The 64,801-nt window shown below is 37.5% G+C and overlaps 1 protein-coding gene across 2 annotated transcripts; it reads right to left on the bottom strand.

Moving 5' to 3' along the window:
* Positions 1–17,547: 17,547 nt before the first annotated feature.
* On the bottom strand, positions 17,548–58,830 carry fign (fidgetin). Of its 2 annotated transcripts, XM_047371582.1 has the most exons (3): positions 58,667–58,775; positions 57,821–57,855; positions 17,548–27,821 (listed from the first exon to the last, which is right to left on the bottom strand). In XM_047371582.1, the coding sequence occupies exons 2-3, from the start codon at positions 57,843–57,845 to the stop codon at positions 25,597–25,599; spliced, it is 2,250 nt and encodes a 749-aa protein (XP_047227538.1). In that variant the 5' UTR covers positions 57,846–57,855; positions 58,667–58,775; the 3' UTR covers positions 17,548–25,596. The 2 variants fall into 2 exon arrangements, with proteins under 2 accessions (XP_047227538.1, XP_047227539.1); XM_047371583.1 differs by lacking the exon at positions 57,821–57,855 and having other exon boundaries at positions 58,667–58,830.
* Between the last annotated feature and the right edge of the window lie 5,971 nt (positions 58,831–64,801).

Here is a 64,801-nt window from a genome sequence, read left to right as displayed (position 1 = left end):
GGTTGTTTCACCCTGTCTGGCACATTTAATATTTCTTCTTAGGGTTCTAGTGCACAGCTTTTTTGTTTGTATGAGAAACATGTGACAAAGAAGGATACTGTCTTTTACATATCTCAGTGCATTACATGAAACTGTCTTCCTGAACAGTATGGCACAAACAATGCCACATATCAGATCCGTGCATGCTGTCCAGAATAACAAAAAGGGAGTGGAGCGGTGATGTACATGGTCCAGTTTGAGGGGCTGACAGACGGATAGTGAGCCAGCCGGTCCCTTATCCTCAGACAGGCAGATGTCCCCTCTCCCTGCGTGGCCGGCTGCTGACCAGGGGAGAGCCAGGCGGATGCTGAAATGAAGAAACTTGAGAGCTCCTCGGGGGGTGAGCTGGTCATTTGATGTCCAGCACAAGGGCAGGGTGTGATGCTGAATGAGCTGAGGGAGAGAGGCAGGCTCTGCAGTCTGTTACAAAGGCCTGCTCAGATGGGTGGGGAAGGAGGGAAAAATACTGAGCACAAACAGAATGTTCCTATATTTTGTCCATTTTTAACCTGGTCACAAAGTAGGACATCAAGGAATCAAGTAAAACATTATGAAAAATTAGCACTTTTTAGTTTTTTTCATGAACAATAGAGCTTTCAGAAAAATCCTTACATGGGACTGATTAACCTGTCGGACATTTGCTGATGACAAAATTCTTTGTATTGTTCTTGGGGGCTCTGGATACAGTTTGCCATCATACCTTACAAGATACTATGACAAAATTAAGTTTTCATAACTAATATTAATAAAAATATTTTTGCTGGTAAAAAAACAAATCTTGAATAATTTCTAAAAAGGTTTAATTACATTGTTGGATTCTTCATGGATCCCTTCTTGGACCACCACTTCCTTTTATTTATATTATTGATTTGTGTAATATTTTTAACTCTATATTGTTGCAGTTTAGATTGTTTTAGTTTGTGTTAATTTTTCAAATTTGAATTTGGTAATCAAGGATGCTACTATACTAAACTAAATTTACCTGGGATCGAACTAATGGAACACTGAAGGACGTAACTGAGAACGAAGTCTGTTGCTGGACTGTCTAAGTGACATGTTGGATGATAAATAGGCCGGGAACAGTCCAAGGATAGCCCTATAGATTAAAATATTCCAATGCATAATTCTACAGATTGATAATGATGGCCAGTTCACTCAAGAATATAAAGTACAGTGATGAGTGAGAAATTTACACGCTGTTATGAACGGTATTGCTTCATGATAGACAGCATCCAACAAATGCAGAAGTGGCAGGTGCATTCCTAGAAACATTGCAGTAATCTAACAGAGGTAGGAAGGTCATTAGGACATGATGCCTCTTGTCCATAGTTTGATCTTCAGCATCTATGCATGTTCAATATGTGACTTAAATGAAAGCTTATTGTCAAATCTTGTGCTAAGGAACCTGTAAGTTTCAGTAAATTCTGTTAGTGTACCTGTCGTTTTTATGAAAGTGAGTTTGTGGTACTTTCATTTTGTTAGCAAACAGCATGATCTTTGTCTTATCGGCATTTCGGACTAGTATTGGATGTAGCAAATCAGATTGAGAAAAGTCAATTGCAGGCTGCAGACACCCAAGCACAGCAGTAACAGTTTCTGTATGGCAGTAAACCACAGAGTCACCCACATAGAATGTGCACAAAAATCAGTAACATTTTCACAGACACTGTTTATATAAGTTGAAAACAGAGTTGGACCCAAATTGAAACCCTGATGGACACCTTTTGCAATGTTTAATTATTCTGACAATGCATCACTGTGTTGCACACATTAATTTGACAGATAATTAGAAAACCAAAATAGTGTTAACTAATAGACCAATATCTGACAGCTTTTGACAAAGAATAATATGATCAACAGTGTTAAATGCCTTAGACAAGTTACCGTATTTTCCGCACTATAAGGCGCACCGGATTATAAGGTGCACCTTCAATGAATGGCCTATTTTAGAACTTTTTTTCATATATAGGGCGCACCGGATTATAAGGCGCATAGAATAGAAGCTACTGTAGTCAAACGTTTGACATCCACGAGATGGAGCTGTGCTAAAGAGAATGTCATCAAAACAGTCAGATAAGTCAGTCAGTCAAACTTTATTAATACACTACAAACCAGTGTTCTGATAACTCCATTCACTCTCATGGTAAGGTCTCCTCTACATAGAATTCTATTGAATAGAGCCAACCGCACGTTAGGAATGCATTGGAGTCTATGAAGTTGAAGTTGAAATCAAACGTTAGTTAAAACGTGAAAGGGAACTTTTCCCTTATTCAGTAAACACGTAAAAGAAACAGTTTGATGCACTAAATCAATCGTTAGTACTGTTAACCTTTCCTGTTTCTGTCCCCTGACCGTAGTCTGATGACACAGGGGAGACGCTTTCTCCAGGGCCGAAGTCACTAGTTTCCTCGGGGTTAACTCCCTCACTCATACGTTGCTGAGTTGAGCATGAAGAAACAGCATCAAAACACTGAGTTGTTGACGAGATTCGGGGTTCCTTTCAATGACTTTGCAGCACGTAAAAACACAGGGTTTACAGACTCATACACTGCTGCTCCGGTCGCCGTCTCTACCCACCCCACACACACAATAATACCGAGGTCACTCCTTCACTCTTGATTCTCAGCTACGACAGCACACAGCGCCACCTCTGTCCGGAGGAGTAATGTCAACATCTTCCATACACACACACGAAACATACACCCCACACACTGAGCTTCTAATCACATATAGTTCAGGCAATTCCTACAACAGTACATTCAAACGTTATACACACACAAGTGGTGTTGGACTAGGAGTAAGCACAGTACAGGTGTTTACCGCTATTACTTCGGCGACGCCCCTGACTACGGTAGCCGTAATGCTGCAAGCGCTGCGGCTTTGTAGTTTACCAGTCGTACTGAAACATTTTGACAGAGCGCCGTGTACAACCAGTATGGATCAACCAATTAACCAATTGATCCATATATAAGGCGCTCCGGATTACAAGGCGCACTGTCATTTAAAAAAAAAATTAAAGGTTTTTAAGTGCGCCTTATAGTGTGGAAAATACGGTATTCAAAAAAGGGCAGCACAGTAGTTATTAGCATCCAAGACTTCAGTGATGTCATCTACAACTTTTATGGTGGCTGTAACTGTACTGTGCTTTTTCCTGAAACTAGACTGATGACGTGACAAGATGTTGGCTGCTCACAAATAGTTATTAAGCTGATCACTAACCAGCTTTTTAATTGTAATTGCAAACTAATCAATCAACACACAATAACTGAAAGGCTGTACTCTGGACACTTGTTGGTAAGTCTAAGAAATAACCTTGTCTCCACGATGTATTCACTGCCTTGTGTTTCATACATAATGTGAACTGAAATAGGGGCCCAAAATCAAATTCCACCTTCAGCACTACGTAATCTTGGGCTGGCTGTGAGTAAGATGCATCATTTAGAAAAAAAAGAAAAATGCTTGAACACATTAAAATTGTAATTGACAAAATTATCAGTGGAAAAAATTTTTGCCCTGGAGATTTATCTAAAGTTAGATTTCCATCATTATTTTAATGTCATCGACAAGATTTTGGGAATTGATTAAGAAAAACGACTTGGCTGGTTCCTCTAGGTGTTTATCTTTTCAATAAACACTGTTTTCTCACTTGGGTTGAATTGAATCCCCGTTTTTCATAATGTATTTAATATTCATGTTGTATTTAATATTGTATTTAATATCACATTTCTGTGATTGTTAATAACTTTATAGTCTACCAAAAACCTTTTGCTTGGATTTGCAGCCATAATAGATGATGAATTTGAAATGTTTACTCAGTAACTCCACATTTCATTTTTGTAGTTTGTAATTTGTAATGTGCCATGTGTATCGTTTAGACTTAACAATAGAGATTTGAAGGTTTAGTATATAGTCCTGATAATGACACAACATTTCCCAAGAAGAAAAAAAAGAGGTATAGTAGCCAAACACTTTGTAGTGCACTATATTCTTAAAAATGAACAGTTACAACCATGTATGCATCATATTTCAACTTATCCAAGTTTGACTTCTGCAATTTACCAAATTATTATATTTGTAATATTAGTTGCAGCAACTTAAATAATGAATTAAAATAATGGAATTATTTCTGAGCAGTTTAAGGCATATTTTATTGAAATGTCCACGATCTTTCATATTGAACTCTGAAGTCTTTGGACCTTAATCTATCATTACTAAATTTCAGGAGCACATAAAGGCGGTAAATTATTGAATATTAAATTACTGAAGTACCCCATCAGGGCAGACAACTTTTAAGATAACTTTATTGATGAATGGACACAGGCATAGAGTTCCAAATGCACACCCCTGTGTATCTAAATTACTGTAATCTATTATCCCATTTTGACAGTCAGTACTTTTATATTGTTTCTCCTGCTAAGAATATTAATATTAATATTTATTTTCCTATGTTTTATATATGATGACCCCATATCTTTCTATTACACTATGTTTGGCACATTTTAAGACATAATCTAAACTAAACTGAACTAAACTAAACATACTGGTTCACTGCACACAAAAGAGAGTGACAATCTACAACTGAAGTCCCATTGAAATACATGAAGTACAGTCACAGTGGCACCATGGCGCTTTTCTCACCTGGCCTAGGTTCATTCTTTCAGGCAGCAAAGAGTCCCTTTGAAGGCTACAGAGACGAGATGAGAGGAAGCCCTACCTGCAGAGGGATCAACTATGCTGAAGTGCCAGCACCACAGCCCTGTAATTAATCGCCAGCTATGACAGCCTCAGTCTTACAGCTCTGCTCAACTTTTCCCTCACGACAAAACCTGCGGTCAAGAGATATTAGGCAACATTAACTGTCTATACCATGTCCATTTTTCCTAGGGGAGGGGTGCGCATGTGTGGGTGTGGTGGTGGGTCTGAGGAAAGCACTGCTGTGGGAGCTCAGCTAGAAGAGCGACTATGCATAAACCATGGCTATGTACCTTTCATCTTGGTGGAGATTTGGAGAGGTTTCAGACCACAGAGACTTCTTAATTCTCACTAATTCATTTGCGTTCCAGATTCACTGGGCCAGGGATAACCTGAGAATGATAATGAACTCGCAAGGGGAGTGCGTGGTCCCTTGTCTTTGAATGTGCCCAGAATAGATTCAGATAATCTTTCACTGTGAATCTTTCTGGAGGAGGAGGATCCTATTAGGAGTGATTGCTTGCCATGAGTTGTTCTCAAAGTTGGGACATTTAACTTGTGGACAAATTTGAAAACTTATGTGATATAAGATCAAAATTATACTTTAAAATAAATATTTATTTGCAAGATGCGTGATCTGCAATCAATAATTTCTACCCACTAGCTTCAGTTCTTTCTCCTATAGAAATCAAGTTTCATCCAAGCAACCATTATCATTACAAATGAGGCAGTATAGGCTCTTTACATTTATGGATTGTGCCTCATATTCACTACAATACACAAACCAGCAGGGACATGTGTTTGGGGGTTTGCTGTTCTAAAGTTGTCACACTGATAAAACAAAAATGTCAGAATATAACCCTAAAAGCTGGTGTGATAGTTTTCATGATTTTTGTTTGCCCAGATTTTAATAAAAAGTTCTGAACAGACATTTTGTAAATTAAACAGATAAAAAGACACATACATGTTTTAAATGCAACTAATTTTAAAAAATACTTACTAAAGACATAAAAAAACTGATAGAGCAATAAACGTTTTACATTTTTTAAGTTTATACTAACAAGTTGGTATATAAATATTTTCCCAACTCAGATGTGCCATCCATTAGCAATGACAGAAATCACTGCTTGCGAGCAAGTTTGACTTTAGTATAGCGTGAACAATAAACCAGATAAGCTGAATGCAGATTTGTTAAATCTATTCTAACACGACATGCAAACATGTTTTTTCTTTTGACAAACACAGCTTCCATGTACTGATCATGGACAACTACTGCCTTTTGGTTAAAGAGACTCAGCTTGCTAGCACGTTTCCCTTTATTGTTTGCTTTATCACTAGTTAAAGCTAGATACAAACTTCTAAAATATATTTTGCAGTGTGACATGTAAACATTTTCCTTGACAGCTAAACACAGCTAGGTTTATTGGAAATGACAGCCTCAGGGTTAAGGCTTGTTAGCTTTTCATATTAATATCTGTTTTGTGCCTGCTATATTAACTAGCATGTTAGTAAAAGAGACTTTATGATTGGCAGTCCCATGACAGTCCCTAACTTTCAGTGTATATTTATTGATACATATAACAACCTATATAATCCTATGTGTTTACCACCTTATTGATTCTGGGCATGACAAAAGAGAATAACGGTTCACTGAACCAAATCTTTAAAAACTTTAGAAGAATTTGTTTCAGTAAAAACAGTAAATTTTACATTATTGGACATTACAGTCAAATTTTAAATTCTTGTTTAAAATTTAAACTATTTTAACAATTACTGCCAAAAATCTTTTTTGCAGTGCACCTTTCAGCAACAAAATGCTTACACTTTTTGTTCTTTCAACAGCCATGAAAACATACTCATTTTTCCACCTGCACTTGACATTCGCAAGCAAACTCTGTTTGTCCTTTCCAGTCAGACTGACACCTGAACTGAAGGAATTTTCCATATGCTTCTTTATAGCAGGCTGACAATGAATAGAGAGATTTTTAAGAGATTTATAGGTCTGTGGAGTTCTGAGGGATAAATTGAAAACTCTTGTGGAAAAAAAAAAGGAGCGAAAGCTGCCTTAGTTCAGGCCGGTCTCATCTTTGGTCAAACAGAAGCGAGCTTAATTTGTGGGCCTGTCTGGGGAAATATCAAAGGAAAAAAAGCTTTGAGTGACGCCAACTTGAGCTCCCTGATGTTAGTGAGATGAATGAAAGCAGGGTGTGCAGGCTGCAGGCCTTCTCACACTCTCACATTAACAAAGGTTCTTTAAGTTTTCATCTGTCTTTTTCTTTAATTGGGTGTAATGCAGTTAAATGCAAAACAGCAATTTAAAGAGCTGTGCAGGTTATGTGTATAAAGATGTAAATGAGATGTTTCAGAATGAGAACACTTCAGCAATCAAAACTTGATCTTATAACTACATGTATGTGTACTAATAAAATGTCAATTATAATTTTTTTTTTACAGACATAGGCATTTACTACACACGTACTCATGAGAAAAGTTGTGGTTGTGAAAAATTATAGTTCGACACTAATTAACAAAGCTCTATCAAAATAAAGTACTTATAAAATACTGGTCTCCCACAATATGCAGGTATCTCAACAAATTAGAATAGCATTGAAAATTGATTTATATCACTATTTTTAATACTAAAAGTGAAAACATTGTTCTTTAAGGTACTTAGATTTTGTGCCTCTCTACTCTTCTTTCAAACTTTGGGATATTGATCTCCAAACGAAACGCAGAATTGGCTTTCATCTGAAAAGAGAACCACTGAGCAACAATTCACTCCTTTTTTTTTTTTTTTAGATTATCCATTCTCTCTTGTTTAGGATTAACTTAACACAAAAATACAGTTGTAACCCATGCCCTGGATATGTCTGTAAATGGTGGCTCATTCTGGCAGCATTCATTTCTTGTAAATTTTCCACAAACCTTTGTATGAGCTTTGCTTCCTGTTGCTCGTTCTCCTTTTTTTAACCACACTTTTTCCTTCCTCTCAACTTTCCAATAATATGCTTGGACACAACATTCCGTGAACAGCCGGCTACTTCAAGAAAACCACTAGGACGGATCATTCCTGGCAGTTAGGTGAGAAGTCATCCCTATGATTGTGTAGCCTATAACATAATATTTCTGTAATGTTTTAATTGGTCTCTTGTCATGTTCTAATTTTTCAAAACACGACATTTTGGGTTTTCTTTATTTTTAAGATGCCGTCTTAAATACTGAAAAGAAGACCTGGTATTTATTTAGCCACCAAGTACGTCTTTTATCTCACATTCATTCTTTTGAATTTGATAACTACTAATATTACAAAGCTCGAGAACAAAAATGAAATAGCACAGTTCTGAGCTGGTTCTTGTTGTGGTAAATTCAAGAATTTTGTCTTTCCCTTTCAATGTTTTCAGACAGAGGACTTTCTGTGCTACGGTACAGGACTGGCTCACCCTGATAGGATGACCTAACATTTTGACAGGACAAAGAATAAAGCTGCTCTTTATTCTGTGGACAACTCACAAGATGCGGGCATGGGAACAGCTTTAATCAATAGCAATGTGGGTGTACTGTATGATTTATTCCAAGCTTTGCTTTGTGTACAAAGAGACCTCGAATATTGCCACAAGAGCTGGCTGTAACGAGACCCACTCAATTTTCCCTGAAAGCTTCTGTTGCGACGGTGGTTGCCGTGGAGTATTTACAAGTGCTGTCTGATCGGCCTCCGAGGCTCACCAGTGAGACGGGTGATTAGGTTCAGCAAACAAACCTCATCACCAACTAAAACTGATGACTCAATGCCTGATGACTGACAGCTCTCTTTGTAACAAGATAATGTGTTGACAGTGTTACACCAATCAAAACAGAGCTATCGATGTGTGTAAAGAAAAGCATTTGTAATATCATTAAATCCAGATATGCCTCTCTTTACATCTGGCAGCCAGCCATGCGTGTGAAGGAGGGGGGTTAAGGGACAGAAGGAGCAAAGCAAAAAAAAAAAAGAAAACCACTCGGAGCAATCATTCCTGGCAGTGTGCTGGTATCTGCAGTGTTGTGATTATTTTTTTTGTAATTTTAATATGTTTCTCTGCACCTCAAGCTTGGGTTCAGTAAGAGCGTACAGATTGCTATGTCATACAATTTTTGACAAACTTCTCAATTGCTTTTGACCCTCATCTTTAGCCATCTGTTTTCTTCTCTTTCTTACATATCTTCTCATCAATATTTTTAACAACGGTAATATGATATAGTCATAGTGATGTGTGTGAACAGAAACACGAACGTCAAACTAGAAATGTCTGATTTGTTTGTCTCAGCTGAAAAAAACAAACCATGAACACTGACCTTTATATAACCAGTAGCTCATTTATTTATCCTGTAAATATGGAGTAGTTCATCGGATAGTCAATTTATTTAACATTCTGGTTTTGATCTTCACCAGTAAGTCTTTACAACTATACCTGCTCCACAATATTCATCAAGTGTTTTGAAAAATTCAGTGTATGCAATACATTGGCCCAAATAGCTAAATTTTTCTTAATCAAACCTTATTTTTATGTACACAGTCCATCCGTGTTATTTTGTTTCTATAAGTGTAGAAACAAAATAACACATGTTTATTGATCTTTTTTTACAAATTACTCAATGAAAGAAAGACTGTGTTGGCTGCAGCAGATCCCTGTCTGTGTGTGTTGTGTGACCTGTTCTGCATGCTGTGTTGTGGTGCGTTCACACCGAACGTGGATTCTGCAAATATTTCGCCTCATTTGTGTGCTTTTGCCCGCTTGACATTCCGTGTGAACTCCGTGTTGGCAATTGGCAACAAGCGGCAAAGCTTCGCCGCATCATCAAATAGGAGGAGCTTCCATCTGCTGCTTGCTGGTTTCAAATGAACATGGCCGACATTGATTTCACAGATAATTACAGTGTTTTACTTGTGGAGAGCTGAAAAACGCCGCCGACCTCGATGTCCCTGAGTTCACCAGATTCTTCAGGGACGGGAACAGCTCAGAGATTACTACCACCTACTCCAGGAGCTGCGTCTGGATGACGGATAGTGGTACTTCCATCTATCCAGGACCCAATTTGAAGATGTGATGTCCCGCGTTGGGAGACGAATCGGCCTCCGGGACACCAACTACCGGCATATGCCCGCTGCTGAACGCCTGTCCATCTGTCTTCGCTGAGTAAATAAATCTCAGCTCAGTAAAAAAACTGCTGATTTTGAATGTCCACCTCTCCTAAATATAAGATATTTGTGCCTAAACATAACCAGGCCAGGTCCATTTTGTACTTGTCTCGGTAAAAGTAATTAGTTGAGTCATACAACTCTGGCTTGCCGCACACCGCCACTATGATCTGGTCCTCCATCTTCACTGACAACCGCTTCTTCTCCGCTGCGGTCTTTCACCCTAAGTCACAGCCACATCCAGTCCCGGATTGGTTGATGCAACGCGAATTTAGGAAAAAGTTCAGATTTTTCAACTCGTCCATCGCTCTCGCTCTGCTCCCGCTTCGCTTGGCGCGCATTCCGCGCTGCGTCCTCTGTGTCCTTTGCACCACGCCGCTCCGCTCTTGAACGCGCCTCTACATAGGGATAACATGTAAATCGGCCGCTACTTTTGCAGAAACCACGTTCGGTGTGAACGCACCATTAGACAACAGTCTATGTAGACCTGACACAGTATACATTAAGATCTAGGATGTTTAAAACAAACCTTTGAATTTATGAAGTTGGAGAAAAACCTTTTATGTAAGTTTCATACACACATAATTACTGGGAGCTACACTAAAATGTGTTATGAACTATGAAATATCAACGAGTAATACCAAAACAGAGAACTAACATAACATTAAGCTAACACTTTGGTAAACTTAAAACATTGTTCGCTTTTTTTAAATCTCAGACCTCAGGCAAGAATATACATTCTTTAAATAACACACATTGAGACAGCGGTTTTAATAATGCTAGCTGTGCTAATTGTGCTAACTGCTTAAATTCAATGCAAAGGACAGTTTAAAAATGTCAACTGTGTGATCCTTTTGTCTTTGTTTAGGAACTGTATTCTGAATGCTCTGAAACACCTTGTGATGTAGCTTCTGCTTTGAGAAAAAAAGTAATGAATGTTCACAGCAGAAAGGTGAGAACAATATAAAAGAGAAAAAATTAAAGAGAAATTAGAAGATGGAAACATTAGTATCAGCTGGTGAAAACGTAACAAAATCTGGAGATTAGAAATCAATGCAAAGTTCGGACTGATGCATTTGAAGGAACTGCATTAAATAATTAATGAGTCATATCAAAACATAGTATACATGCTAATGTTAGCCTAGCAAATAGCTAAGCAATCAGCACAAAAACATAGTTAGCATGAGCAGGACATTAGTACATCAATTACTTTAACTGTATTTGTCAAAAATATCTTTAGAAATTAACTATAAAGTTATTTCTAAGTCAACTGATTTTTGTTCACCACTGTGAATATTCAACGACACGAAAGCAAAAGGGCCATTCTAATGCCAACCTTTAGTCATAAAACCAAATATATATTTTTGTTTTCATGTTGATCTGCAGAAATGAAAACCCACATATGAATATTATTTGCATCAAATATGTTTTGTAAATGTAACAATAGGCCACAGCTTTTTGAGACTCTGAAGGTAGGCCTTTTTTGTATAATGAATATCTATGGATAAAAATGCAGATGTTTGACTTGTATGTTCATCAAAGAAAAACTGAAGTGCTGTCAAATCTGATGTATTGGGTTCCTGACCATGTTACAAATGAACATTTATTGTTTTGATGGATATGAAACATTATCCAAGTACTTTCCATCTGGAAAGACATGTTTAATTATAAAATAAAGGCAATTTAAAAACCCTGAGCACAATATCTCACACAGTTACAGATTTCAACAGAGCACAACATTTATGTATCAAAGATTCAATTCAGTTCAATTCAATTCAATTGTTCACCAATTTAAAGTCTTTAAATTTTGGTTTTTGGTGCTCGTGGTTGCAAACCTTAGGTACTGTTAAAGGTCTCTTACTGCAGCTACCTCTTAGAGTTGTAGGAATAGGTTGATAATTTGGTGTTAGTTTATCAACATGAACAAACTTTATTGCCTGAAAAAGATCTAATTATGACTGGTTCGTACTACTGGTTCTATTGGTTTAGATCACTAGCAGATCCCATTTCAAAATGTTGTATCAAACAAAATTTTTTAAAACTACTGTTGCTGTTTAATATTCAAGTTTATTCCTGTTGGCCTGGTCTTTGTTTTTGTGATGTGTGAAACCAGCTACCCCCATTCAGATCAAAACCATAATAGAGAGCTCTTGAATTGTAAACTGACAATGTGGCATTAAGGAGTATCTTGTTTCATGATCTGGTGATCAGAGTAAACAACACGTTTCATATAACACAGCCAATCCACAGTTTGACATTTCCCTCTGATTTTCATATCTTTGCCCGAAATGACAGTCTGTGTAACATGTGGAGGCTTTAAAAATGCCATGGCTGATATGAAATCAATTTGCATTTCCCCAGTGCCTGGATAACATGGCCCTGTCAGAGGGCCCAGCAGATCTGTGGGAGATAATGACGTTTTAGAGGGTGACTTGCACAGTGGAAAAGGATGAAATTGAAAGAGTGACGCTCTGTGTTTCCCATGATTGCCTTGACAGGGGAACGAGTGGCTATTGGACATCTACTCTTCTGTCTTTGCTCCCCATTAGGTCCTCTTGTATCCATCCAGGGGTTAAGACAGACTAAAGAGATCCACCAATCTGGCCAGCGAAAGACTTCTTGAGTAAGTGGCAGTATTTCAGAAATATCAGCTTTTACGTGGTGATGAAAAATATAACCATCACACGTAGAATTTAATTTGGGGTTTTGCAATTTATCTTCAGATATTCACATCCTTATTTTGAACTCAAAACATGATTAGAAAGACAAATTGAAAATTAAATGATACAGATCATTTCAACCGATTAATATTTTAAAGTATCTTAAGGAAAAGCAGGGTGGAAGGCCAACTTGCCATCACCATAATATTTAGCCCCCTCCTCAGATTCTCTTTCAGATTCATGTTGGTTCTCAAGCTTAAAAACTTTATTATACATAAAATTAAAAGATTACTTAAAATTAAAATCTACCAGTGGTATGAACAATTTTTGGTTTTAACTGTATCCAATCATTAGGAGTGAGCAACAGTAAATTCCCAAATTCATTCATAAAACTGAAGCAGATGCTTGTTTGTCATCATATGCAGTTAGCCAAATATTAAGATCCTCAATCGGTAAATTGAAGTTTAAAAGAGCTATACATTGATGTATTATTTTTAATGTCATGAAAACCATGATCCATCTGTTTTCTATAGGCAATTTGTCTTTGCAGGGAGCTGGCGCTTACCTCCAGCAGTGATTGGACAAATAATGAGGTACACCCTGGATGAGTCAAAAGTCCATCACAGGGAAACACACACACAGCAGCTCCTAAGGAAAATTCAACGTTGTTCATCAGGGTTGTCCATAAATTCCTTTGAACAGTGAGGGGAAGCTAGAATACTTGGAAAAAGCCCACTCATGAATACAAATCCACACAAAAAGGCCCCACCCACACTTTAAAACCAAAACCTTTTATGCTTTGATCTATGTTCCTTTTCTTACACCTTACCAACACAGACTAGATCTAAATTTGCAAAATGAAGAGGTAAAGTAACCCAACTATAAACTGGTATGTGACAGTTTTTATTTCATTTACCCAAACTTTGGATTGAGGAATTTGGGTATGTTGTGCTTTTTTTTTTCTTCTTAACAATAAAGTTCATTAGCCCAGCGCTTAAACTCATTAGTTTCACATAGTTAGAATGTAATTCCTCATAATAAAAACTGACAGTTTACACAGCCTTGAAAGCAAATTTGAACAGAATATATACACTAATTATTTTTGCAGATCACAGTTTGACTTGTGAGTCTATATATTTTTTTTTTTTCTCTGTGCACCTCATTATTTTTTTCATATCAGGATTGAATTGCTTTGAATGCCTGGGGAATAACAAGGTCACATCGTAATAGTCTAAGAGAATATGATGTTGGGATCGGTGAAGAACAAAATGTGCTGTTTTTCCAGTTACTGCAATAAATAAAAACAGCCCACTCTGTAACCACAAGTGGTCCAGTGGGTCCAATGTCTACATTTGGCAAGGTGTCATCTATATTTTTAATGCACGGCTGTATGCTGGGATGTCCCAGGTATATAATGAGGAGTAGACTTGCAATATTTGATAATGAGACACTGTGGCTCTAATCAACCTTATAAAAGTCTGCAGGGGAGAAAAGACAGGACTGTCACACCAATAACAATTTTCAATTAATAAAAACATAATTTTGCCCAGCCTCTCAGGATTAGGAAAACTTGAGGGCCTACCTTTCATTTTGTGCTCCAGAACCATGCGAGTCAAACATGCAGCCTCTCGCAATTTTCCTGAGACACACACACACACACACACACACACACACACACACACACACACACACACACACACACACTCTTGTTTTACTATATGTAGTGAGGACCATGTGTTGACTCCCATTGACATCCATTGATTTTCAGTCATTTTCAACCCTTTCTATGCCCTAACCCTGACAATAACCCTAAACCTAACCATTACCAGTGCATGCCTAACCCTAACCTTAACCTAAAGTCAATTCATACCTTAGTCCTAAACCTAACCGTTAGCAAAATAGGTCGTGAGGACCAGCAAAATGTCCTCACTTTGGTACAAACGGTCCTCAATTTGATGGTGAAATCGGGAAAATGGTTCTCACTGTGATGCCAAGACAGAAACACACACACACACACGCACACACACACACACACACACACACACACACACACACACACACACACACACACACACACACACACACAATCAGATACACAAGGCAAAAATTTATACTTGTCTGTATGGTTTGTTAGCACTCAGGAGATAAAACTTTACATGTTGCTCCCAATTAGCACAGCAGTGACCGTGCACTGTCTCCCGTGCTCAGCTTCCCTTCTGAAGAGGCTCTATTTATGTAAAGACTCACGAGGATGTGAGAATTGAGGCGAGAGAGAGGAGATATGGACTGTGTGAGATAGAGGGTGTGTGTGTGTGTGTAAAAGGGTGAGAAAGAGAGGGGGAGTGAAAGAAAGAGATAGAGAGAGAGAGAAAAAAAGGAGAATTGAAATGGCTTAAGCGTTCATTTTGAGTGGAGAGACAGGTCCTATTAACGTTTAACAGCATTTGTGCAACTTGGTGCTGAGGTTATGATGCAAATGAGGAGGAATTAAAACTGGCCAGAGGTTTGTCATTGATGGATTGCAGTCTGGCTGTGCTCACACTTCCTAGTGTCCATCAGAACCGATTACTGTGTAATTAAACCTTATTTCTGGACTCTCTAGTGCATAATTACTTTGTGAATGTAACCATCATCTAAAAGCCACAAAAAAATGCTTCGCCATTAGTCTAGCAGTCAGTTTCGTGGGGCTAGTGTCAGATATAGCCATCAGACGGTGCAAAAGAACTGTCACTTTTAATAAGAGGCAAAAAATTAAATGAAACAGTATGCTTATTGCCGAAAAATTAGGCTTTTAAGAGTCCTTTCTGTTATTTGCATAATTTATCCCCCTACCCAACTACCACCCCTACCTAACCACACATCCACACTGCAAGCTTTAAGCAATTTCCTTCACATTTAAATAGATTGCACATTTAAGGCTACTTAAGGAAAATTATCACTTTGCATATTTTAATTGTTATGAAGGAAGTGATTTGAGAGAGGTCTGTGGCTCATCCTCTTGAGCCACGCGGTTGCGGAGCTGTCTGATTCGGCTGCTCAGCGCTGCGGCTCCACAGATAACCTCCGAGTTCACACACATCCACTTCAGTTTCATCAGAATGCAAATGAAGCCCAGAACACTGGGACAAGTGGATCTTTGATATTTACAAAATAGGCCACTAATAACTTGAGTGTAATTTGTTTGACTCAACTTTATTTTTCTCTTATCAGTCCTGATTTTATCTTCAGGTACCCCCCCTCCCCTCCCCCGTGGTTGAACAGCTGTTTGCCCAGTCCTTTGGAAAAAATAAAGCATATTCACTGCAAGATTTTAATTCCTGTTAGGAGAAGAGACATTCTATGCTGAGGCACATATTGAAGATGAAATGTTGTTTTGTGTATTTTGTTGTAATGTGTTTTGATCTAAATATCAGCCATTAGCAGACATCAGCAGTACCTACAGAGAAAGGTTGCTAAATCAACAGTAGGATGAGGTTTTAGTTTGTTTTTGCAGACCATTTATTTTCCTTCAGAAAATTAATTTAGTTTTCATTCAGGTAGAAAATAAGTGGACACCTCCTTTTGCTGAAAACAGCATATTTATTTATTTAACCTGGAAAGGATTAATTAAGATCAAAGATCTCTTTTACAATATAGTCATGGCCAAGATGGGCAGCAGCACAAAAAACACAGTTTTAGTCATAAAACATTTCACATCTAACTATCAAGACACTCCAACCATAAGAAACATGAAAGAAAATGCATTAAGACTAAAAACAGTCCAAAGGTGTAATAAATCACAAAATGTAGCAAAAGCTCCTGCTTTGGATTTAGTATGGATGTTTTTGAGAAGAGCATATACACAACACAAAAAGAGTAAATTGCTTCCTTAAATGGATCATGTTCATTTTACACGTTTAGTTGCTCAAATTATATGCAAAAAAAGAACAAAAAACAGAGATAAAACTACTGTAATAGGTTTTGCATTTCTTTCTATTATATATTCCTTTCTAAATCATTGGGGGAAATGCAAAATACAAATTAATGTTTTACTTTGGGTTTTTGGTTACTTCGAGTCGTTAAATTATAGCATGTTTATTAAGAATCAGTTCTAAAACTGTTTAAATACAGAAAAAAATTGCATTTATCATAAAATTACTTGAGTATTTCTTGCAGTAGAAGTTGAATATCTTTGTCAAGTAATTTTTAACAGTTTTTAACTTTAAGTCACCTTGCAAATGAGTGGTTCTTGACTTTTAGCTATCAACAAACAGGAAATGTACTACCTTAGTTCCTTTAATTTTCCAGTACATATATATTATTCAAAAAAATCTTTTTTTTTTGGAATCAACTATTAACCACTTGTCATTTAACAACAACTTATTTTAAGAGATACCTTTCTTACAGTGAGATGTCTATTAGTCCATTTCAGAAATGGCTTTAGGATTTATTTTATATAGTCTTCCCTGGGGATTTGAATTTCAGATCAAGTTGTTATTTCTGAAAAGAAAACCATTTTTTAAATAGTATTTAAATTACTGGTTTATACGACATTTAAAGGGACACAGAGAAGAAATTTACCAGCTTTCATGGTTAACTCTGCCCCCAGAATAAATTAAGCTGCTCAGAAAGCAAAAGTGAAAAAAAATGTCTTCCTCCTTTTATGTTCATTTCCACAATTTTTTAAACATATTCTAACTTGAACCAAAAGTGTATTTTAAGGTATAACTTTAGCTTAACTTAAATCAGGCTCTGTAAGGTGCTTTGTTATTGTCAAGGAAAGTGTAATAAAACAATATAATTGCTGCTAATTTAATTAGTTTTATTATCTTATATTAACTACTAGTGAGGAATCTTGGAGGAAAGTAATTACAATTTTCACTTTAGGTTTTTCTCCTTGCAGCATAGAAGATGTTTGCAAAAGGCAGAATCTCATAACATCAGAAATTAAATGAAAGAGTGAAGCGACATTCAAAACAAAACCAGCGTTTAGGCACAGAAAAAGAGAGAGAAAACAACTTTATTCAGTTTTTCAGTAACCTTTATGTACCGTGAAGTTAAAATACAATTAAGTTGACTGTACTGTAAATATGGCAATACATACACACATATAAACAGGTACGTGGTGCTTTTTTTGTAGGTATGCTGTATATCAATAGCAAATGTACAACATATATACAGCTATGTGCAAGTTCATTTTTCTGTACACATGTATGAAAAGTAAAAATTCAGAATGTTCACACATTACCGTTGACCCCTCTTACTTGCATGTAAAATTGCCAGTGCACACGGTCCACAGAGGATTTAGGCAACTTGATTTTTTCTTTTTAGGAACAGAGTTTGCGGTGAAAAAACCCGCAGAAAATACCGTCCCCAACACCTCAATGAGAAAGTGATATTATAGATAAACTGTATATGTCAGAATGTCAGGTAAGCTCCATCTTTGTCTTAAAGGTGCCACTTGTTTTCGTCATCTTCTTTTTCTTACTCTGTGACTTGTACTTGACAGTGTAAAGACAGTCTTTTTGAGGTAGACTGCTCAGATTCAAGGGCAATCATTTCTTCTTTTGTACAGTTTTTAATTCACAAATTCATGACATTCAAAAATGAAACAACATAAGTACTACAAGTACAATATGCAGCAATGAGGTAGAAATGGTTTTAAAGGATGCAGAACAAAAAAAACTAGGAGGTGAAATAAATTAGAAACAATTCTCAACATTAAACTAATAACAGGAATACTGAAAGAAAGCGATTTAAGTCACTGAGTCTGTGTTTCTTGGAAAATTGATGTGCTTATCAAAGGTTCTGCTCAAGTGCCGTCTGTGACTGCAGGTCCTTTCATTATATCACACTCAATAATGAGTATTTTTCTATTTTTAAAGATAAAATACCATGTGAAATATATACCATACATTTTGAACTGTTTTTGAAAAACACAGTCCAATTGTCAGGTTATTATACTGTATTTAGTTTCATGCAAATGTAACTTTGAGTATAAGAGAAACATTAAAAAAAAATATTAATGGAGATTAAACCAGATATTTACATATGTACTGTTTAAAAATACATTTTCCCCGTGTTTGACATTATATCAGACTAAAACTTTGCTATTTCAGCTCTTTTAGGATTACCAAAACTATTTCTACTTAAAAGATGCCAAAATATTAAGGGAGATAATGTTTTTATTACTTTTTTCAAAGTAAGAGGTTTACATGCTCAAAGATTACTGTGTATTTAAAAAAAAATTGAAATGCCCACATTATGAGGCAAAAGCTTTGTAAGATTCTAATAGATCTGTGGATGTATTTTAAAGCAACGCCTTAAACATACTACATTTTTATGTGACATCATAAAAAAAGTGAAAGTCGGGAAGATAATTGTGGACCTCCACAATATAAGTAAAATGGCTTTCAAGACTGAAAGCACACTCAAAGAGGAAAAAGTGTTTGACCATAATGATCATCGTTACTTTTTGGAGGATACAGGTTCAAAGCTTACAAGCCAAAGAACCACATCCCAGGTGTGAAGTACAGGAGTGGGAACATCGTGTTATGTTGGTATTTTGTGGCAGGAGACAGTGTCTTCAGAAAGTAGATGGCATCATCAGGAAAGAGTATCATGTGTTGAAACCACACCTCAAGACATCAGCCAGGAAGTTGAAGCTTCACACAAATGAATCTTCCAGATTGACATTGACATTGGCAACCCTAAGAACAGAGCCAAATTAGTTACAATTAGTTACAGAGTCAAGGTTTTGGAGTGGCCCTCTCAAAGCTGTTTTCTCCAGAGAAAATTTTGGAGGGAGAACGGTTAGCCTACAAACTTAACTCCAGTTGTGTTTGGAAGAATGGGCCACAATTCCAGCAATGGTGAGAAACTAGTGGACAGAAGGAAATGTACATACACTTCTGAATTTAAGATGTTCAAAAGGAATAAACAAATCTTTTACTCTCTCAGTATAATGACATTTAGGCAAATAGTAATTATTTTGATAATCCCAATTAACAAAAAAAGGAAAAGTCTAGGTTGTGTCTTTTTAAACAGTGTATGTAAACCTCTGGTTTAAACTGTATGGGACTGGATCTTTTACCGTCTATGATATAACCACTAATTAATATATTGTTTTACTATATCTCTGGTTCCCTGCTATGATATGTGCTTGGTAATCCAACTTATTGTTTTTAATGCCCCCTTCATAATAAAATAATTACCCAGTAATAACAACCCACTATAGTAGGAAGTTGTATTTTTCTGACATTTTCTGACATCTGTGCCTTTCATGATTTTCTTTTTGTGCTGAAATACATAGATGTAAACTGTTGATTGACTCTGACAGAGCTAAGCGTTTAATAAGCATCACCTTGTTCTTGCCTATAGACAGAACAATAATATACAGGTCATTTTGCCCCTTCACCTTTCATACTGCAGGTTTCAGTATAAAGGACCCGTCTGTTGTTGGACTGTTTGTGCCAAGCATGGGTCAATTTGTGTCCACTAAGGGGGACATTTTGTACCTGCTTATTTAAAGTCATTTCCTTTATTCAACGTATACTCTACTCTAGACATGGGCTGTTAACCGGAATCAAGGTATACCAAGGTTCTAAAAAGTAACGATTTTAAAACCAATGAAACATTCGTCAGACGATTTAAAGTCATTTTAGTGAGATGCCAGAGAAAGTGTCTGAGTGACCAAAGATTACTGGAGCATGGAGTTGTATACTGCTACCCCTTTCACACACATTGCTGCACACTGTCAGTCAGCTGGCTCAATGACAGGTTTACTAATACTAACAGAAAAGAGCAATAGCTGACTGGAAATATTTCCAGCTGCAAAAAGCAGCCAGGGTGTGAAAACTAAAGGAGCACTACCCTTCAGTCTTATTAAGGTAATGCTGTTTTAAAGCTACAGCTGCCAAGTCATTTTAAATAAACCAATTCATTAATACAAGGATACTGTAGTATTATCATATACACTAAATTACCTATACTGTCAAATGTATTAGTCTACTTTTACCTGTACATGAACTTTCATGACATCCTGTTCTTAATCTGTAGGTCCAATGTGTTGATGGACCAACTGCAATAGCAACTCTGACTGTTCTGTAAACATCTTCCACAAGGTTTAGGAGTGTGTTCATAGTTAGATGAGAAAACGAGAATTGCGGCCTCTGCTCTAATTCATCCCAAAGGTCTTCAAGAAGGTTGAGGTCAGGACTCTGTGCAGGCCAGTCAACTTTCTCCACACCAAACTTTATACACCTGCTACCATGGAAGTGATTGGAACAGCACAATTCACTGATTTAGTGGTGTGGCCCAATATTTTTGACAATATAGTGTAAATAGAATCTGAAAACGGCCCATGTCTAGTCTACTGTAAGGAAAAGTGAATATAAAAATGTCATAAACAATATCTATCAGCAGAGGGTCTCTAGATTTGTTTAGTTTGATCAGGAGTTGCAATCTGTCATGTTTTATAAGAGTTGGCTTGCTCAAATGGGCATTAACCCAAAATAATTGGGAATTAAATATAATACGACGTTTTCACAACAAAAACAATTAAATATTAATTATACGTAAGATTCAGACAATTTCATGATGATTTATCTTTAAAGTTAATTAAAACACCAAGCTACAATGACAAACAGATTCACCATGATTGAAGTGCATGGGTACAAAATGGTTTGTAGGACTGGTACAAAGGGGGTGCAAACTGGTGAAGAGGCGAACTGAACCAGAAAAAGTGTTTTACCTTGGTTCCAGGGAGAAATAAACAACAATAAATAATAAACAGGCTTATGTTCGATAAGTAATTGGAACCATAATAATCTGAATATTTCATGGGGAATAGTCGTCTACATGTCTACATGACTTTTGAAACAATTTTAACATGGACTCATAGCAGATTTGTCAAAAAGTAAAGAGTATTTGCTTGTAAAAATTGTACCATGTGACACTTAGGTACCAATAGATGAAAAAAGGCAACTCAGAAGTGATTATGAATGACCTACACCCTTAAGAAAACACATAATGTAAAGGCCCTCAATTCACACACATCTGTTTCTTTGTATTTAAACTAATGATGATCATTTTACTAATGACTAAAACTTCAGCAGTTCTAAAGATAATGCAGCACACATCTTATAACTTCAGTGCACATAAAGCATAACACATAATGGAAAAGTAGAGTCTGTGCTATTGTCTTGGAAACTCTTCAAAAGTCCAGACCTTGAGAAGTTATTTATCCAAACAATGTTTTAATGAGAAAAATGCTTAACCTCTGATTAAAATAAAATATGGTAAACCATCAATAAATATTGTATTAAGAGACCTTCTCACAGAAAAAAGGTCTGTTAGTGCATCTGCAGTATCTGTCAAATACCCTGTCAGCGTTCTCTTCTTCTCTGACATGGTCCAGTGTGCAAGTGTCCTGCTTACAACACAATACATTCAATGCCTTTAGTTGCCAATTAAGCTGTCAGACTGCCTCATACATTGTTGGAAATGTAACACTGAAATTTTGCAATTATTGGCTGCAAGATGTTTTAATAATAAAGCAACAGTATAAAATATGGGAGAAAAAAGAAACCGTGGTATTCTGTACAAAAAAACTATGTGAGATTAGAATATAAGGGATGGGACTTAGGAATTTGAGATATAGTAAAAACACGTTTGTGTAAACTTCACATTGAAATACTTTAAGACAGAAAGTATGCACACAGATTCACTGAGGTTTCTGAAACATCTCCGTCTGACATTGCAGGTTCAGGGTTTAAACAAGTTACAATAACAACATCCGGCACTGAATATAAGCTGATAAAAAACAAATCGTCCTAAGGCAAAGGCAAAGTGTGTCATATTCAGTGGTATTACCCTTTAAGTGCATTATGTGGAGAAAAACAACTTATCAAAATGTAAAGCATATAGATTTAACATAAAATATATATATATATTTTTTTGTTGGGTGTCATCATCAAAAAACATGGGCCAATGGTTACATGTTGAGGTCACTGTGAATTTGTCTTTCAGAGATAAATACAAAAAGGTACAAAGAAAGTTACACTGTACATAATCCTTGGGTTTTCATGAATGCAGACAGGAGGGGGAAACGTAGCATTGAATCAGCTGTCTCTCTCAACCTTAAGATGTTTGTCTGTACTTTTTAAATTTCTCTCGGCACAAGCTGAACACTTCAATCTCAAAGCTGGGATTTAAATAACAAGATCATTGTATCTGCCGTAAATGAAGGTTTCTGACTTTGCAGCCAGCAGGAAAAAAGTAATTCAAAACAGTTAATGTATTAGTTCAAGGCTGCAATTCCACCCACACAGTGGGGCTGTAATTTCCAAAGGCAGACCAGTACCTATAATACCAAATTCTATTTAAAATTAAAGGCTGAGAATCCTAAACAAATTGATTTTTAAGATTTGCAAATAAACCATAATTATCCTCACATACATTCATTGCAGGAACCTTCTCGTTTTGACCTTTTTGAGGTATTAAAAAAGCATTTTGTGTTTTAATGATGCACTTTTAAATGAGAGCCAAATGTTTGCCGCATGTAGTGTTTTAATACAAGCTTGTGAAGTACGTATCACTAACACTATCCTGAATTTTCAAATAGAAAACAGCAAATATGGTAAAATTTTCCATTGTGAATTACCTGCCTAGTAAATGACTGTAACAATATTTTTAGTAATGTTGTTACAACTTACTGCATCCTCCAAATTAGAGATGTGCAAAAAGCCTTAGAATTAATGCATTTTGTACTGCAGTACCATAACCTGACATTAAAATCTATAGAACAATCGAACTTTAATTTCAGTTAATTATTTAGCCAGGAACCAAAAAAAATCTATTTTAAGAAATTATTGTTTTTAATAAAATCACAGCCTTTACAATGAGTAGCACCCCTAGCAAATTTTAAAACAGAAAGCTTGAATTAGTATTTCATGTCTTTCATTTTCCTGGGATATACATACGACATGAAACAGGACCATTCCTCTAAGCTAATCCTCAAAATGGGCAAGACAAGAGAAGATTTGCAGGTCTTCTCAAGTAAAAAAAAAGGCTACAATAAAAAGCTATTCACCTTATCTTGCCTACATCTGCAGCCAGACCATTCACTGAAAATAACTAGGTATGTGACAAACAATGCTGGATGAAAACGGCAGTTGTTCTTACCACCACACATGGAAAAGAGGATGACAAGCGAGGCATAGAAAAAATCTCCAAAGCTCACTGTTAGTGAACGGTAGCAAAGAGTAGCATCTTGGTGGCAAATCTCCATAAGAACAATTAGACAATATCTACATAACAACGGGTTGTTTAGGAGTGATGCCTGGAAAAAGTATTTTCTGTCCTGTTATCACAAACATGCAGTTTGTTTAATGCTACTTGATCCTTAACTGGTACTGCAAGCTTTGGTCAGACTAAACTAAGATTGAGATTTGCTGCAGTAAACTCTTAGGCGGGTGTGGTGTAAAACAAAGGATGAATATGTGGGAAATAGGGCTTCAACAATTCGTCGCATAATCAATTATGTCGATCATGAAACATTTAATGTCAAACCAACTTTAAACAAATATAAACAAACACTGCTGAGTGTCTGAGTAGTTCAGTATGATAAGCACTATATATTAGCCTACTTCACTAGGGCCACTGCAGAGAGCAATGTAGCTTCAATTTCCTGCATCCTGGCCCACCCTATCCCATGATTCATTGCAGGTCGAAGCAGTTATGGCGAAGGAGAGTGGCGGAAACTGTGAGTAAAGTTTGATAATTTACACTTTACGTTACACAAGATAAACTTTTGCAATGTTTTCAGGTGCGAACTAGCTTCATTAACCTGAAATATCTAATTGGTTTATCAAGATATGACTCAATGGCAAAAGTGCTCCGTCAGCTGCCAGCTGACTGGGCGGTCGATGCTCCCCATACCCGTGAAGAATAACTGACTCCTAGGACACATCGTTTTCAAACTCCTGCTGGTTTTCACTGCGGGGTGGAAGTTAAACACAGAGATAATTCTCTCAGATGATGTCTAATAGTTAATGTTTGGTTAATTTAGGGTGTTTTGTTTGTTACTGAGAAATAATTTTAAAGTGTTTAACAGTATGGTTTTATTGAACTTATTGTCCAACTGGAGAGCTAGTGGTCAAAGAGCAGGGAATTTGCGTCCCAGAGAAGCCACAAGTGCCCTGGCTCAAATCCCACAGCAACTCTGGATGCCACTTTGGGTCCCTGAGCAAGACCCTTAGCCCCTGAACGCTCCCTGGGCACCACACAATGGCAGCCCGCTGTTCCCTAAGGTTTGAGTTAACTGCAGAGGACAATTTCTCCATTGTGAGATCAATAAAGTCTATATTATTATTATTATTTACCACCGGTGCTAATAGTTCCAGACGGCATTCATTTAAACTAAAATCCCCTTGTAATGCTTTCGTCTTAGAACCTATCAAAGGAAAGACTAATACATTGACCAAATGTTAGTCTAAAAGGCAAATAAAATATTTTTTTTTAAAACATGTGCGTGACAGTTTTGCTATAATCAAACAACTTACATGCACACATGAAACTTGTGCAAGGTAATGAGGCTCAAGGAAAATTCTGCCAATTAATTTAATTCAGCTGAAATTAACCACAACAGTTCACAGAGAGCACAAAACACACAGCTGAACAACACTGTTGGAATAAAAAAGAGAGTTTGTTTCACATTGTAAAGCTTTTTTATAATAGCACATACCACCAATGAAGATTGTGAGGCGAAAAAGAAACTTAAACAGCACCATCTCAGGCACTTGATAGCAACTAAATCTCAGAATCAGCATTATATTTATATATATCTGTATATATTTATGTACAAAAAAGTGGGCATCCTTTTGAAGTTATTTTAATGAGCATGTGGTTGTAACATTGAATGATGTCCAGATTGTGTCCAAAGCTTTCCATAAAATGTTAGTGTTACCACTGTGTTTTTATTGTTTAAAAAGGACCAAACACCTATTTTTACTCAACATATTTCAGGAAATTGTGTCTGATTGGTCCCATTTACTGACTACAACCAAACATTTTATTCCACTCAGTATACACATCAAGCTCTTTTTGTGATATGCTAGGCTGGAATTTGCAAAATACATTTTCAAAGTCTTGGTATGTGACCGGTCTCATCTGACTGGGATGGATACTGGAAAGGTCAGCCCCAGGAATGCCATGGAGAGAGCCAACCACAGCCTCTTGACACAGCTGGACTACATCCAGCCCTGAAAATCCCTCTGTCCTCTGAACCAATAATGAAATTTCTTTGTCACTGAGACAATAATTGTGCTGCGAGAGAAGTTGGGTGATTATCTGATGGCGTGCGGTCCCATCAGGCAAGGGGATGAGCAAACGCTTAATAAAGTACCTCCGTAGGGTGTCAGGGATCTCTTCAGGCTTACTTGTGGAGCAGACCACAAGAACATGGTCCTCTGCAGAGGTCAGAATACCATCGAGCTGGATGAGGAGCTCAGCCTTGAGGTGATTTACTGGGCTCTCCTCGGTGAGCTGGGCAGACAGCAGCAAATCCACATCGCTGATTAGGACTACTGCTGGTTGGCGACAGCGTGCTACAAGGAACGAAGCTTGGATGATCTTGCCCCCTTCTCCAAGCCACTTGGTCACCAGCGCAGAACCACTCAGCCGTAAAAAAGCAGCCCCCAGCTGGCTGGCCATGCAGCGTGCCAGCAGTGATTTACCAGTTCCCTGAGGTCCAAATAAAAGCAGGCTCCGCGGTAATGTGGCAAGTCCGCTAAACATGTCAGGTCTCAAAATAGGCCACAGTATCTCCTCTTTAATAGTTGCTTTGGCCATATCCAGACCTGCAATGTCAGTCCAGTCTACCGGAGAGCCATGCTGAAGGATTTCCGTGTTGACCATTTCCACCAGGCTGGAATCACTGTTCTTTAATTGTTCCTCTGCAGCATGGATGGACGAGGTAGCTGTTCCTATATCAGGCCCTGAAAGGGAGTGAGAGAGGTGCTGTCTGTGCTCTTCAGTTTGTTCGCTCATGATTGGAGACCCAAACTTGCTGTAGGGCTCACCAGTTCTTAGATCTCCTGCAGAGTTTTTGGTTGATCCATAAGATGGAGGAGTTAGGGCTCTGCCGGAGTGCAAGGTAAATTTTCTTTGCTGATCAGAGGGCAATTGTTGTTTGGTTGGCTTAAAAGCCAAAGATGATGGTTCTGTGTTTCTTTCAAAGCCAGCAGCCCTGTTTGAGTCTGAGATGCTGCTGTCTGATACTCTGTACATAGGACTCTGTGAGGAGCGCTGTTGGTTGTAGTTGAAATTCCCATAGCTTGGGTCCACATCTCCATGTCCACTCATGTAGAAAGCTTTTCGTTTTAAAGAGCTGGATGTGCTGCCATTCAAAGGTGTAGGTGCGATTGGTGTACTATTATGAGACTGGTAGGTGTAGCCGGGCAGTGTGGAGGGAGGTATTGGAGTGGGAGCTGCAATGCCAGACGGCAGATAAGCAGAAGGTGGTGGTGCTCCCCCAGGGCTATAACCAGGACCCACAGCAGTCTGTGAAGCATATCCTGTTGGAGGATAACTGTAGTTGGGAAGGTTGGGAGACCCAGCATTGTAGCTTGGCACTAAAGCAGGTGGAGGTGGTTGTAGGAGCCCAGCACTCTGTAGAGGAGAGGGGTGAGGAGAGGGGAGGGCTGGGGTGCTCTGGCTGCTGTAGCTAGAATGCAGGTAAGAACCATTGTAACTGGCAGTATATTCCTGAGAGGGCAGGCCCGAGTGATGAGTGGTGGCTGGGTGACTCCCACAGTTACTGCTGGAGTAGCTAGGCTCAGACAAGCTGCTTGCCACCCCTGGGGAGCTTCCTATGCTTGCAGACACGTCTGTAGGGGGGAGGGCAGCTGTCATTCCAGCTTTGCTCACAGTTATAACATCTGGAGCACAGTTCATTGGGTAAATTCCCTCCTGCCAGGGCTCATTCTCTGACTTTCGTCCATTCATGAGTCCAGTGGTGCTATCAGAGTAGGAACACAGCAGGGCTCTTTCATTTGGACCCTCTAGGATCCCAGAGTACTTCTCTGCATATTTCTTGAGCAGATTGGATGCAGTCAGCGCCGAGATGTCATCGTTTGCCCACGCGTACTGGTATGTGCGCTGTAAGTGCCCCCTGTAGGCCTCCACTTTGTGTGCTGGTGAGCGGGTGGTGGATGAGATGTCGAAGTGCTGTTCTGCCCATTGTGTGTGCTCTGGGGTCCACTGCATCTTTAGACCTAGACAGTATGCATAAGGAAGAAATATGTCAAAGTAAGCAGTAATTATATTTTTCCACAACAGCCATGGATCAGTATGAGATTCTCATGGTATAACCTAAGCAAAAATATCTCAATTTACTTCATATAACAGACCACTGTTGGGTTTTTTTAATCATTTTCCTGAAAACAGGATTTCTACATGTATGACAAACTTTCCATTCCAGAGTCTGTTGAATTCTATTAAATACTGATTTGTAAACTTTTCTCATTATTGTGTTGTTTAAAGATTAATATGAACTTGCTTTCTTGTGTTGTTTGAAGTCTGAAAAAACTAGATTTTTGTTATTTTAACTTGTATTATGTTTCTGCAAAATATGCCAAAAATTACAATATTTTTGTTTTGTTTATGGGAAAAAAACCTAAAATGTTAAATGAACTGAAACACATAAATATGCAAACACATACATTTTGCTGAGTATTTTACTATACAGTTAAAGACATAGTAAAATTATAAAATATCCAAAAAGCTGGGCAGAAATCATATAAGGAATTCGACTATTAGAATGCAGAGAAAGATTTTTCAATTTATTATTTAAAAGGGCATAAATGACCCTAAACAAGAAATTTTAAAATAAATTGTAAATAAAATGTGTTAATAATAAACATTAATAAATAATAATACTTTTAAATTGTTTCATTATCTTTTGAGAGAGGCCTGTCTCATATCAGAAACAAGATTATTGTTCATATGAAAATAATTTAAAATCTAAATCTCCCAACTGTATTAATAATTTTGGGTTCAGTCAGTCAGTCAGTCATTTTCTACCGCTTATTCCATAGTGGGTGCTTATCTCCAGCAGTCTATGGGCGAGAGGCGGGGTACACCCTGGACAAGTTGCCAGTCCATCGCAGGGCAACACACAAACAACCATGCACACACTCATTCATACACCTAAGGGCAATTTAGAGTGACCAATTAACCTAACAGGCATGTCTTTGGACTGTGGGTTCAACTGTACTATATTATATTATGACATTAGGTGAATAAATAGTAGTGCTACATGCATCACCTGTAGTTTGTGGTTGCTCGTAGCTTGCCAACCATAGTTTTAAAACAGCATTACCTAACTAACAGCATTTGCTTTTTGAGATTGAAAAGGGTTGCAAGCTACTAAATTTGTCATTCTGATGAGCAAGGGAAAACTGTAGTAGCCCTCTCTCCGCCAGCTGACTAGCAATGTGCAGCAACATGTGGGGGAGGGTGGTGCTACTCTATAATGTATAAAGTTGCAAAAACCTGCACAGACTCCCATGCCTATTTACTACAATTTAAAATAGTAAAATATGTTTAATATTTACCAACATGCAGAAGTTTTAAAACTAAGAGCTACTAGACTATTTAAAATTTAAAAAGGAAACTCTACAGACAAACATACTGACTAAGTGGATGGTCAGCATGAGGATATTGGACCCAACACCTGGTTACCATGGAGGAATCTAGCCAATGCAGAGCAGAATGACACAGACATTGCAGGTCAGTCTATAATCCAACTCTCATCTGAGGCATTCTGAGACAGTTTCAAATCTGCTTGGAGGAGAGCAGCAAAGCAATCTTCCTTGGCAGCGCTCTGTTGCTTTCATCACACAAAGCCCTCAGCCCAGCATGAATTACATCCACATCGAGTCTGCCTACTGCTTTCTACCCGACAGAGTGAGGAGGGAAAAAAAACATGCTTCACTTGTCTTTTTCTCCGCAGCTTCGCTTAGCCTCTTTATGAGGCCTTAAAGGGTTTGAATGACAGAAATAATCAAGTTAAATCCTAAAGTCAATCTCCAAATACAAATATCTTTCTAGTTGTGTTTCTTTCTTCTGGGATGATGAGGAAATCTCCTGTATGCTCTCAGAACATAGGCGATTAATGCTCAAAACATTTTTTTAAACGTGAATGGAGTCTTGTGCATCTTTCATCAGCATTAAGCTGAGTAAGATATACTCAGACACATGAGAGAAGATGATCCATACATGTGCCTCTCTTTGTTCCACTGACACAACGCCGCTTTACTTTATACTTTAGCGGGTTAAGCAGATATCACAGGATTCAAACTGAAAAACAGCTAGTGTCCAGAGGCAGATTACAAACACACGGTTTGTCTGTGAATTCCCTTCTGATTCCCTCCCAGCCATTTGCCAACCAGCCACACAAGACACCAGCAGCTAATTAGCACGATGATGCTGCACTAATTGTGTTAATTTACAAGGTTTTAGTCAAAGAGATCTGTGCTGTGGCTCACATGGTTGTCAACCATCCAAGCTAATGACTGAAGGGAAAAAAAGCCTGAGGAAATAAGCTTGTGGAGAAAAATGAGGTGATCAAAACACATAAAAATCCTAATGAATAGTGACAGAATAAAACTGCTAAGCAAATTTTATACGTAAAACCAAATAATTAGAATTCTAAATGCATTTGTAAAAAAAATAATGGATATGCATTGAACTGAGGCTAACATATTAAAAACGGGTCACTTAACTTGTCTTTTATCAGAGATGCATCGGTCAGGCTTTTCCTGGCTGATACTGATTTTTGGTTTTCTTTGAAGGAGGATCGGCTGAATTTATGATGGATTCCATTTTTTAATTCTAAGGAATACAATGCACAAAAGACAAAAAATATAATGCACAAAAGCATATCCCAAATTACCTTTATCCATTTTTGTTTTATAAACTGGAAAATAAGTGCATGCTGTTGGTTGATGTGTTTATTGAACATTAAAAGTGAACTGTTTAGTTTTAAAGGATTTAAAGGTAAAAAATATATTTGACCATTAGAGTCAATCAGGGAAAAACTGACTGATTTCAGTCCCTGGCTGATTGACTGGTGCATCTCTACTTTCATAATAATCACTATTTTTAAAAAAAATATTTATTTTAAATGAACATGAACAACCAGCTGATCTGATTGTTAAACATAGCATTTTACATTCTAATTTTTTTTTACAAAGCAAAGATTTGAAAAAAAAAAAGCTCTTCCAATTAAAACAGTATTGAGGAAAATGCAATGAGTGCTGTATTGTCTGCCAAGAATGTAAAGCAGTTGTGACACTGCAGCAAGAATAGTGGGATAATGGATTTTGTAAAAATCATTCAGTTGAGTTCCTCAACACTCAAGGCCCATTTTGTCAATAGCAAAATTGCACACAGCTCAGACCGAGAGAGATTCTTCTATTACGGCAAATCCTCTCAGGACAATTTGCCACTTTGGACAAATCAAAGAGGAACTACTCACAAAGTGTACTTGAGCTCACTGAGCATCAGGTGTTTTATATAAAATGGAGAAAATCCAAGACAGTCAAAAAATAGCACATTCTAGAAATTCACACATTTAAATTATTTGTGTTATACATTAAGGAAAGATTATACCTCCAACTATGATGCATTGCATGTGAACTACAAACTTTATATCACCTTGCACACATTTTTCCATCAAAATAGATAATATGCACTCAACAAATATTTACAAAAACAATTACACATATGTATTCCATATATACAAACAAACAGATAAGTGTACCCACACGCACAACAGTCTGGTACTTTAGTACTGCAGTAAAATGTTGCCCTTTATTCTACCTGCACTTCAAATGGAAAAACAAAACATCTACGGGTTCCTTTGTCGTTCTCAGAAATGGTATAATTAGAGACCGTTCAACAAGAGGAATGTTTTCACATCGCCTCAGGACACAAGCTCAAGTTCCACTGATCAGCCACCCACAAGAAAAGGGCCTTTGTTAAACTGTTATGTGTTTGTCAGTTCTTGGGTCTGTTTAAATGTCTTGGATAAATTCTGAGATGTCAGTTTTCACTAAGTCAACTAAACTATCTTTCGCTTTATGTGAAATCTAACTAAGAGCCACACATTTTGGAAAGATTCTCCCAGTGAGATTCTCCCAGTACGATAACAGTGAGTAAAATTACCACGATTTAAGGCTATCTCGGTATTTGCACAAAGATTTTAAATTGAAATGTATAAAAATACTTTTGATTTTAATGTAAAAGAAAAGCTATAATTATTCCTGCTACTGCTAAAATGTTGACATGTTGATTGTTGAGGTACCTACTACCTATTTATACAGTTGATTTATTATTTTCATACAGACTGAAGCAAGTATAAAGAATTAAAAGATGCAAACTATAAGTCTAACAACTTGATATTAGCTAGTTAACCAGCAGGGCTAACTGCTCTGGTAGCCGACCTGTAGCTAGATGCTTAACAGAGTAGAATAATATATCACAAATTTTGTCACAGGGATGTCATTCTAAGCAATGACAGCATAGCAAAGACCCACTTGGACTCAATACTAGCTAATTATAAGTTTATTTAAGTATGCAAATATGCTCTGTATGCCAGTAATATAATTGGTGATGATTGCTGTATAATGCTCCAGAAACTGTCTAAAGAGGGTAGATGTACTGGTAAAGTCAATACGATGCAGATGAAGATGGAGCTTTCCCAATAAACCATTTGGTATGAAAGTAATTAATTAAATTATTTTTGGTGTCTGAATAAACTCATGACTATCTGAGGTCTACATTTAAAAATAACCCAAAGCAGAGTCATGTTGTCATTGCAGCATTTACCTTTATTATCATATATTGCTTGCTTTCCTGATATCCTGCACTTCCTTCCTTCCTCATAGCTTTATTTGTGTAAGAAAGGGATTAGCCACCTGAACAAAGCTGACCAACTACGCACCGCAACAGGTGGGGTAGAGGGGTGCGTGGCACAACTATATGCTTCAGACAGTGAAAGAAAAACCAAAACCCACTGCCACATTTTCTAGAATCTCAATTAATGGACAACAGTATGACAGAAACGTTTAGCTGCTTTAAAACAGTAACATTTAACAACCTTATTTTACTTTGATATCAGTATACTCATCTCTATGACCAAAGCAGATCCTGATAAATAACGTTATCTGATAATTACTGCTATAAATGCTGCAGTCTTCAACAAAAAAGAAAAGAAGGCATAGATGGTAGGCATTTGGAAAGTAATAATGCACTGTGCTGTTTAATTTCTGGTTGAGCGGTTGTTGTTGATGAAACCGGCATGCTGACCTTTTTGGTAACTCTTAATGTGGATAGCCCTATAGCGGTTTTTAAGCAAACAAGGCTGAGGCCTCCACTCTGTCCATCCAATTTCCTAGTGTGTAAATTGGACCACCGCTTGCACAATTCTCTATTCATTACAGTGCTGCTGAAAGGAAGCACAGAGGTGGCAGAGTGGTTTTCTTTTCCCCTTTCTGTCCACGTGCTCACGGTTTGTGTGTACGAGCGAGCGAGGAAGAGAGAAGCAGAATGGAAGCGAAATGCCTTCCAGGAGGTTCCCAGGCATAAAGAGCTCGACCTTCCTTTCGTTCTGTTGCTCTAGGGTGGAGGGGGTGTTGAGGATTGTGGTGTGGGGAGTATGAGCTGTCGTAATTGAAACGCAGCCTAATCAAACTCATTACCATTTTTACCAATTTGCACCACCAAAGATGCTTATTAGGTAACTTTGTTTAATAAGCTGCTCTTTAGAAAACTCACTGTAATGAGCTCTTTAAAGTCAGACTTGAGCGTGATTACACACTGAAAGTGTTTTTGCTAAGCTGAAGCAGACTGGTACATTAAACTATGTAGGATGTCATAATTAAGCAGCACAAACTCAGCGCTTAACAGCAACAAGAGCTGCCGCTGAAAAGTATTTATCATTACTGTTCATTACAATCCAAGGATTTTCATCACTGGATATAAACAAAATTATGGAAACGTTTGCTTTTATTCCGCATAGACAGAGCTTTTTGCTTGACGAGCTAGTAAATACAGCTGACAGCCAGCAATTATGTTTATAAATAAAAACACTCTCATGCTTATATTCACATTCATGAGAGATATTCAGAGTAGGGGTGGGACGAAACACTAATACAATGTGAAATGGTAATCGGCACAGCTACGGACAGTCATTCATCTTACATATCAAGTTAAGACAATTTAAACTCAATTTAGATCTCCGTGTGGCAGTAATTCCCATCTTTGGATAGCAGGGTGCCATTTAACCCCTCATTTAGTAAAGATATGTCTTCCTCTGTTACCGTCTTTTCCAGGGCTACTGTCCACACATTTCACAGCTTGGCCAACCATGGCAGCAAATTACTATTCATCTCCAAAGTCCACTGATCCAAGCAGATGATATTCCCATCAAGGGTCGAAAATGACTGCAAAAGCATGCTTTTTAGTTTTTTAAATAGGAAGTTGAGCAAACAGCTTTGAGAGACAAGACGTTTTGTTTGCAATCACAATGACAAAGGCAGAAAGGTGGTTTTAAAATCTACGGCAACACAGCATGTGTCATTTCTCTTTGTACGAGCTTGTAATCCAACCAGCCATTCTAAAGGGCTTGAACATCTTTTTCAAAATTTTGGTAAAAATTGAAAATATGCTTTGATATGATGATCTACGCATTAAAAAAATGTATTATTATAATGTATTATTAATTAGTAGTTCCATTAATAACGACCTATTCAAATTTGAGTACGCAGATTATTTTATTACATGCACTACAAAGACACACTTTATTATTTGTTATGGGTTTAATGATCAAATCAGACTGGATGTAAAGGTAACAAAAGCAATATTCTGATGGCTTTAATTATAAAAACAAAAATAAAAAAAATTGTCATCTGATTTCGCTTCAATTGATTTAAGATACCAATCAGGTGGAAAAGCTGTTTTTTAGATTAGAACCAAAATAAATGTTTAGAATTAATTCGAAGAATGTATGCAAACCCTACAATAAACAAAAAATCAGTAAATGCCAGATAAATATTAATTTTTATACTGATGACATTCCTATGCATTCCTAAAAACATTTTAGTATTTTAAATGGTATATTTTTCCAGATGACCTTGGGTTTGTAGTATTTTAAATGCTGCTATTGAGAATTTTAGATTTAGTGTATAAATGACTCTAAGCAATCTGCTGGGTTTCCTTAAATCAGAAACCTTTTAACTAGTTGGAATAATAAACTAGAAATGACTGCAATAATTAGGATAAATTTAGAACATATGTAACTGACTTGGAATCTGTCTGTATGGTTGGATTTAATAATTTTTTTAAAAGTGCCTTATATAAATAAACTGAATTGAACTGCAATGCATAGCTTACTTTAGCTGCTGTCATGTGCGAGGAAAATTTAGAGATAAATGACAGCTGGGCCAAAGACTGATGAAGTTCAGTGTATAAGTGTGGAAACAGGAATACAGCTCCCATAAATTTCATTATTTCATTACAGAAACGTTCTGTGTCTTTTCCTCATTTTGATTTCCATTTGCTCTGTAGAAAAGCCCGCTCCAGTGACCTGAATGGTGGACCTTGTTGCTGTAGGCTGTAGGCTGCACCCGTTAAAGCAAACAGACGTTTGATGCATAATCCTAAAGTCAACAGCTTCTTTCACTCGCTATAGGGCAGATTTACCAAAGGTAGAATGGTAAGTAAGGTAAAACTCCTCCCTCAGATCCTCAGCCACTGACAGCAGGCTAAAAAGGGTTATATATTTTCTGTTTCTGACAGGCCTATTTAACATTTCATGTCACATAAATGTTTGTAATTTCTGGCATCCAAAAACAGTTTAGCTTGGTTCACCATTACAAGATTTGGACACAATTCTTGGTTTCTAACGTTAAGCAGTTTTATGTGAAGCAAACTCACTTGTTGCTCACTTACTGTACAAATCCAAATGTTCATTAACAAAAAACAATTAAAGTGTATAGTGTATAGTCTAAATGGGTCATCACTACATCTGTATTTTTGTTCATCTAACACCTTAAATGCTTCTTCAATTAGATTAAAACAGTAATTTAACTTCAAACACATCTCATGACCTGTTTTTGTTTAATCCATTCACCCAGCAGCAACCATTTCAAAGCAACATGCACTGACATGTAGAGTTTAAGTTAGTGTTTCCACATATTTTCACAAATAAGGTTAATGGCAAGAGAAAGATATACTACAAAAAAGCAAAAAAATAGATTTAACATATTTCTCACTAGAAATGAGAGTAATTATTTTGCTTTTGTCATACCTGACTGTTAAATTCGTCACACGTATATGGAAATGGATCTCCAAAAACAGCATTTTCCACCATTTTCTTATGGTTTGACACAAGGGTTTTTTCTGTTATGTCTTTGTTTTTGACTTAACATTTTTGACCTTAGATGAACTGCCGACCTGTCCAGGGTGTACCTGCTTCTCCCCATTGACTGCTAGAGTTGGGCACCAGCCACCCCGTTACCCTGCAACGATAGGCAGGTATAAAAAATGGATGGATGGATGAGATTTTAGTGTAACTCTCCACCTTTGTTTGAATTAGGTTGTCATTGAATTAAAGGATATTTTTCCAGACACTATAAACTTTGGAAAGACCTATTTCCCAACTCGTGGATCCGAAACCGAACAAAATGGGGATGCAAAATTGAAATTGCAAAATTTCACAGCTATTCACATCTTAATTCAAAAATAATTATTTTTGTTTTGTCTGTGCACCACTGAGTGTTTAATCTCTACCGTAGTTCTTAAAATTCACTGACTTTATGTTGTATATGTTCAAATGACACACTATGGAAATATAGATTAAACACATTGCAAAAATAAAATACCTTTTGTTATGGCTGATTGTCCCAATACATCAACAGGGATTGGTTAAGGTTCAGATCAAGTCACTTTTAGATGATCGGTATTGGGAATCACTCTGTCAACATAACTCCAAATACCGGTTGTATGTTCACTGTCAGTGCTTGTGTCTGCCAAACCCCTAGCAAGACAAATGGCTGTGCGTTGCAAAGCCAATTCTTAATCACTGTCTATTTTCTTGTGCTTGGCCTATAAAATGGTTTTTAAACCATTTGTCTTTAGCTAGAAACTAAGCTGTTTTTAGCCTTTACTAGTGGAACATTTTTGGAGTAATGGAAAAGTTTTTCCTGCAAGTTTTGTATGCACACAGTTAACCAGAACGAAGTTAGTTTATGCTAAAAACCCAATTTATAAATGATTCATACCCAAACAGAGAGGAAACATGCTAATGTTGGCCTCACACTAAAGCAAACACAACCACACGAAAACATTGTTAGCAGAAACAAGATGTGAGCTGTGGCTACTGAGTCAGATATAATGTACATTTAGAAAGAAATGATAAAGCAAAACACATTTTAGGTTTAGATCTGTCAGAACATTTTGTTAACTTTCTTAACTGAGTTAGATCTGTGTTTGAGCACAATATTAAGGCTGACCTGCAGAAACACTTGTTGGGACAAAGCCTTTGTTGCTGTCAATAATAAAAAAAAAGAGTGAGGAAGAATATGACAGACTGCATTTTCTGGATCATTATTGGTATGTAGGTAGGTTGTAATACTGATAAAACAAAGCTATAGCAAAGCTACCAGATGGCATTGACTGTGTTGGACTGGTACTCTGAATCAGTTGACAAAATATTCCTGATCGGAACATCCCGGATTGTTGTAAATGATTTGGGGGTTTCTATGTTAAAAAATAAATAAATCACTACAACACCTCATCACAGCTCTATGAGAACATGTGATAGTAAATGGTTAGTGTGGTTACACCTGAATCAGACAAAAATTCCATGGTTGATTCACAGCTTAATGTACTTTAGCTCCAACCTGCTCCTTAAACAGATCGGAAGCAACGTGTAGAGATTTTAAATTTATTATACAATCGTGGACTAATTTGCCAAATCTTCCAGAGTCTGAAAAGAGTCTTTGGGTTGTGGATAAATGACCCTATAGCAACTGCTAAAGTCTTTATAACTCTCTAACGTTGTTTGTTTTCTGCATGATTCCTAAAACAGTCATTTGTATTTCATAATCCTCAATCAATTTCTACTGTCGTATCACTGGTAATACATCCCCTCTGTTTCGCCTTAAATCTAAAGTTATTTTGTAAACATACCTCTATACTCTGCAAAGGTATTACTCAAGGCTGCCTGTCAAATAATTTCTCCTCTAAAAATACCCTGTAAAGTCTTATTAGATGGGTTTCATTTATAGTAAAAGCAGAGGCAGTAAAACAGGCTGCAATGCAACTGCAGCTTTACAAAACCATTGAAAACGATCGTTTTTTTGTATTCGAAACATAAAACAGCTTCATTTGAATTTGGAATAACAGGCTTTGCAACCACAAAGCATCAGAAATCTTGAATCTTCCTCCTTAGAAATGTTTTAATATTAAAGACCAGCCAACTGTCTCCTGTGATATGAGATCAGCTGGTGAAACATTGACCAGATAGAGAATTCAAAAACCTATGGCAGGAAAAATTTAAATAAAAAAAATGTGTTTTGATCTTTCTGTATCCAATACTTTTTGAGGAAAACTAATTATTTTTTATGAATATTATTACTTTTGCATAAAAAAATTAAATAATATTTTTGTCCTAATTTTTCACGTTTCCAAAGGAAACTAAACACAATACATTTAAAATGTTTTGCTAATACACTGTGTTACGCTATGAGCTGTAAACCAAACAGCAGAGTGATTATCCTTTATAAGGTTTAAAAAGGGGACCCGGATAAAAGCAGTTGTGTTGTAGTTGGATACTCTATTTTTAGGTCCCAGTGGTTTTTAAGACAAATATGTAATAAAACTCTACTGGCTTTACAGGAGTAGGTATTTCTCATTTTTCCCACTAATTCAGTAAATTGTGAGGTTGAGGTGTCATTTCTTTTTCTCAGCGAAGCTCATTAAACCATGACTCTTCAGGCCAAAAGGCCCCCGAGGCAACATCTTCCATTACTGCCCTAAGTACAGCAAAGTCTACACACATACTGAACGAATGGGCCCAACACACTCCAGTAGAACACAAACACTGGTTTAATCCAAGTCAACTCAGGGAGACAGCCTTCATAGTGTTCTGCAGTGCATAATACTCAGCAATACTCAAATGGCTTGTTAGATAAAAGAACACAGTTGTTTAACACAAGCACTTGGTAAACTATGTTTAACCTTACAGCACAAATACAGTAGAAGCTGTAATTTTGCAAGACTGTGTGCATAGTTACTTCGCTTCTCAAGGGATCACTTATACACTTCAAGAGAGAGGGGAGGCAGATTGTAACCTTTCTACATGAGGGTTCATTGACCAAAAGCTACTTACTAAACATCTTCATAACCCAAACGTTCAGCGGCCCCAAGGAAGAGGAGAACAGGCCCAACTCATTGACATTTACTTTAACGTTTCACAGAAATTCATGTGATTTTCACACTAACTGGCCCAATGGAAATTCACAAATGATCCTGTTCACTGGACAAGTTCACAACTGTGGTTAATTCCAACGATTAGACATTATAACTATAATAACCTGATTAAGAGAACACGATGACATTATAAAAAAATTTCATAATTCCCAGTATTAAGAAAAATCTGCCTTTTACAGGTAAAAGAGTCTCTCAACCTGAACCATAATCTTTGTCTAATCACAACAAGGTAGTTTTGGTGTCTAACCTCCACCCAGCGTTAAGTGGAGCAAAAGGCAGTATTTTCTTTCTGTATCAAATGTTGCAAGAGGGCCTAATGCATAAAACATGCAGTGCATGATCCTTTGCACTAAGGAAGAAATGTATATTTAGATTATTTTTCACAGATTTATAAAATCATGTGTACATTTATGCTTTTTACGAATTTTAAGCTGTTGTGACACTGTTTCATGCCATGGATGTTGGCATATTGAAACATGCATGTTACACAGGTCCAAATGATAACTAAATCTAGCAGATTTTGAAGTATACCTGTGTCTTTTCATGTGTTCTCTGTTTTACATATTGGATCTATTAGGATAAAGGGTAAAGAATTCACAGTGTTTACCTGTGTCAGGACAGGGTATATTACTTTGGCAGTATCACAGTCTGATTGTATTTTTTCCATTTTAAATGTCAACTGACCACCTGTGAATGACATTTTAATGCTCCATGAGTGGTGGTCAGATAACTATTAGCCAAAGTAATCAGAAAGTATGTCATGACCTCAGTTTCACTTTTATTTTCAGTTTCAAGCATCTAGCAATCCTGAGGTGAGTGAATCTTCATTAGTGCACACAGACTGCACAGTGTTGTATAAGATTGATTATTGCCATTATTGGTCATTGCTGCAATATCTGAGTAGCTATTGTATTAATGGTGTAGTAGATTCACACATATGTGGACAATACATGGTGTGTGAGGGTTGTGACGCTCATGCTGCCAAATTCTAAACAAGTTCTAAAAATTCTTTGTAGTCTGGCTTAGTTAGTGATCATATTGTGTATTGTAAAATAGAAAATTCATAGGAAAGTGAAACATTTGGTGTCTAAGGCAGCTTTCTTCTTAAGCCATTAAAACATGGGGCATAAGTGTAAATTGCAACAAAATACACAGTGTTTTCATTAAAAATACTTTGTCACATCTTTTTTTTTTCTTTAGAAAAACCAGTTACTAGAGATTAGGTATCAATGAAAAAAATGCTGTCATAATGTTGCTATGGTTAAATATTATAAAAACATTGGCTGTAATAGCCGATCTATAAGATCTGTTTCAGAGTGGTGAAAATACATGTTGCTATTCTGATTTAAAGAAAAGCATCATGATTATGTGACACATTTTTGAGAATCCTAAACTGGTCCATGTGTGTGTGTTTATATTAAAGACAAAGGTAAATTCTTGTTATATTGTGAAGTTACTGTTTAGGTTTTTGGTGATTCCCTCAGATGAGGCATTCTTGAAAATGAAACAAAAAAATCAATGTTTAGCTTCAATTTCAAAAGGTTTATTCCTAAAATAAAAACTATAAAAATAAAAAGTCAATGTATCCAAAAAATGTCATGTACTCTCATCTAATAATGACTAAGGAGAACATTTCTGATTGCATAAGAACATTTAGGATTTGCATCTTTATGTCAGGAACTCTTAAACAAAAGGACCTTTAGGGTAATTTATGGAAAGGTGATGCATTCCTTATTTGAATTTCCCTAAACTAATTCTATGCTAATCCACATAAGATGTCCAAAAGCTGCTTTTATTTTCTTTACATAAACATCATCACGGTTATTTATTGTTTTATTGACTGCATGCCGTACATTAAATTGAATAAAATTTCAAACTAAACTCTTAACTAATTGAAAATACCAGAGTGAGCAGCAATCGGATGCTTGTCTGCAACCGCCATCTGAGACCTTGTGAAGCCTTCTGTGGTTTTCAGCTGTAAAGTCTCAAAGAAGGTCACTTTTCCAACATAGGCCAGACAAAAGGTGAAATGAGACAACTGAAGCAATCTTAGGTCAATATGAAATAGAAATCTCTCTGCTATACTGTAATAAAGTTACTGAAGTGAAGTAGTGAAGCCATAAAGGGGAACTTTTACAAGGAAAGAGCTGTGGAGAAGATTGGTTCGCCCACTGGCAAACAATGCTTTCAAGAGCTAAGCTGGCATGGCGAGCACTGCACCAAGTAATCAAAAAAACAGTTTCACTTTTAAGAGGAGGTCTAGGTTTAGATCAAACCTACATTTATTTTTTATTTGGGAAAAAATACTCTGAAAATGTGTGAATGAATTTTTTTAAGTGTGTCTATGTGATTATCTCTACCTGCTTAAGATTGCTGTGCTTATTGTGAGTAAAATTTTCTAGACTCTGCCTTAGATGTTATGTGAACAGGAATGTTTATAGTTTTATTTTACAGTGCACCTTGCTGGTTGTGTTTTGGACAGGGTCTAATATTTGTGAGAGAAGTCATTTGGAATTTTAAGCTTTATTTAATACATTTGAACAGACATAAGAAAAGTTGATATTTTAAACAATGCTTCTAATTTTGTTTATTTCACCCAAGTATTGTATTACCTAACACTGACAGGGGCTATGTACATCTTGCTAATACAAGATGCTAAATGCAGCATAAAATGTCACAACTGTAATCATTTTGCATTTGTTTTAAAAGTTATATACAGAGTGCTTCTGAAAATCAGAAGGTTGCCTCAACTTCTTAAAATTACCTCTTGAATTAATAAACACCCGTTGTAGAATGGCAAGAAAGAAATATTTTGAGCACATTTAATAATGATTTTCGGACGTTACCCCGTGGCCTTTGTTTACAATTTCCAATCCATCCATTTGTTGGTTAACTGAGTTTCTTATTCCTTTATGTGGCAAAATAACACACATCATTGCTTTTTTTGGTAGTGTTGTAAGCACCATTTTCCATCAAGGTGTCACAAAATAAAATGTGAATAGTTAAAGATTGTTCATCCTTAAAAGTGTATATCCTTTTAATAAATTAATGTGGAAGAAAAAAAAGTCAAAACCAAAATAAATGTATTTCCTTGGCATGAACAAGGCTCTGAAACTGATTTGGTGGACAGCGAGGGCTTTCAGAGGTGATCTAGAGAGAACCATTGAAGAAACGTTGCATCAGTCATTCATCCAGTATTAGTTTCTGCTATCTCTGTGAACAGATAAAAGGCTTCAACGTGAATGGAAACATAAAAAAAACAAAACAAGAGTCTCACAGGATTGAGGTGCTGTAAGCAGGAATCAAAGGTTTAGGGAATCGTTTACTTTTTGTTATTTGTGTAATTTATATCAAAGCAAAGTTACCTTATAAGGACAAACACATGTTAAGTGATGCAGAAAAAAACTAATATTATCATGGGCATAAAAAAAGGAGAAGAAAGTACAAGGGAAAGGTAAATAATAACTAGGGGTGACCCAACTTAATCTGAAACTCTCCTGAACAATTTTAAAATGATCAGTATGAGAGTGGCTGGTTGCAGTCAACCCTCTATGGTTTTATGTAAGCTGCACCAAAAACTGTCAAACACTGATGTAACATGCGGTCCAGAACAACAACAGCCATTGAAAGCAGTTCAGTCACTACTTGCAAACTTAGCAATACCGGCAATTTAGATGTAAAATTTAAACGCTCAAAACAACCAAATATAACAAGTTCCTCCAGCAAACTTTGTCAGCAAGCAAGGCAACGCAACACTCCTTAGCAAAAACTGTAGAGAGAGGAGATTCGGTATAATGAGGCATGAATATAAAGGAAATGCTTTAAGTGTGTTGTATCAGTGTTTGAGAGTCTTAATTTGAAGTAAAAAGGAAGTAGATCATAAATTCTCTTCTTGTTTTGGTGGATTTGAGTAATAAAGATTGGCTGCTTAGCTGGCTGGAAACATTAGGTTACAAAAAGATAGAACAAGCCTCCAAATGGTTTTAAAGTGGTTTTTTGGCAACATTTCACTTACATGTTAGTCGAGAAAAAAAACAAAAATTATAATTTTCTATGCTTTTGGAATGATATAAACGACCTAAAATTAGACAGGCAAAAAACAAAGAAAGTACATACATAGATTTTTTGCCAACTTTTAGAGGTTGTTTAGAGGATGTTATGTCAGCTCCTCTTAAAGCTACAGGGGTTGGACAATGAAACTGAAACACCTGTCATTTTAGTGTGGGACGTTTCAAGGCTAAATTGGACCAGCCTGGTAGCCAGTCTTCATTGATTGTACATTGCACCAGTAAGAGCAGAGTGTGAAGGTTCAATTAGCAGGGTAAGAGCACAGTTTTGCTCAAAATATTGAAATGCACACAACATTATGGGTGACATACCAGAGTTCAAAAGAGGACAAATTGTTGGTGCACGTCTTGCTGGTGCATCTGTGACCAAGACAGCAAGTCATTGTGATGTATCAAGAGCCACGGTCTCCAGGGTAATGTCAGCATACCACCAAAAAGGACGAACCACATCCAACAGGATTAACTGTGGACGCAAGAGGAAGCTGTCTGAAAGGGATGTTCGGGTGCTAACCCGGATTGTATCCAAAAAACATAAAACCACGGCTGCCCAAATAACGGCAGAATTAAATGTGCACCTCAACTCTCCTGTTTCCACCAGAACTGTCCGTCAGGAACTCCACAGGGTCAATATACACGGCCGGGCTGCTATAGCCAAACCTTTGGTCACTCATGCCAATGCCAAACGTCGGTTTCAATGGTGCAAGGAGCGCAAATCTTGGGCTGTGGACAATGTGAAACATGTATTGTTCTCTGATGAGTCCACCTTTACTGTTTTCCCCACATCCAGGAGAGTTACGGTGTGGAGAAGCCCCAAAGAAGCGTGCCACCCAGACTGTTGCATGCCCAGAGTGAAGCATGGGGATGGATCAGTGATGGTTTGGGCTGCCATATCATGGGATTCCCTTGGCCCAATACTGGTGCTAGATGCCCAGGACTACTAGCAACTAGCTCAGTAACAAATCAGTAATGATATGTAAATTTACTATTACTATTACTAAGCACATTTACCAAACACAGTGCAAACCTGGCTAACTGCATTATATTTAGTCTAGCTTATTAGCAAACAATATGTCACTATCACTTTTAAAATAGCTGATGTCCATCATATAACTGCAGCATCATTTACCAACATGTTGCAGTCTGCAATAAGGACTGCAACATGTAAATTCTAACCCATTGTTGGGTTAGAATTTAACCCAACAATCCTAAAAATGTTAAGAAATGTAAAAACAAACATTTATGAATACATTCTACAAAGCAATTATTATTTAAACTTTGCCTATTGTAAAATGTATTTGTATCAACAAAAAAGCTGAGAAAAATTGGTACTTGAGTTATTATTTGTACCAAGAAGAGAATGAAAACTGTGAATCACTATAAGGCAGCCGGATAAGAGACCAGCATCTTCAGAGAGTCAGGGGCTTTGGCAAAAATGAGAGATGCGCAAAGAAAATTATTCCACAGCATTCCTTAATAGATTATGAAATGAAGGAAAGAATAAGGTCAATTTGTGTCACAAAGCAATTGTGAAAAATAAATGAGATAATTAACAGAAATCAAGGGGAAGACATTTCAAATATGTCTCTGTTTTCTTTGTTCATCACACAATTTCTTGTGATATCCATCCATTTATCAGGTAAGACTTGCACAAAAATAAATTACAAGTAAAATAATGTTTTTTCTCCTTTTCATTGTGTGCTGTTCTTTATGTGGTTTCAAAACATGGCAGTTCCACAATGTGCTACATTTGCATGTTCAGAATTCAACCAATTAAAAGCTAATTAATTAGACACAATTCTATTAAAAAACAAATCCCAGTCATCAATATACACAACCAAGGGTCACCCATTGCTTAAATGCGAATTGGCTCCTTGCACCATGAGGACTAAAGAATAGCACAATAGCACTATTGGAAGTCACAATAAACAGTTTGGCACGCACATATTTGTTGGAGCATGAACTCATCAGTGCTGATTGATTTTACTTCCCTGGATAGAAAGCTGAGCCGTTGCTTCGACATACAGATCGCTATCAAGTGGCAACTTCTAGGAAAGATCTTAATTCCCACTGGTGATCGTCCTGTTATGGTAAACACCCTTGCAAATTTTTCCTGAAAAGCTTCCAGTCGTGTAAGAAAGAGAAGACAAGCACACACTAAAAACCTAGCATAATTAGTCTATTTCAGTTTTCAGACAGGTGAAACACATAATTGTGCTTTGTGTATTAAGGTTTTGTTGATGGTTTACATATTAGCAGAAATTAACCAATCAGAGATTCTGTGTCCAATTCCCCAGAAACCAATTTTGAGAAGCTCTGATCAGCTGATGCCAATTTCAGCCAATTTCAGTTTCTCTTTAAGAACCTCTTATTTATTTATTTTAATTTACAAACAAAAGAAACGAACTATCCTGAAAACAACATTTTTATAATAAAATACAATGGTTTTCTCCAAAACAGTCTGGAGTCACAAAGGTGCCTCTACAATTACAGTAAAACCTTTCAGATTATAGTCAAATGTATCAGTACAAGAAAAAAGGCAAACTAAAAGCAATTACAACATACCTCATTTACTGCTTTATAAGACACAGTGTAACTCACTAAAATTTTTTGAACACCTATAAATGTAAACAATTATCACAAAATATAAAAATTCCTACTTGATCCATTTAACAGAAATAACAGTTATGTCCAACTAATTATTTAAGAAGGAAAAAAAAACTCTCATGTACTTTGTAGAAGGAAGCCTTCTACGACCTTTCTGTCATGAACGCTCATTAATTGTTATTACTGGGCCCAGAGGAGATGTCACACAGTGTGTGGGAGAGAGCAGTCAGTGTTGCACTGCTCTGGGATTACACAGTATCATTTAAAAACAAAGAAAATTATTTCTGAGGTTACAATTTAAACAGTCTGTAGCATCTTATATTAGTGTGTAGCATGATTAGCACTGATTAGAAAAAAGGTCTGACCACAGGCCCAAGTGTAAGAGCAGCCAATTCCAGGACACCAGTCGATTTGTCTGTGCACACAATGTCTACCTTAATGTATTTTAATATATAAGGTTTGGTATAACTGTAGATCATTATAGAGAAAATAATCTGCTTTTCTACTAAAGATGTTTTTGAATGTCTAATTTGTTTTTGAACTATTTATTTTCTTGGGTATGAATATCAATCATCATTAACAAGCATTAAAAAGCAAAGGATAATATAAGTATGTTAGAAATATTTTACTGTCACAACAATATTCCTTAACATCCAAAAAAATAAAACATTGAATGCTAAAGTCTGTTAAGGGTCCATAGATGATTATCTTCTGGATGGATTTTCTAGCAAACACTTTTTAATGTGTTCCAAAATCTTTATTACCCTATTTACACATCACTACCAGATATTTAGTGATAAGCATGATGATTAGCTTGCTTTATATGTTATCAGTTTGTCTCATGAAGTATTATCTAGCTGAATGTGACTTCCTTTAGTGCAGTAACTGTAAACTATTATTATGATATGAAGGTGAGTGCTTTAAATTGGACACTCTAATGCATCTATGTTTGAGACTCTTATAGTACAAAGGGAGGTAGTTGTGTTAAGTGGCATGACAATATCATCAAGCTGGCACATAACACATGATTACAAAAAATATTGAAGAGGCCTCATTCACTTATAAATTGTTTATTTGGCAACACATTGTGTAGTAACTGTAGTAGTAACAGTAACTGAGAAGATGTGAACAATTTCTACGAACTGTGGGAAAACTACTACTGGCTTAACATTTAGTTACTATTGATACCAAAGTTACCATCTGCATTGGAGCAATACATTGCAACTAAAGTAAAGTTTTTTGCAGTCTTAACTGGATTTTAACAGCTTGAGTTTAAAATCTAAAATACTTACATTTATCAAATCTGAAATAATAAAATAGAGGATCCCTAAAATACAGTCTGAGCTTTTTGTGCCATTTTCTTTCCTTTTGTGAAAATACAGATATTGAGCATTTTGCAATCCTTCTTGGCATTAAAACCATCTTAGAATTAGACAAACTTAAGAAACACAATATACAGACTAATCAAACTAGACTCTACGATTCTTTAAATACATTAACTACAAAATGTGTATTACTCCTGGCAGATTTAGGTTCAAAGTAACCTGTATTTTTTTGTCTGGAAGAAATATTTTAAGAGTGGCCTGGCCCCAGTGCCAACTTGAATCTGATGGAGAATCTATGGGAGCTAAAGTTTAGGGTGATGGAAAGAAGGCATTCCAACCTCAAAGATTTAGAGCTCCTCACCAAAGATAAATCTTCAAAATACCAGTGAAAACATGCAAAACGTTTTCAGCAAATAAAGAAAGGTTTGATTACTAAAATGCCGATAAACATTTTTCGTCTGATTGATGAGAAGGAAATATTTTTTTAATGCCATATTGTTGAAAACTAAATAGCTAAATAAAAAGATAAACTACATTGTTTTTTATTGATTTCCTCTTATTCAAAGCACAGTTTTTGTATTTAAACTGCGAGGAATCAAAAAAGGGAGGGATATTTAGTTTCCAAAAATTAATGTATCATCTCATTTCATGAGCAACAGGCATCATCACACTCCTAATGCTTCATGATGTCTCACTGCATGGCTCGAATATTTTCCTCACCACAGCCTTCTTGTGTCTGTCTTGCATTTGGCAGCTTTCCCTGTGATACACTGAAGCATATAAAAGAAAGTGGGCAAACGGCCTACTGGCAGAAATACGGCAGAAAAAAAGCATTTACTCCTCTGTTTATTTGTTAGGCTTTTGCCTTTGTTACGAGTTAGGTGCTTACCGTTAAATAAACTGTTAAATAAATCTGCCTCTGGGTAGAGCAAACTCCCTTGATGAATTGTGAACAGCCTTGTTCATTTGGGTATGCATAAGGAAACAATATCCTATTGGGAGCTCTCTGAGTTTCAAACACTCGGGGTCAACTACACGAGCAGATTCCACATGTGTAGCCTGTGGGCACTGAGGTCTGGAATCTACCTCTCTCCTGGCTGGGTGACGTTGCGTATTCTATTTCCAGACCGAGGGTTGAAGTGAGGCTGCAGGGAGTGTAACACTGACCTACATGACCTGTGGCCTAGAAAAGCTGCCTGAAGCCCCACACACCAAAAACTCCTCACTTCATCTTATGCAGTCTTTCAAAGGCAAGCATAACCTTTTGCACATAGCATATGTCTTTTGATGCCAAATGATTTGCATCCTTTTTTTATTCATGTCTTTGACTTGTCACTGCACACTGCACTGTTGTCGGAGCCAGATGCCCACTGGCTGAAGTCTCAAGTGGGAAGACAGAAAAGAAAGCCGAAGAGGAAAAACTGTTTTACTTTCAGGCCCAGTGTCTACAGGCCACATGTCTCCAGTCATCTGTCACTAGTTTACATACATACTATGACACTTCCCCTCTCAGTGGGAACCCGTTGTCACCACTCGCCCGCCAGCGAGGGCTTACTGGGTGCTAGATGGGTCTCCCCCAGGTACCTCTGGGGAGCCACATTAGGTCTAACTGACAGACTGACAGCAGCACGCATACACATGCACACAGTCCATCCTATTTTCTGAGCAGCGCTCCCTCCTTCTACAGCACAACAGCTCATTCTCCCAAGGCACAGCACACTTTGCATAAAGCAGTGACTTTGCTTTACATCAATTTTTTTTAAGACACAAAATTATTTTTCACCCCTCTAGCCTCTTCGTGCTACGTGGAAGTTTTGAAATGAATAATGGAAACAACAGAGCTGAAGACTCATGGGATCCATTTAAAGATGTGGGAGAGGCAATGCAGTCAGGGTTTGGGCTGCAAAACTATCACACTCCAAGTAAATAAGTCTACAATTGTTCTGCACTTTATAGAACTGCTGGTGTAAACCATGTGCAGAGCTAATGGTGCCAAAGAATGATGTAGTATTAATACATTTCCCTTTAAATAAAGAGAACATTAGTGTGAAAAAAATTTAATTAAAAACAAATTCCATGGTGCAAAATTGTGTGTCACATTGAAAAACAAAGAATCTGTGGCCTAACTGTCCTGGACCCACCGCACAGCTCTTTTACCCTCCAGATTCAATGTATACTGGAGAACACAAGCTGTACATCTGGGCCACAGGATAAATGGATTTATTTCCTCCATGAAAGCGGGCGTTTAAGCTATATTTAGCTCTTCTCAGCAAAAAACGCAGTTTGGTATTTCCACCCTGGCTTCCCAGATCCTTACAACAGCTATGACAAGTCATCATGACTCCCTGAGGTGATTTCCTGATAATGAACACAAAAGATGTGTCGACCCTCATAAAGCCCAGTGATGGCTGTAAACCCTTTAAAGCTAATTTTTTTGCCCCATTGTTTCCTGATTTAAGTTGATTAAATAATAGTTGGATTATCAAATAGACACATTCAGAAAACTATTCAAATACACTCAAAAACTACAGTATATCAATAGAGATGCAAAAGACCTGAACCTGAAAATTCCAGTCTTTATCGTATCATTAGAACCAGCCTATCTATGCAACAATACACTTCACTTTAAATGCTGTTATTGAGGGAAGGCTTTTCAAAGTTGACTAATTTCAGTACCAGGGGGGTGTTAAAAATTAAGCCAGAGGAAGCCTAAAAATTGTAAGAAGCTGTTTCAAATAAAACTGTAGAGCAAGACTTTAAGCAGACAACAGGAAGGCTGAACAAAGGACAAAGGTTGCTCTGTTATATCCTTTTTTAACCTAGATTAGGACATGTTGGCAGACTTTTGATAAACTCAGGGTCTTTTGACACCTGAAGTGTTTAGTCTGTTTAAAACAAACTCTGATTCCTTCCCCCCTGCATTTGATTGTGTAGAAATGAACACAGCAATTGCACTAGAGTTCAGACAAAAACAACTGTATCAAGACCATTTGGAGTAGGTGGTCTCTGAACAGCTCCAAACAAACTCTAAAGCGGTTCGTTTGTGGTGTGAATGTGATCCGATCTGACACAGCTACAAGGTGTATGCCGTAAGCTTGAGCCAAGCGCCTTCCTGTAGCCAGGTTTGCATTGCATTGTTAGATGTGAATGTCAGTGGGTCTTTTTCGTAAAGCATACGCAACTTTGATGACAGCTCCCTTAAAATCATTTGGTATACTTCTCAGATAATTTTGCTTCAAATAGTAAAGAGAAACACACCCAGCAACTTCTCCCTGTATTTACATTTGGTACTCCCACCCTGGACACATCTGACCAATAAACAGACTCAATGTTATGACATGGTTTGTGATAACAGGTTTTGGTTCGCTTGAAGCCCTTTCTGTGTGAAAAGAAACCGAACCACCAGAAAACATTTCAAGTTAACAAACTCATCAACTGATTCAGACCAAACTAAATGAACTATAAGTGTGAAAACGCCCTTAGAGTTAATGTCAGCATCTACAATCTGTAGGGGATACAGAGGGAGACTGCTGGTTTATCAATGCTAGCTATACTAACAGCACTGGTTGCTAATAAAGGATGCTGAAGATAGTTTAAATATCAATTGCTTTTGCTTTAAAATACTAGTAAAACCCTGCACCAACTCCTTTCTTACACAGCTATGTGATGTTGCCATACATTTTTAATGACATTACGTCAGGATGGCCAGAAAACAATATTCTGAATGCTAATCATATATATACTTGTAGCTCTGAAAGGGAAATCAGAATTGGCTTAAATTGGTAACAGAATGTCAAAGTTTAACAAAAATTAAAAAATCTTATACCAGCAAGAAAATTCTGATTGGTTCATCTATATTTCTGAAACTGACTCAAGTGTCTGTATTATTTTAACAAAAAACCAAAGAACAAACATGTTTCCTTTCTTTCCCTAGATGTGTTAGCGCCCTGCCTTTCTTCAGCACAGACTGGCGTGGTCATGTCACCATGCCACCGTAGACACCAGCTGCCTCGCCATAGCCTGACACCTTAAACCACCATGACGGCGCACACACACTGTCCCTCCTTCCCTTCCCTTCCCTCCAAGCATCCTCATCCCCCTACTCTTTACACCATCAGGCAAACCCCAACCCGTCTTCTCTTGTCGCTGGCACTCGAGGCTCCCTCTGCTCGCACTTGGCACAGGGCCAACCTGTCAGCCACCCAACACCACGGAGGATGAATGAATCACTAAGAACTTTGAGAAAAGCACTGATCGCTAACATCTCATCTGATCATCGCTTCAGCTAATTGTCTCAAATTGATATTTAAGACAATTAGCAATGGAGGGGGGGGGGGGGGGGGGGGTTGTAAATGGGAGGAAGAGAAAGAGTCAAAAGATGAGCTTTTATATTCACACACATGCTCCTGAATGTCGATGTCAAAGTTAAGCCAAGCATGTATTTAAATACATGAATTGTAAGACTACAATTAAACTGTTACTAGAACTGCAAAGTGATTTGATTTTATGTGCAAACAGTATATTCAAAGTGAGTTATAGTTTCTGTCTAAATTTTGATGAAGTCAGAGACAGAGCCATCAAGTGTCTTCATATGTTAAGTATGTATTTTGATAAAGATGAATTTAAACTTACACAAAAGAACAGGTATGTTTGAAACAGTTTATAATAAAGCAAACTGGGCATGGTATCAAAGTCAAAATCAAAAATATTTTCCGTCATCCCATTCTGAATTTTATTCTCCACCTTCTCCAGAACAAAGAGTAGCTCTACGCCTTCCCTCACCACCACCACAGTAACTACTGTGATATTTTGAAACTGTTGTAATTTTATTTAGTGTTACACTGTGAACATCACTTACATAAAGCTAACAAATAAATTTAAAATTTTTTTTTTTTAAACTCACTAGTCGCACGTTTTTTTAGTTTCTCTGCAATAATGGATTCAGCTACCAGAATAATCAAATAAAATAAATAGATGTTTCTCTAATCCTGTGAAAAGCATTATTCTTTTTTCACCATATGAATCTCCCCAACAGTTTTTTTTTTTTTTAAAGAGAAACACCTTGAAAGAAGGACAGGAACAGGAGCCTCTCACCAAGGTTATTCAGTGATAAGCAACAGTACTCAGGCAGACAAAGACAGCCCAAAGTGGGAGCTATTTTCAAAAGTCGCTAAGTTGTAGAATTTGTTAATCATACTCTGAATGTGGGGTCCTCAACCTGAGACTGACAGTCTGTATCTGTTTAAGGAAGCAAATCATAGGTGTGGGAGCGGATTCGGACATGTAGTTATTTCATACAGGCAAATAACATGCTCATGCTGTCATCCGGAGCCGTCAGCAGCTCTTGTATTCAGACCATGCACATGCAACAGCATGACTGATGAACTTTACTAGAGAGAACAACCATGGATCATAAAACTGCTTAAAAAGGATGTAAAAATGGCTGCTTTTGCAAATTAAGAAATGTCTAAAATGATACGTTGTAATTATGCATTGCATATACATCTGAATAGCAGTTTTAAGCTAATTAAAGACTTACAAATCCCAATTTATTTTGGTCACTTGACAAGAAAAAAAAAAAAAACTAGAACTTTGCATCACTAATTAAAATGTAAACAGTGTAATGAGGACATCAGTGATTTAGGCAAACGTCTCTTTGGCTGCCACAGGGGGTATGATAATTACAGAGGCGAATCTATGAATGCACATGAATCTCCAACAAGTGCAGATTAAAAGCCTTAGTGCTAAACCTAGTTTGGTACACCTGGGGATTGTCTATTCTAGCCTATCCCCAACAGGCGCTGAGTTGCCCCGTCTTCTTATGAGTGCAGAGACACCTCATGTGAAGAAGATGAAACAAAGCCTCTGTTTCAGCATGTTGGAAAGGAGAAGAACAAGGAGTATGAGGCAACAAATGCACCACTTTGAGTAAATAAAATGCCAGGCAATGGCCTGAATAAAGCAACCCTGCTTGTGTAACACACTTTGTGGCAGTGTTGCTGTTATAGTCAGTTATTCAGCGAACCCTGAACTCTATAAGGATGCTGTTTTATAATATAGGAAATATAGGATAGCATGTGTGAATTAATTTCTTTTAAACAAAGGAAAGCTTTGGTGACTGTGCTAGAACTAGCTCAGGTAACAAAAAGTCAGTCAGTCATTTTCTACCGCTTCTTCCATAGTGGGTCGCAGGGGAGCTGGTGCTTATCTCCAGCAGTCTATGGGCAAGAGGCAGGGTACACCCTGGACAGGTCGCCAGTCCATCACAGGGCAACACACAAACAACCATGCACACACTCATTCATACACCTAAGGGCAATTTAGAGTGACCAATTAACCTAACAGGCATGTCCTTTGGACTGTGGGAGGAAGCCAGAGTACCTGGTGAGAACCCACGCATGCACAGGGAGAACATGCAAACTCCATGCAGAAAGACCCCAGGCTGGGAATTGAACCCAGGACCTTCTTGCTGCAAGGCAACAGTGCTATCAACTGCACCACCGTGCAGCCCGTAACAAAAAGGGTAACAAAACGTAATATTAAAAAGTAATATATGAATATAGTTATTTAAATTATAAGGTGTTAAAGTGTCAACTCTGCGAAAACTACTGCATTCACACAGGACTGCTCCTAAATTTCATGCTGCTGTGCACTGCTGGTCAGCTTGGTGAAAAGCTCCTAATGTAAATTGGGCTGTTTGGAAATATTTAGGCATAGGTTAACACTGTCTTAAACATACAGTTGGTTAGCCACAAGCAGTATTGTGTTAAGCAGCTGACTTTAGGCTGGCTACCTGAACTGATATCCCAACTAATTAACCAGCTAATATCAGACTGTTATATTTGTGTTACTTTATAAAGAAAGTGTACTTCAAAACTACTGTTAAATTTAGCAGGTGTTATTTTAGTTTAAGCCTATTTGAGTAAACATAAAGTCAACAGCATTACAACTGTAGTAGTCATTTTTTTGTTTTTGTTTTTACAGCATGAGGAAAGGTTTTCTTTTTTTAATCACTGAAAATAGATTGTGTTATACTTGTTATACTTCTTTTTAAAAAAATATTTGTGTTAATACTCTGGTATTTTCACACACAGTTATAGTATTAACTCCCCCTTCCTACTATATAATACATTAATATACAGCTCCATAAAAAATAAGGAGACCAATTTAAAATTTCTAGTTACCCCTATTTTATTATTTGTAGGCCTGTGAGATTAACATATTTTTATTCTACAAATTACTGATGATGTTTTTTTTTTTTTTTTCCAAATTTTAAATAAAAATGTCATTTCTGGCTTTTATTTGCAGAAAATGGCAAATAGTGACCATACAAAAAGTGCAGTGTTTTCCATGTGTGTTCACCTTTAAATAACAGAAACAAAACAAGTTCATATTAATTTCTTAACAACAAAGTAGTTTTATTTGAACTTAGGAAGAGTTCAAAAATCAATGTTAAGTGGAATAACAGATTTTCTGTCATACTTTGAATGCACTTTGGCAAGCTCCCCACTGGTCTTTTACAATTTTGCTTGGTTCAGATGAACACCTGATCAGGATTTCATGAATGACGTGTGCTCATGTTGGGATTCAGCCGACACTGGAATGGGAAAGCTTTCATACATGTAAGAGATGACAAGTTCAGAAAAAATTAACAGTGGTTTGTTGTTTTTTTTTTTTACAGGAGGTCTATAGAGTTCTATTTGGAGCAGGCAGAAGTGATTTTAGTGGTTTATTGGCCAACCTACAATTATGTGTTCTGTAAAATCAAATAAAATTCATTAGTACATTTTTTTGTATTAGAAGAAATGAATCACATGATAGGCTGGTAGCTACAAGCAGTCAAATGTAGGCACATGCATTTTAAAAGTGTCTATGCCATATGCTGTCACTCAGAGGAAAAAAAACAAGTCTGAGCAGACAGTCACTGTGTCTAAATGAGATGGTAGGAGGAGGAGGAGGTGGGGAAGGAAAAGGGAGGATGTCAAGGATTCATGGTCCTTCATCTTTGCAGTAGAGCAAACATGTCCCTCAGTATAGCAACAGACAGCTGCCTCCACCTTCTAATGCAGTCCAACTTAAATCACTGCGAGAATTGTCAGCGTAGCGAGAAAACGCACCAAGATAACATAGCAGGCTGCCATGAGGGAAACGACAGAGATGTGGAAACAAGAAAAGGAGAGACATAGACAAAGAGAGAGGAGGGAGGGGAAACGTGTAGAAAGACAGGAGTTTTTTTTTCTTTTTTGCTAGAGTCTGACGCCTGTGGGGACTCTTTAGGTTTTTATATTTAAAAAAAACAGCAAAGACACCACTTAACATATTTCCATAAAGCAGACAATCCTACTCTGATCAGGTTTAATGTAGTCAGTGGCTTAGAAGGGATTTCTTGTAGTTACAGTCATATAGATCCATTTCATCAATTTACAAAGCTTGTGCAGACACTGACGTCGGTGTTAGCCTTTAATTGTCATTGTTGAAGTGTCAGGTCTGTTGTACTAATTTCTCCCTTCGTTTTTGGGGACGTGTGGTGCGGGGCCCTTCAGATTATAGACAAAACACTTAGAGAAGCTAAATTGCTTGGCAAGCGCACATCACATTATTAAGTCAAAGATTTATTTAGGATGCTCATCGCTGAATATTTCTGTGTACTATAGTGCATTGGGAAATAACAGGCAGAAGACAGATTTCTGTAATACTACTGATACATAAATAGGCAAACACTAACTTGATGAAAAGTTAACTTTAAAGTGTCAATTTTTACTGAAGTATTTAATTATTTACTTGCAATGTGACCATATAACTGCACCAGAATAAACGTGCCTTCACGTTTAGCAAATATTTCCTTTGTTTCTTCGACTAAAAGTAATACAAATATATATTTTTTATTAATCATCACTCTTTACAATGTGACAAACAGCAAAAAGGGTGAAACACTGTTGGGGAGGTGGGGGATTGAGGGTTAGCATCTGTTCCCGATTTTTTCTTCTTCTCAGAGATTCATGTTAAGCAGAAGCTGGAATTCTTATCGCAGATGTTATTCTATCAGAAATAAACATCGCTGCCAGCATTCTTTCTATCCACATCTGAGGTGTCTGGGGTTAAGTAAGGAAATGCAAGAATCGCCTAACGCTCTGCAGGGGGTCAGGTGTGGAACCCTTCAGGAGATTGAACTCTGGAATGTATGCTCAGGCACTTCTTAATTATTGGAGGTCAAATATTATGAGAAATACCAAATTATTTTTAACATGCAGATATATTTTAAAATAATGAGGGTTTTTTTCTGCAGACAGAGCTTTTACTGAGATTTTGACGTGTAAAAGTGAAGTTGAAAGATTTGTTACCATATTTTTATGTTGTAATTCAATTAATCCACTCAAAATATAAAAAAGTAAATCTGCACATGAGGAATCAGAGTAAAGTATTGCACATTAATTTAAATGATATATATTTATAATCCTGTTAACTGTGTAATCAAAATTAATTCAATATAAATACCCATCACACATGCATGGGAAAACACAAATATGACAATACATTCAGAATACAAGCAACGAATTTAACACCCACTTTACAAAAAAACAAATTACAACAAAACACTTACACATAATGAATGTGTTGGTAATGTACTTTTTGTTTTTACCAATGAGTGACGGATACTGGAAAGCAGGTTTTTTGTTGTTTTTTTTCTGAAGAGGAGTGAAAACACTTCACTTCACTGATGGTAATGTTTAATTTCCTCTCAGACCTAAACATGCAAATGAACTGCAAGAACACAATTAGGTGAGTTGTTTGTAACTGGGAGGTGGAGAACAGGTTCACACAGGACAGAGTGTTTTCAGGGGGAGAGAGAATTCACACAACTTGTTACGTCCCTCACTCCACACACACACACACACCAGCCGACTTTTTGTCAATTTATTGCCTTGTCAAAAATAATTACAGCGAGAACAAAGAATGAGAACTACTTCTGACATTTGAAATGATATGTGTGAGCAGATCTTATTTTGTTTCATCTCGTGTTGAAAGAACAACTAAAAAGTCATACATTATCAGATGTTTAAAAAATCAACCCAAGTGGAACTTTATTATCACAATGACAAATTCTTGTTTACTGCCATTTTTTCAGGTGCGTAGTTGCTGAATAAACTGTAGTGCAAATACAATGCACCTTGATAACTGTGGAACTACAACAGTACGTTTACACTTTAAATGACTAGTTTAAATATTCAAATAGATTCTGAGCTGTTGTGTGTCATTAAACAAGTAAATTATATACTAGTGGAAGCAATACATTTATGTCTAAAATAAGATGTGAAAGCAATCTACTCCTAAAACCATCAAAATAGTTTGGATTTAAAATGTTTCTTAATGCAAATTTGTAAGGTACTAAGAATGCATTCATTTTGTTAGTTTGGCATGCATGACGAAGTTGCACAACACTTAAGAAACAGCAAGCAAAATTAAAATGAAGGCTAATGCTTCTGTGAACTCAAAATGAAATACACGGGTAATGCTAGTTGTCTGAAATCCATAACACAGCGTCCTCTTATAGCTCTGATCATTAAAATATGGAGCCTGTATTAGAGAAACTTAGTGGGATGAACCATGCACACAAAAAGACAGTAAAAATACTGCAATGACAGCTTTTCTCCTCCCAAAATATGACAAATAACAAAAAGTATAACAATGAAGATAATTGCAAATTGAATATAGGCCTACCATAAATACTGCTGCTAGTGATCATGTCTTCAAGCCTAAAAACAAAAGGAGAGGGGGGAAAAACAGCAGAATCGGAATTTTCACGAGGTGGAATTCCAAAGGTTGCTTCTCATTACAGCCACTTTTTTCCTTCAGCTATCAGATTTCACAACTTAAAAAACAGGCTCCGTTGTCCGTTTCCTTTGGTGCTCATTTTGGCCGTATAATTAAAAAAAGGAATTTAAAAAATGAAAAATGATTTTAGGGAAAAAATAAAAAAATCCGTGGACGGAGATGCAAGTGTAGGGGCTGTCACTTCTTGAGCTGAGTTGAAACTAGAGAATAGGAAGCATGTGAGGGACTGTAGATGACATAAAACACACATTCCTCATGCCGCCCATTAAGAGGAAGAGGCTAAAGCAGCGTGAAGCCCCCTCCTCCCTTTACGTTTAAAATAGATTAGTTGCCAGCAGTTGTCCCACTAAGAGCGCAATGACAGCCCATCTTTCTATTAACCTCCCGCCTGCAGTTCCAGCAACCACTTTTATTCAGGCTGACATGCAAAAACTTCCCGATGCAGGAAAGTTATTTAGAAAAGGGGAGTCTGGATCCAGCCCTCAAACTACGCAGAGTGCCACGGTAATAACAAAGTCGGTTCTAACTCCAAAATGATGTATCTCGGTTTTTATAATACAGGTCATTTCGTGTGAAAAAAAAAAAAAATCTAAAGCACGCAGGATGAGCGTCCGCAGACTGACAGCGCTGCAGCCCTGTGATGCGCAGCACCGTCTCTCAGCGTTACACGGAGCTGCTCAGTTTTTCTTTCTATAATTTGTTCGCATCACTGGCAGACGGAGCGGGACTCACCTGTGTGAGGTGACAGGGCAACGTCACGGCTTACGGGACCATCGATCCGCGGAACGCAGGGACGAATACGGGGCTCGCCGCGATCAAGCGTGGCTACTCGCGATTTGAAACCATTCCAAGTTAGTGAGGGGAAGACTGACCACAGCCTCTGCCATGTTGGAATTCCAAACCCTGGACAGCTGCTCCACTGACTGAAGGCAGCACGCCGCGCCACTGCGCATGTTCTGTCCGGTGAGAGCCAAATTTAAAGAAAATCACGACCCCAATGGGCCGCAGTTAAATATGCTCAACAGTCCGTAGTGTTTCAGTCATTTGATCATGTTCGTCAGAAAAAAGGTGTCACTACATTGCTATAAAATAAAAACATATTAATCTGACACCATCTTTGTAGTCAGAAACAGATGAGCCAATAAAACATTTAATTTCTTTGGATTTTCTTTTCAATTTGAAATGATTAAAACCTTCATATCACCGGCACAGAGGAACAACAACCAAAAAAGTTGCTCTCTCATACTTACACGCTTTTTTATTTATGGTAGTAGTAATTGATTACAGAGTGTAAACAAAGTCGGGGACAGCAAGACGGTACATATGCAACACAATCATACATTGGAAAGGACGTCAGGTTTTGCATACATTAAAACGTGCATTTATAATAGAAATCCACAGTTGTACCAACAAAGCCCTTAACCCCATGACTTCACAGCCCAGTGGTACTTTTTGATGTGAACCATGTGGGCAGTTGAACAGGGCGGCATTAGAGAGGGGTGCAGGTATGCTCTGAACAAGTTTTGTACTGATTTCACTCATGTGCAGTTGTAGAGCAAAGTGGTTCACCCTTCTAGATGCTGAGAATTGGGTGAATTGGTTATGTGCTTTGTGTGGAACTGCACTTCATTTCATTCCACCCCGAATCTCAGATGATGTCTTGCATTTTAATTGTTTGGGGGCGCCACAATTCATTCGCTACTGTCACTGCCCATATAATGGAGTGTTTTCAACATTGACCTCACAATGTGAAAAAAATGTGACAAGAAACTTCTTTGTCTAAACTCACCAAAATGTTTTAACTGTATTAGGTTTGTGGTAAAAAAAAAAAAAATAAAATAAAATAAAAACATTATGTGGGACAACCTCTTTAAGGTATACAGTGGAAAGTTGTTACCACCACCTGCACCAAAAAGGTCCTGGGTTCAAATGCAGGCTGGTTGTCTTTCTGCATATTCTCCCATGCGTGAGTTGTTCCCAGGTACTATGGCTTTCTCACACAGCCCACAACATGAATATTTGTGTCTAATTGTCCTCTGTTAATTGCCCATAGGCCTGAGTGTGTCCATGCATGGTTGTTTTTTCTGTGTGTCTTTGTGTTGACAAGTGATAGCCTTAATGGTTAATTCAGGGTTTCCGAAGTGAGGTTCTGTCAAAAGCCTATGAGCAGTTAATATCTAATTTACAATAATTAACTATCTTGGGGTCTTCATTGATAGCCTCATATTTCAATGGCATTGGAAAATGTGCACCTTTAAGTAAATACGACTCCAGTGTTGCCTTCCTACACATCTGACACCATAGCATACACAATTCGATTTCTTTATCATTCCATAAAATTGTGCTGCCTGAGCATTGTAACTTTGAAAGGCTACATATATAATGCACAGTCCTGCAAAATCAATGCAAGTGATACTCAAATGTTGCATAATATTGTAATATTATCTCATATTGGCCTATGCAGACACAGGAATTGCATAAATGTTATAGCTGTGGTGAAAATGTGTAGCAAATGTGGCGACTCTAAGTTTCAACACTCATGCCACAGAATCCATTGGACATGTCCACAAAAGTCAGTGGTAGCCAAGCGTACTTGCAACTAGAAATGACATTGTCAGTGCTTAAGTTGTGGTGCCCAACCATGGTTCTCAGAGCCTACTGTCCTGCAGGTTTTACATATGTCCCTGCTTCTGCACAACTGATTCAAATGGTTGCATTAGCTTCTCAGTATGCCTCCATATGCTTCAAAAGCCTGTTAATCACCCATTCCTTTAAGGCAGGTGTGCAGCAGCAGGGAAACACCTAAAATATGCAGGACAGTGGGCCCCGAGGACCAGGGATGGGGACCTTTGTGCTACAGCATCAGATACACAGGAAATTAATACTGGAACATTGGTTAACAAAAGCTAGTGAAAAGCAAAGCAATCCATTATCCATTAATCCAGCTAAGAAATCAAGTATTCAGACAAATTATTAACCCTTACTCCACACAAAAAAGTATGATTCTGACATGGTTTTTCCATAAAAACCTTATATATATATATATATATATATATATATATATATATATATATATATATATATATATATATATATATATATATGCATTTTTTTATTATGCTCATAACTGTACTATTAAATACCTTGAAAGGGACAGTTGGTCCCTTCATTTCACTGGGGACACCAAAGAGACCCTGGTTTGACACATCTGACACCAAAAGTTGCATTATACCCCCTCATCTCCATACCCAAGGCCCAGGAAAAGATTCATTGATTCAGCCTTCAGCACTCCCTTGGCTGCAACATGCTAATTCCAGCTGCCCTAACTCTTTGGAGAAATCATAAGGCAGGACAGGGAGCAGCCACTGAGCTGCACCTGGAAATGACACTTTCAACACATCCATGCAAGCAGTTTTTTCAAGTACCATGTATTTCATGTTAGTAGGCAATATAGCAAGGAGACAGAAAGAGTGAGAGAACAAAGATTCTGCTGCTGGGTGTTAAAAGATGCCAGTATTCATCACATAATTCATATGCTCATATGACTAAAGCTGAAGTGAGCGTCCAAGCTTGTAGAGGAACAGCCTGTGAAAATTTCTGTGCGCTGTGAAGGTCACGGTGAAAACAACAGCAGTGCATTTCCAGGTGTAGCCACGTCCATTGTCTCTTTCCTCATATGGGCATGTTCAGTCTGTGCCTTTGTCCTTGTGTCAGCAGGCAGGACATTCTAAATTATTTTGCTCAGCTGCCTCCATGAACTCTTGCTACAGCACGTCAATACACACATCATGCAGACGCCTGCAAACACACACAGCCATAGGGAGCACAGTTCATGTCCATCACACTCTGGAGTTTTTGACACATGCCAAAACTTTAAGAAAAAAATGACATGTTACTTTTTGCTTAGATTTCTTTAGAATATAAGATTAAAAATTCAACGTTTGAACTTTGGTAGTAAAAATGAACAGAATTTTTATTTCAGCACTGTGAAAAAGTAATGACTGAAAAAAAACAACTGATGTCTTCTTTCCTGTTGCTCACCCAGCAAAACTGTTTATTTCCCCCGGAAAGAAGCTAGGGGCCTACAAGGCATGTGACTGCTTTTTTCTTTTTTTTCTGACCCTCTGCCTACTGAATCCTATTTCACGTGGGATCACTTCAGTAGCATTGCGGAGAAATGACTCTGGAGAAAGCATCAGCAGGCAGCGGAGCATGCATCTTGACGTAACCGTTTTTATTCCCCTGATCAGTGATTTGTCAAGGTATTGACTGATCCTCAGCGTAATCACAGCAGCTACACTTGCATCGTGTTTCATAACAAATAAAAACATGTCGAGTTCTTGCTCTGGCCCTGAAAGCTATAATGCTTTTTCATCTTACGTCTGTGTTTCTATTCTCCATCATTACACAAGTTAATCAAATTCGATTTGGGGACTTTTCATGGAGTGATGCTGTAAACAATATAATTCGCGGAGGTGCTGTACTGCATCTCTGGGCCATCAGTGTCAATGATTTCTCATCAGGAGTAAAGATCTTTGAGTTGAGCTCAAATGCACACTCGCTGTAGTAGAGTCACAGCCATAAAACATTTTCCCTGAAGAGGACCAGATATGATGGTAGAAAAAAGATGATCAAAACGCAATCATATACAGACTTGATGTTACTAATAGTTTTAAAATGTTCATTTTAGTCCCTGCACTATAAAAAGGAATTTTGGAGGTATGTCATGATCCACTGGTGTTGTGATATTGGTTTTCTGTTGTGTCTGTCTTTTCATAATTTCCTTGTTTATTTCTGTTCCTTAGTTCTTGCCATATTTATTTAATTTCTGTGTGTTCATTATTGTTAGAAAGGTGTTGCCTTATTAGTTCATTTCTTCGTGTTTAGTTCTGTTGTTTATTCTTTTGTTCTGTTCTTTGTGCTTTTTAGATTTGTTTCTCACGGTGCAGTGTGAGTCTTTTCACCTTGGTTAGTCTTTTTGTGTCTTAGTTCAGCTTTCCCTGTGTTAATTAATCTCCTGCTTTCAATGTTATTCCTCACTCTTCTCTCAGTATATGAGCTCATTGGTTCTCATTGATCATTACTAGATACTCCTCTTACACTGCCTGATGTTTTGCTCGTGGTTCATGTCCTGTTCATCTTTGTTGGCATGCAGATTATATATATATATATATATATATATATATATATATATATATATATATATATATATATATATATATAATTTTTGTTTTGGCTATTTTTCCAAACTAGGCAGACAGGAATTGAGGTGGAGAGAGGGGGAAGACATACAGCATAGGTCTCCGGAGTCAGAATTTGAACTCGGGACCACTGCGTCAAGGACTTGGAGCTCCGTATATGGGTCGCTATGCCATGCGCCGTGCACTCGGTACAGTTCTTATCCCACAAAACATAACAGAAGCATCCAGTCACTGCCAGGACAAAGTAGACAGAATTCTGAAGAAGTTCAGTTATTGTTGCTGTATGCCAGTAGCTCCTGGACACCCCAAGCTACCCGTGGCAACGACTGGATGTGACAAATAATCAGAGGACCTTGGTGTAGGAATGACACAGACACTGGGGGTTACTGACTGCCAGAGCGCTTTGACAGAGATTTTTGCTCCGAGATCCTAGTGGTCACCTGCTCTGGCAACCATGTCTCGTGCATCACAGCTCCAACCTTCTTCACCACCTGTCTCAGCGCCTCCTGTTTCTTCTTCCTCCTGCCACTGAATAAGCAGTCATTAACACGCCTTCTCTAATGTTTGGGAGGGTCAGGCCGAAGTCTCTACTCTGGTTCCAGAGGTTCTGACTGACGCCTCCACTCCTGTTCAAGGGGGTCTGGTCGATGCCTTCACTCTTGCCCCAGTGTTTCTGACCTGGGTTCAGGCTCCTGATCCCAAATTCCACCGAGGGATCTTCTGGCTCTCATGCTGCTCTCCCAAGCTTTGTTCGAGGGATCTTTCAACTTCCATGCTTGCTCCAAGGCTACATACAGTGATCTGCTGGGGGTTCATTTGCCTCCAGCGTTGCTCTCCAGTGCTCCTCCATAGGAACTTCCTCTCCAGGGTTCCTCTGTGGGTTCCAGTGTCCTGTAGACCAGTCTCCAGTGCTCCTCTGTGGGTTTCAACATCCCTTGGACCAGTCTCCACAACACCTACGTGGGTTCTCTGAGTCTCCTGGTCGACCTTCTGGAAAGGTTCTCAGTGTGTTCTCCTTGTCTCCTAGGACCTAGACCTCCTTTACTGCCGCCGACCCCCAGACCTCCTTTGCCGCTGCCAGCCCCCAGACCGTTTGAATTGACAATGGTCAATGGAAACCTCCTGACCTCCTGTGCCGCTGGTGACCCAATTGCCTGCCAAATCTTTGTGCTTCCTTGGGAAAACCTTCGGGTCATCCTCCAGAACTCTGTGCCACCTAAGCATAACCTCGTTGTCGCCCGCCTAAACTCTGGTTTTTGTTTGTTGTTTCTTGGCCTCCTTTCGAGGCCCTCTTCATCCACCCTGTTCACGTCGTTTTTTTGTTGTTGTTTCTTAGTCCAACAGCACAAGTTAACAACTATCATAAGATTTTAGAACTCAAGTTTGTATGCAGGTTTAACTTTATTTTAGCAACAGTGCCATTGTCAAACTTGCTAGCAACTTTGCTTCCTAACCCTGAGGCAGTTGATGCCAATGAAATGTGCATCTTAAATGTGCTGACTGAAGAAAAGGGTTAATATGACACCTGTTAGAATACATTTTTAAAAAGTTTGTATCTGGCTTTAACTAGTTTAACAGTTGTGCTAATGCTAAATGCACATTCCCAGCAAGCTGAGTTTCTTAACCTTTAGGCCAAGATTATTTTGGCCTAATCAAAAAATGAAAA

Source organism: Girardinichthys multiradiatus, chromosome 7 (genome assembly GCF_021462225.1).
Source record: "Girardinichthys multiradiatus isolate DD_20200921_A chromosome 7, DD_fGirMul_XY1, whole genome shotgun sequence".
NCBI lineage: Eukaryota > Metazoa > Chordata > Actinopteri > Cyprinodontiformes > Goodeidae > Girardinichthys > Girardinichthys multiradiatus.
This window is presented reverse-complemented; position numbering and strand designations above follow the sequence as displayed.

Coding starts and splice junctions, on each gene's coding strand:
- fign (XM_047371582.1), bottom strand. CDS start 57,845: ATGATCACTAGCAGCAGTATTTATG. Junction 27,822..57,820: donor CACTAGCAGCAGTATTTATG/GTAGGCCTATAT, acceptor CATACTGTCTAG/GTCTAAAGATGCAGTGGACC.